Source organism: Zingiber officinale, chromosome 6B (assembly GCF_018446385.1).
Source record: "Zingiber officinale cultivar Zhangliang chromosome 6B, Zo_v1.1, whole genome shotgun sequence".
Taxonomy (NCBI): domain Eukaryota; kingdom Viridiplantae; phylum Streptophyta; class Magnoliopsida; order Zingiberales; family Zingiberaceae; genus Zingiber; species Zingiber officinale.
Window position 1 is genome coordinate 8051273 of NC_055996.1, and position 72089 is coordinate 8123361.

Consider the following 72089-nt stretch of genomic DNA (forward strand, 5'->3'; position numbering starts at 1 on the left):
AGTGTGACCATCATGCTTCCTCTGTGCCAAAGCCTTGGTCAAGGGATCTGCGATGTTAGCCTCTGTAGGTACTCTGCAAATCTTCACATCTCCTCTATCGATAATCTCTCGAATGAGATGGAAGCGCCGTAGTATGTGCTTGGTCCGCTGGTGTGAGCGAGGTTCCTTCGCCTGTGCTATAGCTCCATTGTTGTCACAATAGAGCTCAACTGGTCAGCGGAACCACCCCAAGTTCGATGATGAACTTGCGGATCAAGCTGTCTCCTTTGCCTCGATGCGAATATACTCGGCTTGTAGAATCAGCTCATCTTGCTTGAACTCTTCCGTGATAGCACCACCATTAATGCAAAATACGAATCCATTGCGATCGGTAATCATCCCGATGGGTCTGAAAGCATCACTGTAACCCTTTACAGTTAGCTCATCATTGCCTCCATATATCAAGAAAAATTCTTTAGTCCTTCGTAAGTACTTAAGAATATTCTTGACCGCTATCAAGTGACTTTCACCTGGATCTGACTGGTATCTGCTCGTCATGCTCAAAGCATACGAGACATCAGGTCGAGTACATGACGTACATGATCGATCCTATGGCTGAGGCATAAGGGATCTGATCCATGCGGTCTCTCTCCTCTCTAGAAGAGGGACCTTGAGTCTTCGAAAGACTCACGCCATGTGACATCGGCAGAAATCCCTTCTTGGAGTTCTGCATGGCAAACCGAAGGAGTACCTTGTCAATATATGTACTCTGACTTAGGCCAAGCAATCTTTTAGATCTATCTCTATAGATCTGTATCCCTAGAATGCGGGATGCCTCACCTAAGTCCTTCATTGAGAAGCAACTCCCTAGCCAGGTCTTGACAGACTGAAGCATAGGGATGTCCTTCCCAATGAGTAGTATGTCATCCACATATAATATGAGAAAGACAACTATGTCCCCTACAACCTTCTTGTAGACACAAGGCTCATCTTCGTTCTTGATGAAACCAAACTGTTTGATCGCATCATCAAATCGAAGATTCCAGCTCCAAGAAGCTTGCATACTCTGCTAGTATGCTGTGGATCTACAAAACCCTCAGGTTGTGTCATGTACACATCCTTGAGTAGGTTTCCATTCAGAAACGCGGTTTTGACATCCATCTGCCATATCTCATAGTCATGGTAGGCTGCAATAGCAAGCATGATCCGAATGGACTTAAACATCGCCACTGGAGAAAAGGTTTCATCATAGTCATACCATGAACCCTTAAACCTTTAGCTACCAAGCGACCCTTATAGATAAGTCCATCCATGTTAGTCTTTCTCTTAAAGACCCACTTGCACCCAATGAGTTTTACCCCTTCAGGTGGATCAACCAAAGTCCATACTTGGTTGGTGTACATGGATTCTATCTCGGATCTCATGGCTTCTAGCCATTTCTCAGAATCTGGTCTTATCACAGCTTCTTGATAGGTGGTAGGCTCATCCTCTATGAGCACAATGTCATCGTGGTCAGGCAAGAGAAATGAGTATCTCTCAGGCTGACGACGTATCCTATCAGACCTGCGAGGAGGTATGTCTACATGAACCGGTTGTTGTTCCTCAACTCCTTGTGGAACAACATCATCCACAACACTTTGTGGTTCCAGTTCAATTTCCATCGTGGCATTAGTGCTATTGTTCGCATCTTGAACTTCTTCAAGATCGAACGCGCTCCCACTAGTCTTTCTAGAAACAAAGTCCCTTTCTAGAAAGACCCCAGTCTTTGCCACAACTATCTTGTGCTGACTGGGAATGTAGAAGTAATATCCCTTAGTTTCCTTGGGATATCCAATGAAATAGCACTTGTCGGATTTGGGTCCTAATTTGTCTGAGACTTGACGTCTTACGTAAGCCTCACAGCCCCAAATCCTCATGAAAGACACCTGGGCATCTCTCCCAGTCCATATCCTATATGGTGTCTTTATCACGACCTTTGATGGAACTCGGTTGAGTATGAAAGCTGCCGTGTCTAGAGCATATCCCCATAGATATGTCGGAAGATCTGTGTGACTCATCATAGATCGTACCATATCTAATAGGGTACGATTCCTCCTTTCGGATACACCATTCCACTGTGGTGTTCCAGGAGGAGTGAGTTGGGATAGAATCTCACACTCAGCTAAATAGTCACGAAACTCATGGCTTAAGTATTCTCCACCTCGATCGGATCGAAGTATTTTAATACTCTTGCCAAGCTGGTTCTGTACTTCATTCTTGAATTCTTTGAACTTTTCAAAGGATTCAGATTTATGTGTCATCAGGTACACATAACCGTATCTACTGAAGTCATCAGTAAATGTGATGAAATATCTATAACCGCCTCTAGCAGCGACATTGAAAGGGCCACATACATCACTATGTATGAGTCCTAACAAATCAGTTGCTCTCTCGCTATGCCCACTAAAGGGGGTCTTGGTCATCTTGCCTCGTAGGCATGACTCGCATATCTCATATGATTCTAAATCAAATGAGTCCAGCAAACCATCCTTATGGAGCTGGGATAAGCGCTTGTCATTTATATGACCTAAGCGACAGTGCCAGAGGTATGTTTGATTCATGTCATTTGACTTGAACCTCTTGGTACTAATGTTATAGATAGGGCTCTCAAGGTCTAGAATATAGAGTCCGTTTATTAGTGGTGCACTACAATAGAACATATCTTTCAAATAAACAGAACAATATTTGTCTTTTATTATAAAAGAGTATCCTTTCTTGTCTAAACAAGAAACTGAAACTATGTTCTTAGTAAGAGCAGGCACATAACAACAATCATCTAAATCTAGTACAAGCCCAGAGGGCAGAGATAGCTGATAAGTTCCTACAGCAACAGCAGCAACCCGTGCTCCATTGCCTACTCGTAGGTCCACCTCGCCCTTTGCCAATGCTCTGCTATTTCTCAGCGTCTGCACATCAGTACAAATGTGAGAAGCACATCCAGTATCTAATACCCATGATGTAGAAATAGATAGATTGACTTCTATAACATATATACCTGAAGTGGAAGTCTCACTTCGCTTCTTTTTAAGATCCTCCAAGTATACCTTGCAGTTCCTCTTCCAGTGCCCGGTCTGACCGCAGTGGAAGCAGGTAGCATCCTTGGCGACCCCTCCTTTAGGCTTCAGTGCCTTGCCTTTGCCCTTGGTTTGGGACTTTCCCTTACCTTTGGGCTTGCCCTTGCCCTTGTGCTTCTGGACCATCAGAATGGGCTTAACCTTCTTAAGGTTAATCTCAGCAGTTCGTAACATACTAAGTAGCTCGGGCAGTGGCTTGTCAATCTCGTTCATGTTATAGTTGAGAACAAATTGACTATAGCTATCCGGCAAGGATTGCAAGATCAAGTCAGTGGCCAACTCTTGGCCAAGTGGGAACCCCAGTCTTTGTAGGTTCTCTATGTACCCAATCATCTTGAGTACATAAGGACCTACAGGAGCCCCGTCGACATCTTGCATTGAAACAGTGCCTTCGAGATCTCAAATCTCTCATGCCTCGCTTGTCCTCGATATAGTTGGCGAAGATGCTCAACCATATCAGCGCCCATCAACTCATGTTGCTTCAGCTCGAGTTCATGGTCGTGAGCATTAGACAAGACGCATCTAATGCGTCGCCTTGATGCTTCTTGTAAGCATCTTTGTCAGCTCATGGGGCATTGGCGGAGGAGCCTGAATGGGCTGCTCCAGAACGTACAGCTTACGCTCCCGGGTGAGAACTATTCTCAAGTTCTCGTATCAGTGAAATTCGCTCCTTGAGCTTGTCCTTCTCAAGGACGGATCGCAGGGAGAAGGAATTCGTGTTCGACGTCATGGTTATCTACAACAGAAAATTTACAGAAATAAATATCATATTCTTTAAAAATCATTTAATTAGGCCTTTTAATTAAATGATGCTCCCACTGAATTCTATAATTCTTGTGGGACAAGATCCACATCATACTAACCCTTGACTTAGCTTTGGCTAATACGCCCAAGGCTTAGTATGATCGGTAGGTAACGATTACCAATTACATCTCTATGCAACTCTTGTTTATAGAATCAATATCCGCATTTATATTAAAACTCGAGTTAGCTTTGGCTAATACACCCGAGAGTTAATATAGATGTGATATTGACCTATCTTTCCAACTATTGGAAGAATGCCTATAGTTGACTCGATCCAACCGAGTAACTATGAATACTCAATCTAATTGAGTTTGTATTCACCCATGCGTTGATAGACGGGACCAAGATTGTCCCTCCGTACCCTACCAAGATAATATGTATTGCTCTGCTTTGGCAGATTCAACAATACATGTGATCGAGGTAGTGATAGGTATCACGGCACGGTTAGGCATTTAGAGTTGGTTCGATCTAGATCTAATCTAATCGAGAAGGATGCATCTTGTGCACGACTTAGATCTAATCTAATCGCAAGGGTGCATCATGTGCACGACTTAGATCTAATCTAATCGTTAAGGCACTAATTAATTAATTAACTATTAAACATGCATCAGATACATAATAATTAATTAATTAATCTATTTGTAATTTAGTCATGGCTACCACGATCTTCTCAAGCCAATGAGAAGATCGAATGGTCAACCTAGGGTCAACAGCTTCTCCAAGCTCCTCCCTTTGACCACCTTGTGTTGCTCGTGCCTGTCTCGGAACTCCGTCTCGTGTGGACCCTCCACCGCTCCAATTTGTACATTACAATTTGAAACTCGAGTTACATTCGAGTCTAAATCTAATTTACAACAAGAATAAAAGACGAGGCACGACGCGCAGGTCGCGAATAATAAAATAAATACAACACGCGAAAACACATCACGGCACGCAGGCCGTATTATGAATTACAACACAACCAATCATATTGGGTTTTGGGCCATGACTATCACAAAATTAATATATAATTCAAAATTATATATTTTCTTATTTTCTGTAATTTTAAAAATAATTTTTTTTTTATAATTTTACAAGTAAAATTTCCCGGCGGTCCCGGTTAGCGGTTTCGGGCGCAATCGCGGAACGGATCCCCTTGAGGGGCCAGGGGCAACGCCCCTACCCGTGATCTAACCATCGCGAGGGTCCCATTGCGATCCAACAGCGCCTAAACCCGCTGTCCCAAAACGATTTGGGCCGAGACATTACCGTTTCGGAAAAATCTTCCCGACGGATTCGTTTTTAGCGATTTCGGGTGCGATCGCGGAGCAAATCCCCTTGCGGGGTTAGGGGCAGCGCCCCTACCCACGATCTAACCATCGTGAGTTGCTCCGTTGCGATCTAAAGGCACCCGAGTCCGCTGTCCCAAAAGATTTTGGGTTGAAACGAAGCCGTTTGGGAAAATTCTTCCCGATAGCCGAAGCCTACAAGTGCCGAGACACTTGTGCTTCGCCTATAAGGAAAAATTACCCATAAAAACATAAAAATTGAATTTTTACAGAAAATCACAGAAGCTTTTTGTTTTCCAAAAACCAAAAACTAACTCATACAAGTCTTTGCACGTGGCTCTGATACCACTGTTTTTTTTCGCGTCGCGGAAACCCCGAAAGACCCAAAGCCGTAGATCCGTGCAAAGATTCGTATACAAAATTCGAAAAACTATTTCTTGTACGAGTTCAAAAACCGATCTACTACTTAGATCTACGAGAAAAAGTGTTTACCCTTGATGCGCGCCCTACGCGAATCCCGCTCTTCCAAGGTTTTACCGGATCTCAAGACCGTCAAGCGCCGGTCCTCTAGAAGTATCCACACGGTCAACTTAGATGGAGAAAACCTCACACAAAGGTGTGCTAGCACCTTGGTAAGGTTCGGCCAAGTAAGGAGGAGAGGGAGAGGGAGAGCTTGAGAGGAAGGAGGAAGAAGATGCACCACTTGAATGAAAATCAAATTCCCATTCACTCACAAAGTGGCCGGCCACTTTCTCCACAAGAGTAACTCCCCATTAAATGCAATTAATGTGGAGTTAATAAGAAAATGGCTTTGTAACTTCCATGAGGTGGCACACCATGATGATGTGGAACATCATCATTGGTCCACCTAATGCCAACTCACCAATGAGGTGGCAAAAGGTCAAGTCAAAATTGACCTTTGGTCTTCCTTCTCTAGTCAAGTCCAACTTGACCCAATCTCTACCATGGTTGATCTAATCCAACCATTTGATTCGAGCCAACTTAATAAATGAATCTTTGATTTAATAAATCATAATCTAAATTAGACTCATTAAATACTTGAATCAACTTGAGTCAAACTCAAGTTAGCCCAATTAGGATTACTCTTAATCCAATTTGATTCATCAAATGAATCTAATCCTCTTGGTTCATCATATGAACCTAATCTCCATCTAATTGTCCTAAGTGTGTGACCCTATAGGTTCTTGTAACGTTGGCAATGCCCTAAACCCATTTAGGAGCATAAGTAATGAGCGGTATCTAGCAACACATCATTACTACCCAAGTTACAAGAATGTCAAGATCCGACATTACCTTGTGACTACTAATTGTGACTCCTCACAATATGTGACATTGTCCTTCTATCCTAGACATCTAGATTGATCAATGTGAGGCATAGACCGTGTCATCCTCTAATCAATCTAAATCTTGAACTCCAAGTAGACTCACTTGATCAAATGAGCTCAACATCTAATGTTGACTCATTTGGGCATGGCCATGCACTTAGTGGTCTCACTCTATCAAGAATAGCGATGTCGCTCCCGTCATATGGGAGGGATAGATCCCATCTACATCACTCACATCTCTCTGCATAATTCATTACATACCCAGTAATCGCCTTTATAGTCCACCCAGTTACGGGTGACGTTTGACGAAACTAAAGTACATAACTCCTTATGTAGGGATCCATGGTGACTTTAGGTCTAAGGACTAATAGTCATACTAATCGCCACATGAGAAAGTATATGACACTCATATAACGATCCATGATACTTTCTCATGGCGAGTCATTCAGTATACATTCTCCAATGTATACCCATGTGTCAGCTTGATATCTCTATATCCATGACTTGTGAGATCAAGTCATCGAACTGACCTACATGCTAGTCTTATTGCATTAACATTGTCCCTGAATGTTAATACTCGACTAGGAATGATTTAGAGTAGTGTTCCCTATATCATCTCACTATCGATTCAACTAATCGATTGATATAGGTATGAACCCTCTACTCAAGGACGCTATTATACTTAGTCTATTTGGCACTAATACAAATAAGTATAATAACCAAACAAATGCCTTTATTAATATACAAGAATATGATATACATGAGTCCATACAATCATCAAATGATTGGCTCTAGGGCTCCAGCTCCACGCGAGGATCAAGGACTTACTTTAAAATAGAATTTTTAATATAAAAATGTAGGAAGGAGAAACGGCAAGTCAGCTCCACGCGAGGATCAAGGACATCCTCAACGGACTCCACGCGATAGGCCACCAGATGGAAAACAGAGACTTAATATGGTACGCACTAAATGTTTTTCCATGTAATAGTTTGTGGGCATCGATCGTAGATGCTTACAAAATTTCCAAAAATTTATCTAAGTTAAAGTTAGACGAGCTTTTTTGTGAGTTAGAACTGCATGAACAAACTAATGCTAGAGCCGAGAAAGGTGTTGCTTTATTTGCAGGCTCCTCCAAAGAAAAGAAGAGCAAGCCTGAATCTGAAGAAGATTCCGACCAAGATTCCGAAGGCGAAGAATACCTGGTGAACTTGGTAAGAAAAATGTTCACCAGGAGAAAAAGGAGCTTCAGCAAGAAGGATCTTCAAAAGATCAGTTCTCCCACGGAATAAAAGAACGTGACCTGCTTCGGATGTAACAAGAAGGGGCACTACAAGAACGAGTGCCCGAGACTAAAGAACGACAAACCGAAGCCGACCAAAAAGAAGGCTCTCAAAGCGACGTGGGACGACTCCTCCTCGGACGAATTGGAGGTAGAAGATCAGAAGCACCAGAGCCACCTCGCGCTGATGGCCCGCGAAGCTGAATCGGAAGACGAATCGGAAGACGGGTCTGAACCCGAATCGAGCCACGAGTTCGTACTCGTTTCCGAAGGCCCGGAAGAGGTATATTTCGATTTAAACAAATTTTTTTTAAAAAATTATTTCTTGCTTAAATAATAAATTAGTTAAAATAGAAAATGAAAACAAATCACTCCTTGAGGAAAATCAAGACCTCAAGGAACAAATCAAAAATTCAAATCCAACTTAAGATCTAACACTTGAGGAGGAGAATTTATCATTAAAAAAATGATATTAACAATTTAAAAGAGATGTTAGAAAAATTCATTACAAGATCAAAAAATCTAGACTTAATCCTGAATAATCAAAAGGCGAGTTATAATAAAACCGGACTCGGATATAAGTCAAACTCAAATAAAACCAGAGCCTATGAGTTCTGGACTCGACTGACCAAGGTTCATGAGGAGCCAATGGAGCTAGAGGATCAAGTCAAACCAGAGCTTGGATCCGAGTCTGAATCCCCAGAGTTATCCTCAGAATCAGACCAAACCAGATTTATGGCTTTAATGGCACAAAAAAAGGTAGAAGGATCTGAATCAGAGTTAGAACAAAATTCAGAATACGAATATGAGATGACGGTGGACGAGGAGAAGAATCTTAACAAGGATTCTAAAGATAATCTTGTAAATTCAAAATTTAAATATCATTTTATATGTTTTAAATGCAGTGAAAGAGGGCATTACAACGGTAGGTGCCCCACCTATAAGACTCGAACCACACAACCAGAGGTAAAAGAGAAGTCTACACCCAAAGTTTAAAAAGGGAAGGAGCATGTCCAATGCTTCAAGTGCAAAAAGATGGGTCACTACAAACTTCAATATCCAGAAAGAAGACCCAAGAATCCAGGGGGAGCAAAGGTTAGTAAGTTTACAATACATGACAATCCAATTTTTTCTACACGTGTTAGTAAATTAGATAATCATCATTGCTCTAGTTTGGATTTACTTCAACAATTAAATATGCATGCTCAACCAAATAAATTAACTAACAAAAATCTAAACAATAATTTAGAAAATAATTCTTTAATCTTTAAAATTTCATATTCAAGGTTTAGGAAATTAGAAAAACAAATCAATCTTTTGAAAATAAAATTCATAAACTAGAAAAAATAATTAATAACCCCACCAAATCATTAAATCTAGACTTGAATTATAAGTTGATTTGGTGGTAAGGACGGGGGACCTTCGTTGGCGGGAGGTCAACGACACGTGGAGGTCAATAATCAAGAGGGGCAACCCCAAGATCTTGCCGAGCGGACAGAGGTCATGTCGAGCAGAGTGGCGGGCCGACCGAGCATCCGGCCGACCGAACATCCGGCCAGGTGTCTCCCAGATCGGACGAAAGACAGCCCGACTAGGGGTCGGGTTTCCGACGCTCAAGGTAAAAGAGTCAATGGGCCGGGCGGACAGGAGGCGAACAGGCTGCTCGGCCGAGCCACAGGACAATAAGGCGTAATTCCATCCGAGCACATGAGCAGGGCTTCCTCGCCCGGGCCGAGGTATGCGCATTCCCGGAGGCTATGAGCGCCAAGCGGCTGGTCCGCTCGGCCCGGGAATAGGTAAGAGCGTAAAGAGACAAAAAGGACAGCTGGTGACTTCATCCTCGAGACACCTGCCGCCGACAAATAGCATGGTCGGCGGCCGGAGCAGACAGAGTATCGTACGGTGGAAGTTTCCACCGTCGCATCAGGGATATGCTCGGACGATTGCGGAATGGTGTCAGACATACTTTTCTGACACAACCCTACTGAGGCATGTTTGGGGAAGCGTGCACGCATCGAGAAGCGTGCCCGCGCTTCCCCGGGGTCCTATATAAGGACCCCCTGACTTCGACGGAGGTATACGATTCTCATCACTGTAGCCACAGTAGCGTTGCCTTGCTCTTCTTCTTCTTCACTGCCTTTTTTTTTTGTTTTTTTTTTTTGATGAAAAGGTAAATATATATCATCAAAATGCACAAACATACAAAAGTGATCATGGAACCCCTTATGTCATGTCTGACGAAGTATCAGATCTGGAAGGGGAACCATGGTCATGTACATGTGGTCACTCATGTACCATGTATCCCTATCTCCTCTGCACATGCTGGCTGCCAGCTCGTCCTCAGTACCAGATACTGAGCTGAGGTATCATCCAGCACTACCTGCTATCGCTGTCTAGCTGCTCGTGTGTCCTCATCATCAATGTCCTGTGTCCTCTGAAAGCCTGTGTCCATGCCGCTCAGTCATGCACATGCTGCTCAAGTCTCCCATGTGTCCGCGAGTCTCCAGTGACTCCAATCCATCTGAGTCCAACTCCTCCTGTGTCATGGGTCAAGGCCCCATGAAATCACTTTTAGCAAGTGACCAGCTATCAACGGATTTGATGTGCCTCTACCGCGAGCCGTTTGCTGCGGGCTAGATAGGTCTTTATGGTGGACCTATGCACCCTCTTGGGCTTTTTGGCAAAGCCCCAGCCATAAATGGATTTGATGTTGTCCTTACCGCGAGCCGTTTGCTGCGGACTAGATAGACCTTTATGGTGGGACTATTCACCCTCTTGGGCTTTTTGGCAAAGCCCCAGCCATAAACGGATTTGATGTTGTCCTTACCGTGAGCCGTTTGCTGCGGACTAGATAGGCCTTTATGGTGGGCCTATTCACCCTCTTGGGCTTTTTGGCAAAGCCCCAGCCATAAACGGATTTGGTATGTCTTTACCGCTAGCCGTTTGCTGCGGACTAGATAGACCTTTCTTCTTCTTCACTGCCTGACTTGAGCGTCGGAGGGTCGCCGCCGGGAAACCCCTTTCCGACTCGGCTTCTTTGCAGGTTCGCAGGAGATCCACATCACCAGTCGAAGACAGCGGAGAGTGCCACGTCCCCAGTGTCCATCGACTCAGCGCTCGGACAGGATCAAATTAGCGCCGTCTATGGGAACGTTCCTGAATCCGAGCATAGACGATGGAAGAAGCTGGAAGCCAACTCATGGTGACACTCTCTCCCGAAGAACTAGACGCGCTCATCCAAGCGCGGGCAGCCAAGATAGTCGAGCAACAACAAAAGGCTTAAGCTGATCGGATAGCGCAACAGGCAATGTCAGCATCAGGCGGTCGGGCGGCACCAGACGACCGGCCGGAGCAGCTCTCAATATGGGGCCAGAACAAAGGGCCGACCAGCACTCAGGTGGAAGCCCCACCCGCCCCGATATAATTCCATCGGGCTTTATTCCAAACGCCCTCAGAAGTCACGCAAGCCAACCTCGACCGGGGCTCTTCATCCGATGAGGCGCCCCTTCGCGACGTAAGGAAGGGCAAGGCGCCATGGACAGACTCGTCCCTCGAGCGGATCAATAGACAATTCTCCGAGGCCATCCTGCGCGACCCACTACCAAGGCATTACGCGCCCCCGGCGATCGGGGAATACAACGGGACCACTGACCCAGACAACCATCTGGGTAAGTTCGACAACACAGCCACATTGCATCAATATACAGATGGTGTGAAGTGTCGGGTGTTCCTCACCACCCTCACGGGATCGGCGCAACGATGGTTCCGGAGGTTACCGGACGGATGATCACAAGCTTCAGAGAGTTCCGCACGGCATTCCTCCATCACTTTGCGAGCAGCAGACGCTACCAGAAGACCAGCGTCAGTCTGTTCACCATCAAACAAGGCTCGAAGGAGTCGCTCCGAGCCTACATCCAGCGTTTTAACCAGGTGGCCATGGATATCCCGACGGTCACTTCAGAAACTATGATGAACGCGTTCACACAAGGGCTCGTGGACGGGGATTTCTTCCGTTCGCTCATCAGAAAGCCACCTCGCAGCTACGACCACATGTTGAACAAGGCCAACGAGTACATCAACGTGGAGGAAGCTCAGATGGTGAGGAAAAAGGAAGCACCATCCGAGCCACCAGCTCATGCCGAGCGGAAGCCGCCTTCCAATTATCAACCACCGAGAGGACCCCGCGCAGAGGTAGCCCGTCCTCATTAGCAAGCAAGGCCGCATGTCGTTCAACAAGTAGCGGCCGATCGTCCTAAGCCCAAGGGGAAGATATGTACTCCCATGTTTTGTTCGCTCCATCAGTCAGCAACTCACAACACCCGTGACTGTCGAAGCCTCCACCCAATCACTCATCCTACACCAAGGAGCTATCACCGTCGATCACCTTTGCTGAGCCGACGACGTCAGCACCAAAGTCCTGGCCGGCGTACAAAAAGGAGATCTCCCGAGCGACAACATAACCAGCAGCACAGGGTCATTCCTCGGGCATCGCATGAACGACCCCGTCCATCCGCTCGGGGGGAGGAGAATAGAGGCAATGCGTCGAGGGGTGAAATCAACATCATCGCTGGAGGGCCAACCGGGGGTGACTCCAACAGGGCACAAAAAGCGCATGCAAGGCAGCTCACGATCCATGCAGTTGGCTACAGTCAGGAGCGGGCGAACGGGCTCGAGATCATCTTTGGGCCTAGGGACCTCAAAGGAGTCGAAGTCCCGTATGATGACGCCCTCATCATCCGAGTGGTAATAGCTAACTACACTATTCACCGCATCTTTATTGATACAGGCAGCTCAGTCAACATAATCTTCCGGAAGGCATTCGACCAATTGCAAATCGACCGAGCCGAGTTGCTGCCAATGACAACCCCCTCTACGGGTTCACCGGTAATGAAGTTTTGCCGGTCGAATAGGTCCGGCTGGCTATCTCGCTGGGAGAGGAGCCACTCAGGAGAATGCAGACTGCCAACTTCATTGTAGTCGACGCTCCCTCCGCGTACAATGTGATTTTGGGGCGACCGGCTCTCAACGAGTTCCGAGCAGTCGTCTCCACCTTCTGCCAGAAAATCAAGTTCCCAGTAGAAGACCAAGTTGGAGAAGTCCGAGGGGATCAACTGGCAGCCCGGCGATACTATGTAGAGATGGTCCGAGCCGAGGCTAAATCCGCTCGGAAAGTGCCACGAGTCGAGGTAAACGCTATAACCAAAAAGTCACCTTCTCTAGTTTATGAAGAAAAGGAGGAGGTACAGTGGGTGGACGAACTGCCCGGCGTGCTGTGGGTCATTCGCACAACCCCAAAAGAGGGAATGGGGGTAACACCATTCCACTTGGTATATGGGGGCGAGGCGGTCGTCCCAGTCGAGATCGGAGTCGAGTCCGATCGGATCCAGAACTACGATGGGGCCAACGCCGAGCGGAGACAGCTGGAGTTGGACCTAGTTGACGAAGCACGAGTTAAAGCAGCCGTCCGACTGATGGCGTACCGACAAAGAATGAAGCAGAATTACAATAGACGTGTAATTCCCAGAGCATTCCAGGTTGGCGACCTAGTATGGAAGAAGGTGAAGTCGGTCGGCAATGTGAGTAAGATGGCAGCTCCCTGGACGGGGCCCTTCAGAGTCGTCGAGAAGCTCCGATCGGGTGCATACTGTTGGTTTCTACTCGGAAAACCTATAGGTTCCACTGTACAAAAATTTTGTACAAAGGTCTGAACCTTTTCCTAGCTACCATGTGTTCTTTTAAATTAAATTTTGAATCGCCTGCGGAACTTAACACGTTCGACCCAAGTCTCCTTAAGTTATTAATTCCATTAAATATTAATTTCCATAATTGGTTCCCAGTACTGACGTGGCGAGGCACATGGCCTTCTTGGATATGGGAGCAACCACCACCGACTAGACAAAACCTTTTATAGAAATCTAATATTTAATTTCCTAAAATAACTTTAGGTTAACCAAAGAGAACAATCAAATCACAAGGAAAATAAAAAACAAAAGAACACAACATCGAAAAACATATTCGAAATTCTAGAACATAAGCCTCTTTGTATTTGGTATTATTTTCATAAATAACTAGCATGATGCGGAAAGAAAAATTACTAGTTATACCTTGTAGAAAAACCTCTTGATCTTCTACCGTATTCCTCTTCTAACCTCGGACGTTGTGTGGGCAACGATCTTTCGAGATGAGAAACCACCAACCACCTTCTTCTCCTCCTAGCTAGGTTCGGCCACAAAGAAAGAAGCTTCACCAAGGAAGAAAATCAAAACACTAACCAAGCTCCAAGAGATGCTAGCTTCCTCTCCTTCTTCTTCTTCTTCTCCAAGTAGTATTCGGCCACCACAAGAGCTCCAAGCCTTTGAGAAAGGTTTGGCCACCACAAGAGGAAGAGAGGGAGATGATGATGATGGCCGGCCACACCAAGGAACAAAAGAGGGAGAGAAAATAATAGAGGTTGTGTCTCATGAAGGCACCCCTACCCCTTCTTTTATATTTCTTGGCGTAGGTAAATTAGGAAATTTAATTACAATAAAATTTCCTTAATTTCCTTGACATGATTTAATTGAGAAAAATAAAATATAATTTCCCAAATCAAAACCAATGGCCGGCCACATCAATGAAGGAAAAAATTAGACAAGTTTTAATCAACAATTAAAACTTCCTAATTTGTTTCCGGAAATTTTAAAAATAAAATTTCTCTTTAAAAATCTCTTCATGGTTGATAAAAGGAAATTTCTATAATTTTAATTTTATCAACATGTGAATAATTTTAAAGAGAAAATAAAATATCTCACCAATCTACAAATAAGGAAAGAGATCTAATCTCTTTCTTTAATCTTTTGTAGATTTTTTACAAGAGAGATACTTTAATTTTAATTCTCTTTAATAAATTATTTCTTTCACATAATAAAAATTAAAATTAAAATCCCTTTTAAATTTAATTTGGCCGGCCCCCACTAGCTTGGGTTCAAGCTAGGGCCGGCCACCCAATTTCGGCCCTAGCTTGGTTCCCAAGCTAGCTTGGCCGGCCCCCTATTGGTGGGTATAGAAGGTGGGTATAGGTGGGTATAGAACTCTATAAATAAGAGGCTACGATAGGGACCGAGAGGAGAAATTGGTTTTGGTCTCCCGATAAAATTAAGCATCCCGTGTTCGCCCCGAACACACAACTTAATTTTATCAATAATAATTCATTCCACTAGAGAACTATTATTGAACTACCGCACCAATCCCAAATTACATTTTTGGGCTCCTTCTTATTATGAGCGTGTTAGTCTCCCTGTGTTTAAGATATCGAATGTCCACTAATTAAGTGAGTTACTGACAACTCATTTAATTAATATCTAAGTCCAAGAGTAGTACCACTCAACCTTATCGTCATGTTGGACTAAGTCCACCTGCAGGGTTTAACATGACAATCCTTATGAGCTCCTCTTGGGGACATTATCAACCTAGTATCTCTAGGACACAGTTTCCTTCTATAATCAACAACACACACTATAAGTGATACCATTTCTCAACTTATCGGGTTTATTGATTCATCGAACTAAATCTCACCCATTGATAAATTAAAGAAATAAATATCAAATATATGTGCTTGTTATTATATTAGGATTAAGAGCACACACTTCCATAATAACTGAGGTCTTTGTTCCTTTATAAAGTCAGTATAAAAGAAACGACCTCAAATGGTCCTACTCAATACACTCTGAGTGTACTAGTGTAATTATATAGTCAAGATAAACTAATACCTAATTACACTACGACCTTCTAATGGTTTGTTCCTTTCCATTTTAGTCGTGAGCTACTATTTATAATTTATAAGGTACTGATAACATCATCTTCTGCATGTGACACCACATACTATGTTATCTACAATATAAATTATATGAACAACTACAAACAAATGTAGATAATTTGACCAAATGTGATTCTTTATTCAAAACAAATGTTTACAAAAGCTTAGGCTTTCAGTATACACTCCAACACATACTATCTGGAAGATGAGGACGGACGGTGGCTTGAACGATCATGGAGCGCAAACCATCTCCAACCATACCGAGCAGGGTAAAAGGTGCGCCGGTGTAATTTATCTCATGTATGCCTTGTTCGTCTGTATCCTTTGGTTGCAGGAGTAAAAATTGAAAAATACAAAGGATATGAGCATTTGTTGCCAAACGACAAAACTCTCGGAAGACTGTCGAGCGACGACGTTAAACTTTAGAGTTGGACCGGCGACTATAAACCCCCCGGCCTGAAGACCGTCGAGCGCCGACGTTAAACTCTAGAGTCGGACCGGCGACTATAAATCCCCCGGCCTGAAGACCGTCGAGCGGCGACGTTAAACTCTAGAGTCGGACCGGCGACTATAAACCCCCCGGTCGGAAGACTGTCGAGCGGCGACGTTAAACTCTAGAGTCGGACCGGCGACTATAAACCCCCCGGCCTGAAGACCGTCGAGCGGCGACGTTAAACTCTAGAGTCAGACCGGCGTCTATAAACCCCCCGGTTGGAAGACCGTCGAGCGGCGACGATAAACTCTAGAGTCAAACCGGCGACTATAAACCCCCCGGCCTGAAGACCGTCGAGCGGCGACGTTAAACTCTAGAGTCAAACCGACGACTATAAACCCCCCGGCCTGAAGACCGTCGAGCGGCGACGTTAAACTCTAGAGTCAGACCGACGACTATAAACCCCCCGGTCGGAAGACCGTCGAGCGGCGACGTTAAACTCTAGAGTCGAACCGACGATTATAAACCCCCCGGACGGGATAGCGTCACGCAGATAGACTGAGGCCCGGCATCTAGTGCCGATGATCAGCAAGCCTTGATCCTAAGGGCAGGGAGAAAACGATGTCATGCGCTTACTAGCGCCGACCAGCGAAAAGCTAACGAAATGGAAGGTCATTTGACCGAGCGACACAGTTGAGAAAAACACTTCTAACGAAAAACTAACAGAAGTTCCATGCGGAATGAAGGTCGAGCGGTGCAGTTACAAGAAACACTTCATGGAAGGCTAATAGAGCAAAAATTGACATTCCAAAATTATAAGTTCGCCGATCGGAAGGATTACAAAAAACACTTCATTCTAGATAATTGAAAACATGCTTCGGAATGGTGGTGAGAAGCGTCGCATGCTCCATAGCAGGGATGACCACGGATTCGGGGAGCTGACCCTTGGACTTCAGATAGTCCGTCGTGGCGGTGATGGCCAACTCGAAGGCAATAACTATCCGGTCGCAGACCTTTTCAGCAAATTCCTCCGAGCGGATGTACTTCTACCTCAAGGTGGCGACACGGCCTGGCTCCGCCTCCTGGTACTCCTTGAAGGCAGCGCGGGAAGCGTCGAGAGCTTCTTGCAGGGCCTTCAAATCGTCCCTGAGAGCCGCCGCCTCGACCGAACGACCCTTTTTTTTGCGGTCCAGCAAATCCGCCAACTCTTTTACCCACTGTTCCAGGGTGCGGGCCTCCACGTTCTCCGCTTCCAGATCGGCGATAGCGGTATTTTTCTGAGTGGTGGCGAGTTCTATCTTGCGGTCATAAGTTTTGACCTGCTATTCGAGCTGGGCCAGCATGTATGCTTGGTCAGCCGTCTTCTTCCGCTCGGCCTCCAGCAGACCCTTGGTCTTTGTAAGCTCCTTCTGCAACTCGGCATATGACGGACCTTGAGAAGAAGACGGGCCGCCTGGACTCTTCAGCCTCTTCAGCTCCTCCTTCACCATGGCCAAGCGGTTGGCGACAACAATGTTTTCCACCCATCTCTGATGTACGCAGGAGTGTTAAAACGCCGACCGGGAAGACTACATAAAAGAGCAAAAATAAGGCTTACCCCTGTGGACTGCTACATGTGGCTGTCAGCCAGTTTGTCAAGCGGTATCATGGCAACACGGGCCCGGGCGTCCGCCCACATCTCAGCAAGGGGCCCCTTGATAGTGATCATGTGTTCAGGAGCCGTCGGCTGATCTAACTCGGCCATAAACGCCTTAGTGGGGAGGTGCAGGGTGGCCCTAATAGTGCGGCGCCGACCCGGAGTCATGTGAGGGAACACCGAGGGATCGGATGTCGGGCTGGACGTTGTGGACAGAATGCCCGAGCGGCGAACTCGGCGGGGTACAGGAGGAAGAGAGCTGACCGGCATCGCTTCGATGGGGTTCGCAGGTGGATCCAGTTGGGAGGGGGTCCGGTCGGAGAAGAGTGCCTCGACCGATGGCGCTTTGCCGCGGGGAGATGCGGTGCCCGTCCGCTCGGATGCTTGCACTGCAGAGGTTGCCGAATGGAGAGGCATCTCAACTCGCCGTCTCTTCTGGTTGAGGGGGAGTTCGTCGTCCGGCTCAGAGTTATCCTCCCGAACGGAAGGGCTTGCTGGAAGTTGCACCACCCGTCGCTTCCGCGGGTGAAGCCTGAGCGGCCGACTCCCCTGCATTTGCTTCACTCTCACCCACATGAGAGCCGATCGGAGCGAGGTCCAACTGCTCCATTTCCTTGGCAGCGGCCGCCTCGAGCGCCGACGCTTTTCTCTTCAAGATCCCAAACAGCACAGACTCCATTACTATGTTTGCTGCAAGGAAAAGAGAAGAAAATCAGTTAGAACTCAAGGCAAATGCACAAGTAAATTTCTTACCAAAGCTGCTCAGGAGGGGGGTCCGGCTCGGACTCAAGCCAAACATATACATCACGCCTTCAGGAAGAAGCTTGTTGATGTCGAGCTTCAGATCGGCGAGCATATTGGCTGCCTGAAGATAATTCGGTCAGGTTTTATACCTCTTCAGTTCGGGGGAGGTGGGTGGTCCGACCTGCCATTTGGTCCGGAAAGGAAGCCGACCGGGGATATGAAGAAAAAAGTAGTTCTCTTTCCAATGTTTGTTGGAAGAGAGCAGTTTATCAAAAAAGACCAAACCAGGCCGAGCCTGAAACAAATAAGTGCCCGGCTCAGACTGCTTGGGATAGTAGAAATAATAGAAGACTTCCGGGCGGAGGGGAATGTTGTGTATCTTAAATAATACCACAACTCCGCACAGAAGGCGAAAAGTGTTGGGAACTAACTGGGTGAGCGGAATGCCAAAGAAGTCGCAAACTTCCATGATGAAGGGGTGGAGAGGAAACTACAGACCGGCTGTGAATTGGTCATGGAAAAGACAAAAAGCGCCGCGCGGAGGTTTGTACGGCCGAGCGGAAGGCGAAGGTAAAATCAATTCGAAATCGGAAGGGATGTCAAAAGCGTTAATCAGGCTCTCGGCATCACGCCGATCAAACCGCGACTCCATGGTAGTATACCATGGGCCGAGAGCAAGGTCCGCGGGCTGGGAAGAGCTAGCCATCGCCGGAACAGTGGAGGAGGCAGAAATTGGGAGAAAACATAAGGGCTTGAGGGAGATGAACGAAACAGTAACCAAACGGCAAAAACGCGGCAAAGAACGCAAAGAAAACACAGAGCCGAAGAGAGAAAGGCAAAGAACCTTACAGAAAAGATGAAGATCGAAAGAACAGGGCAAGGGGCCGCCGGAGTGCCGAAGGATGAGGTCACCGAAGCAAGGAACGCAGGGAGAAGCTGTTGAACACGCGAAGGCGAAAGTGCGACGGAAGAAGGCGACGAGAGCTTTATAAGGATGGGCTCGACCCGCCCGAGCCGTCGGATGCAGGTCACATAACCCGAGGCCCGCATCCAACCGTCCATTTCAAACCGATGAACGTCGCATCGGGTGTAAGGCGGCGGCCGTACGATGATGTCAACAGCGCCACGTGGCACTCGGTCAGAGGAGGACATTTAATGAGCCCCATCATGAGACAGAACCCGCGTGCTCAACCATAATGGCGGAGATTTGCACGTATTCCGAGAAGATCCCGCGAACATCATCACAAGCCAGTTGGACAGCCCTCGACAATCAGTCGACCGGCGCTATTCGACCCCATAGTGGCCAAGTGGAGGTACACGCTCGGCTAAACTCATAGTCCAGTCAGTCGGACTCAGCGCCTCCTTCGACTATACTTGAGGGGGAGGCATGTGATCTGGTGGTAAGGACGGGGGACCCTCGTTGGCGGGAGGTCAACGACACGTGGAGGTCAATAGTCAAGAGGGTCAACCCCAAGGTCGTGTCGAGTGGGCAGAGGTCGTGTCGAGCGGAGTGGCGGGCCGACCGAGCATCCGGCCGACCGAACATCCGGCCAGGGGTCTCCCGGACCGGACGAAAGACAGCCCGACCAGGGGTCGGGTTTCCGACGCTCAAGGTAAAAGAGTCTATGGGCCGGGCGAACAGGAGGCGGACAGGCCGCTCGGCCGAGCCACAGGACAATAAGGCATAATTCCATCCGAGCACATGAGCAAGGCTTCCCCGCCCGGGCCGAGGTATGCGCATTTCCAGAGGCCATGAGCGCCGAGCGGCTGGTCCGCTCGGCCCGGGAACAGGTAAGAGCACAAAGAGACAAAAAGGACAGCTGGTAACTTCATCCTCGAGACACCTGCCGCCGACAAACAGCGTGGTCGGCGACCGGAGCGGACAGAGTATCCTACGGTGCAAGTTTCCACCGTCGCATCAGGGATATGCTCGGACGATTGCGGAATGACGTCAGACATGCTTTTCCGACACAACCCTACTGAGGTATATTTGGGGAAGCGTGCACGCATCGAGAAGCATACCCGCGCCTCCCCGGGGTCCTATATAAGGACCCCCAGACTTCGACGGAGGTATGCGATTCTCATCACTGTAGCCACAGTAGCGTTGCCTTGCTCTTCTTCTTCTTCACTGCCTGACTTGAGCGTCGGAGGGTCGTCGCCGGGAAACCCCTCCCGGCTCGGCTTCTTTGCAGGTTCGCTGGAGATCCACATCACCAGTCGAAGACAACGGAGAGTGTCACGTCCCCAGTGTCCATCGACTCAGCGCTCGGACAGGATCATAAGTCTAAACCAAATTTAAATAAAAAACTAAGATATAATCAAGTATCTCTTGATTATAAAATTAATCAACAAATGTAATAACAAACCGAATCTAAATCAGAAACATAAATTAAAATACATAAAATCTACCTGTAACTCAATTAAAATACTTAAAACTTAAATATTTAAATAAACTAAAACAAATATTCAATAATTCAGGAGAGACTCCAAATTAGTTGACACCTCCAAAATAATAACTTACTCGACTGGGTAATTAGGACTAACTTAAATAGGGACAACAGTTTAACTTGACAAAAGTACTGGTGAAGTTTTGGATGATAGTAAGTTAGGGAAACTCTGTCTATGCATGTCTAGGAAGATATGACTTCGACCTGGTGTATTTGTCTTAGTGGAACTAACTGAAGCTGCCCCTTACGGATCATAATTAGACCAAGATTTTGTACTAAGTTCAGTGGATAGAACTATTTGGAAAACCTCGAAGGTATGATTACTCTAATGATGTCCGAGTGACTCACCATAGCTCAGAACTTTATCCAAAGAATATATGTTTGTTGAACTCAAAGCTAAACCTAAATCTAACACAAAGTTAAACCAAACCTTGAAATTGAATTTAATTCAACTCACAAAATTATAAGATTTCCTGATTGAAAATGTAAATCGGATGAGATGACTAAGGACTTAAAATTTAAAATTAAACTTAAAAATTTAAAATAAAAATTAAACTTAAAAATTAAAATTCAAAATTAAACTTAAAAATTAAAATTCAAAATTAAACTCTAAATTTAAAAGTAAACTTAAAAATTAAAATTTTAAAAAAATTAAACTTAAAATCTGCAATTAAACTTAAAACATAAAATTTAGAATTAAAAGTAAATTCAAAATTAAACTTAAAATAAAAATTCAAAATTAAACTTAAAAATAAAAAATAAAAATTAAACTTAAAATTTAAAATTAAAATTAAAATTAAAATTAATATTTAAAATTAAACTTAAAATTTAAAATTTAAAATTAAACTTAAAATTAAATTCAAATTAAACTTAAAATTTAAAATTAAACTTAAAAATTGAATTTAGAATTAAAATTAAAATTAAATTTAAAATTAAACTTTAAATATAATATTTAAAATTAAAAATTAAAATTCAACATTAAACTTAAAAATTTATTTAAAATTAAACTTAAAAATTAAAATGCAAAATTAAACTTAAAAATTAAAATTCAAAATTAAACTTTAAATTTAAATTTAAATTTAAAATTCAAAATTGAACTTAAAATTTAAAATTAAACTTAAAATTAAAAATTAAACTTAAAAATTAAAAATTAAACTTAAAATTGAAATTCAATATTAAACTTAAAATTAAAATTCAAAAATAAACTTAAATTTTAAAATTAAACTTAAAAAATAAAATTTAGAATTAAATTTAAAATTTACAAATAAATTTGAAATTAAAATTCAAAATTAAACTTAAAATTTTAAATTAAACTTAAAAATTAAAATTAAAATTAAAAATAAAAATTAAAATTAAAATATAAAATTAAACATAAAATTAAAAATTAAACTTAAAATAAAAAATAAAAATTAAACTTAAAATTAAAACTTAATTCAACTAAATTAAATTAAATTTAAATTAAATTAAAGATAAATTAAAATTAACTTAAAATTAAAATTAAATTAGATAAAAACTAATATGGATTTAATCAAAACCCTGAATTCAAAATTTAATTAAACATATGTTAATTAAATTATTACATAAAAATTATTTACCAATTATGCTAAAATTCTTTAAAATTTATTTTAAAAATCTTTGAAAAAAAATTGTTTTAAAAATTTCTTTATAAATATTATTTTAAAAATTATTTTAAACTTATTTTTATATTTAAAAACAAAAAAAATTACCTTATTTTTTATTCTTAATTTAAACTTAGATATTAATTTAAATTCAAATATAAATTGTATTAAAAATTTAATAATTGTTCATCTTAGTTAATTCAAAATCTATTAACTTATCTGAATTAAGTTAACTAATAATCAATTAAATCAAATTTTAATTAGTTAGTCCTAATTTAATAATTCATTCAATTATATGAATTTTAATCATTATAATCAATTAATCAAACTTAATTACTATTGTAAATTATTCAACTTAATTACTTTCAATATTGACTATTAATCTAAAAATAATTATTACTTATTTATTGATTAAATTATATTAACTTATAGTTAATCCGAATTAATTGGAAATTCAGCTATTAAATCAATCTTAACATAATAACTAATCAATTAAGTTGCTCTAAAAATTATTTAACTAAATCATTTAATGCAAAAACTATCATAAATTTAATGTAACAGAAGAGTAATCTGAAGTTCTATTTCAAAATTCAGAATACTTTAATTTTGAAAATACGTGTTAAAGCATTTCTCTAAACACTTAAGATGACCATGCTTGAAAATCTAAAATGGTTGAGATGCTAGTAAAAAAAAATTAAGTCAACTACTATTGTTTATATATGTCTCAAAGGCATGTAGTCAATGTCTAAATCCTTCAAAGTCAATCGTAAACTTATAGACTCCTTGACGCCTAGGTAGAATCTCTTATGGTCAACAAGGATACCAGGGTATGTCAGGTTAAGGAGAGTTGTTTTTGATAAATATGTTTGATTTTTTTTTAAAAAAAATACTTTTGTAAAAATATTTTGGAAAACCTTCTCAAAATTTATTTAAAAAATATTCTTAAAATATTTTTCAAAACTATTTTTTAATCATTTTGAAAATTATTTTACAAATTACTTTCCAAACTTGTTTAAAACAAAACAAAAAACACTCTATGCTTTTCAAAAATTATTTTGAATTATGAATTTTTCGTACTTTGACAATCATTCTTAACATATTTTGAAAAATTAATTTGTTACTTTATGAACATTTTTAATTTGACAAACTATTCTCAAAAGGTTTTGTTGCACAATCACCCGTAAATTTATTTTTTTTTGACAAGTGTATTGAAAAATATTTTGAAAATTCACCTTCAAACTTAGTTTTCTTTTAATTTAGATTAACCCTCTCGACACATAAGAATTTTTACTTGTAGTTAACAAGAATTCCTAAGAATGTGTCAAGTTAAGGGGGAGTCCTGATTGAAAGATTAAATGTAATTTTTTAAAAAAAATCATTCAAAAATTAGTTTTGCAAATCTTTGAAACTGAGTTTGAAAAAATATTTTCATAATCTTTTACGAAATACTCTTTGCTTTACAAGTTTTTATGAAAACACTTTGAAAAATATTTTGAAAAAAAATCACTATTAAAAGTTGCTTAAACTTTCAAAAGTTACCTTGACAACCAACTTTGAAAAATCAATCTGTCACACCACTTTGAAAAAATATGTTTTTGAAATACTTAATTATGACTTTCAAATGTTATTATTGGTGCAAAACCTAATCAAGAGTGATCTTAAGTTTATATCTTTTTGATGTGTGCCAAAGGGGGAGAGTAATCTTAAATTAGAAAAGTTAAGGGGGAAAGTGACTAATCTCTCAAATTTTGAGAATCAACCCTTAAAGACTCAAGCCTAACTTAAGAAAATTGTCAAACATCAAAAAGGGAGAGATTATTGGTACAATTGACCTCTAGGGGTTCGATGTTTGACAATGCACCCAAGTCTGGTCAGTTTGACCAAGGGTTAATCCAAACAGGATTTGATGTTTGGAAGAGAGTAGTCTAGTTAGTACTAGATGACTAGGAAGGGTAAGTCCTAATCGAAGGATAGGCAAGTGAGAAGTCCTAACTAGAGATTAGGCAAGTGGAAGTTCTGGTGAGTGAAATCGGGTCCTAGTGAGTGAAGCTAGGTGGTGGAAGTCCTGGTAAGTGAAACTGGGCCATAGTGAGTGAAGCTAGGAGGTGGAAGTTATGGTGAGTGAAGTCGTGCCATAGTAAGTGAAGCTAGGTGGTGGAAGCCCTGGCGAGTGAAGTCGAAGCCTAGTGAGTGAAGGTAGGTGGAGGATGTTCTGGTGAGTGAAATCGGGTCATAGTGAGTGAAGCTAAGTGGAGTAACTCCTAGTAAGTGAAGTCAGGTAATGGAAGTCCTAGTAAGTGAAGTTAGACAACCCTAGGGAGGTGACCGTAGGCAATGTGTGGCTGACGGGTTTCTGATCAACCGCGCGCAATCGACCGAACTAGCGAATCATGAAATATGTTGACATTGTTTTACTTTACTATTTTATCTATTGTACTAACCCAGTGTGCAGGAGCTGACAGGTCTGAGGAAGTCTAGATAGGTCAACGGGTCGATCGGATATTTGACTAGAAGTCTAAATAGGTCAACGGGCCGGACAGATATCTGGCAAGAAGTCCAATTGGGTCTGCGGACCAGACAACTGGAAAAATGGTAAGTAAAGGTAAGTCACTAGAAGAGAGTGACTAAGTGAGGATGTGTCCCAGTCGAGAGGACAGTAGGCGTCGGTCCAAGTTAGGTTCATTTCAGATCTCTAAACTGAGACCTTGATTAGTTTTTGGTCCTGGGAGGAAAAAAACTAATTACTATCACTTATTATTGTGCTAACTTTATTTTACAGGGTAGATGTTTTAGTTATTAGACTAACACATTTTACAGGGCAAAAAAGAACAAAAGCCTTCAGATGAACAATGTCCGAAAGCGCCTTCAAGCAGTGAATGCGCCTTCGTACTGCTCATGGAAGGTGTCTTCAATGGCTATGGAAGGTGTCTTTCAAGGGATGAAGTTTGACATTCGGAGTAGATAATGCACATAATTGTGGGATAAAATTTATCCCATTGGAAGCGCCTTCAACACCTATGAAAGGCGCCTTCCATGCTCTATTTAAGGTTGCTTGTCCAAAGCTTCTTCAACAATTGATATATAAGCTTTTACGCGTTCGATTGAGGTTTTGACTGCTCCGGCCTATTGCTGTGACCCTGCTACGATGCTATTGTGCTCGACTATTGTTGAGAAACCAACCGACACCGAGCCAAAGCTAACAATCTTCGAAGGTGTTGGGTAACGAGCTGTAATTAAGTTTTAATTATTTGTAATATGACAAGTGCAGAGTGTTGCACTTGTTCCTTCTTTTTTGTACTCGATTCTCTCTTCCGGAGGTACCGGAAAAGGTTTATAGTGATTTACCCATCGATAGATCTGCAGGACTTGGGTCTTGAAGTAGAAGTCGTCGAAGACTCCGAATCAAGTAAAACCGCCTGTGTTTTTCTTGCGTTTTTTATTTTTATTTTTTTTTTCCGTTGCTTATACTTTAATTTCAAAACCTAAAAGATGAGTTTTTGAAAACCACATGATTCACCCATTTCATGTGCGTCTCGATCCAACAAAATATATTAGATTTTTTTTAAAATTGTACTGAATTTAAGAAGAATTATATTAAAGCAGTAAAAAAATTATGCTTAATTTGATAAAAAATATATTTGATTCTAATTTAAAATACTAAATTTAAGAGAAATTATATTTATTTTTAAATTTTTTAATTAAAAAAATATAAAAGATAATAGATAAGGGTATTTATATAAGGAAGTTTAAGTAAGTAAAATTTTACATATAGATAATGGTAATAATTTTTTTTTTAATATGAAAACTGCACTTAAAGTTAAAGGTACGACGAGAGATTTTAAAATAATTTATCGATAAAATAATATCTTTTAGATTATTTTAATAAAAAGGACATTTTTAAATACAAATTTATCAAAAATTAAAAAGAGCAAGGATCAGATCGTACCTGACCAAATCAAATGAAACAGTCTGTCATGATTGGTCAAGATTCATATATCTAAAGAAATGCTCCACGCCAGTTCACTTCTGACAGCCACTGAAGCAGAGTGTTGGGCAGCAGCAGGAAGATGCCAATTAGCTTCACCAAATATAAAAATAAAAAAAAACAAATTTTAAAAAAAATAAAATATGCGGATGTAATATTACGGAGATCATGTAAAATAATGAGTAGTTGTCTTGAAATAATGCATCATATTATATATATATATATATAATAATGCATCATATTATATATATATATATATATAATGATCTATTATTTCAAGACAACTACTCATTATTTTACATGATCTCCTTAATATTGCATCTCCATATTTTAATTTTTTTTTTAATAATTTAGGTATTTAATTTTTAGATTAAATAACTTTAAGTCCTATTTATTTTCTATCCCGTAGTAATTTATCCGTATATTTAAAAAATAATATTTAATTTTCTTTAATTGAAGTAAAAAAATAATAATAAATGTTCAAAATAACTCATTAATTTGTTTATCTAAATTTTAATTTTAAATGTTAAAATTATTTTGACTGAAATATCCTTACTGAAAAAGTAGCCTCATACCTCTAACAAAAATTAAAAAAAAAATAAAAAATCTCACGTGACCGTTGAAAGCTTAACCTTAATCAAATCTTATTTATATATATGTCAAAAATCTCACTGGTTCTTTAAAAAAAATCCTCGTAAAATTTATATACACACCAGTATAAACAACAGAAAAATAATAATTCTGAAAAGGATAATTATCCAAAAACTCATTACACCTTTCTCATCAAACAAAAAAAATCAGAATTGTAAATTGATGAATCAAAATCAAATAAAGATGAAAACTACTAACATTATCAAAGACAAATGTGACATACAATGAAGTAAAAGTGAAATGTTGATATGATAAAATTGTACCAATATGTACATCAAAGACATTACAAAATTCAAAAAAGAAATTTATAGGCTATTGTAACTACAAAGTTAGTAATCAGATATCTTAATATACCATATAAACCCAAAACTACTAACATTTAATAGGTGCTAACTACTGTTTATATAGCAGAAAACTAGCTGATGTGAGTACTTTTGATAGATAGATGAAATAGAATAAAAAAGCACAATACTTCGACACCTTCCAAAAAGTTCTAAGCTAAAGTTATGCTTTTACCGATCATGTGAGTTTTTTTTTTATTTTTACTATTCATTTTTTGTCTATAAATTTGAGGTTACTTTTTAATAGGGGTGTTTCAATTAGAATAATTTTAATGTTTAGAATTAAGATTTAAGTTACTAAAGTAATAAGTTATTTTAGGAGAAAATTTGCATGCAGTCTCCAATCACAAACAAAACTTTGTATACAGTTTCCATTGCCAAAAATATGTTTCCACTCTCTAACCAAACATAATGAATGTCAATTTACCTAATTATCTCTTATATTTTTTAGGTATAAAAAGTTTAAAAAGTATAACTCCTCTTAAATTTTGCACATTAAACTAGAATCTACTATATTTTCTATCAAATTGAGCATTACTCTTTTTCTACCTCAATTGGATAAAAAAATATACTAGATTCTCTTTAAATAGTGCTCAATTGGATAAAAATATACTAAATTCTCTTTAAATGATGTTGAATTTAGGAGGAATTATATTAAGCGAGTAAAAAATTATGCTCAATTTTTCAATCCCTAACCAAGCATAATGGATACCAATTTATCTAATTGTCTCTCATATTTTTTTTAAGTATAAAAAGTTTAAAAATAAATATAATTTCTCTTAAATTTAGCACATTAAACTAGAATCTAGTATATTTTCTATCAAATTGAGTGCGACTCTTTTTCATCTCAATTGGATGAAAAACATATTAGATTCTTTTTAAATAGTGTTCAATTGAATGAAAAATATAATAGATTCTCTTTAAATAGTGTTGAATTTAGAAGGAATTATATTAAGTAGGAAAAAATCATGCTTAATTAGATATAAAATATACGCGATTCTAATTTAAAGTGCTGAATTTAAAAAGAATTATACTCATTTTTATAAGGAGTAATTAGGTAACAATGTTTACATCAGGGAATTGAAACAAATAAAACTTTACATACAGGGAGTGAAAATAAAATTTTTTGAAGATGATAACTACATGTAAAGTTGAAGTTACATTTAGAGATTTTTCTCTAATTTATCGTTATCTTAGTCCTTTATTATTTTTTTTCTTTTTCATTTAAGATAAAAAATGATTAAATATTATTTTTTAAATACAGAGATAAATTCCTATTTGATAGAAAACACAAGGACAAACTGACATGATTAGTTTGAGAAATGATGGGCCCAATCATATTTTATTTCATGGTCTTTTATTTTTCAATGATTTAATTGTACTGATTTGTTTGTATCAGTTGATATGTCGTAACGTGAGCTCTGTGAGTATTAAGAGTGATTTTATTATTGTTATTATTATTATTATTATATATATATATATATATAGGCATATTATTAACTTTATCTTATCTCAAACCTTACTTATTTATTAATAAAATTTAAAAAATAAAAAATATTTTATTTTAACTAATTTGACAATGAGTAATAAATCATTACAATACTATTAATATACATTTTAATTATTTTTTTTAAAATTATCAATCAATTTTAACTTTAATGAAGGAAAGCCTTGACGTATTATTATATGACCTAAATATAATAGATTTAAGTAGTAGATATAGACACTGCATATAATAAATCTTTTTTAGGATTGCATATTAGTAGGACCTTATAAATTTTAACTTTGATAAATTACAAATTAAATTTATTTAATAAAAAATAATAAATTATTAAAAAAATGTGCATAATAACTTGTTAAAGAGTATGGACACAATAATAATGGTATAAAAATGATAATAAATGAGAAATATACTTTTAACTTTCTAGAATATTTTTATAAAAATTATCAATTAAGTATAACTAATAAATATTTTTAATTTATTAACTAAACTTAATTTTGATTATTAAATTAAATTTTTATCAACAAAAAATTATAAATTATAAATCAAATTTTAATAAAAAAATTACCAACCAAATCTAACTTTAAGATAAAAAAAATTAAAATTATCAATCAAATCTAACACATGTAAAAAAATAAATTCCATCAAATTTAACTTTAATTTATAAAAAATTAAAATTATTGATTAAATCTAAAAAAATAAAAATTATTGATCAAATATAATTTGACTAGTAAAAAATTAAAATTATTGATGAAAATAAATCTTATTTAAAATTTATTTTAGTCATAATTTTAAATATTTAATATTCACACACACATATAGTGAAAATTTGAAAAAAAAAATGAATTAAAATATTATATTTATATATTGATTAAAATTACTAGATCAATAATTTTTAATCTTACATAAATGTAGCAAATCAAATCATAATATCGAAATTTAGCAGTTTTGATCAATTTTGAAATCTTTTATTATTCTGAATGTTACTTAGTGACTATCTTTTTAAATTTTTAATAATTGTTATGCAATTTTGATCTTAGAGGAAGATCAGAAGCTGATTACACATGCAATAAGAGAGGACTACTTAAGAAAAAACACATGCAACATCGAGATACTCAGCATGTTAAGCTTTAATAAATTTAGAAGATACAAAAATATGAGATGAATTATAGTATTGATGACAAATAGATTGGGAATCTCATATTAAAAAAATACAAAAAAACATGTAAAAGACCGTAAATTTAAAAGGGCGAACATATTTTGATTGATACGAGATCATTCAGGTAGTACTTACAAATAAAAGTATGAGAACTTAGATTTAAAATGAATAATATTATATTATTATGAAGATATGTAAATTTTTTAATTCTAATAAATGATATCATAATATGATTTTGGTTGGATGTCATATGAGATGATCTTCAAAGTTGAGAAGAGATGCGAAGTAGACTAAGAGTGACCTAATATTTACGGAAAAACTCAGAGCAAATCAAGAATGATCAAATACCAATAAAATTCAAACATATAATCATTAGAGCTTAGACTTAAAGTGTACATTATTATATCATTAGAAAGATACATGAATTTTTTTAATCTTAACAAATAACAATAAAATCATTGTTCAAATTAAATATCATATGGAATGATCTAGAACGAAATTGAGAAAAACCTCGGTAAAAAATAATCAACTTTGATACCTTGATGTGATGACATCTTAGGGGGTGTTTGGTTAAATGATGGAAATGACTATAAGTATGAGTTTGATAGTAGGATGGAATGAGAATAAGAATGGAAATGAAACCCATCAAATTATATGAGTTTGATTGATTTTCATAAATCTAATAATCATTCCTAAAATATCATTCTAAAATTCATAATCTAAACATTATCTTTTATTATCATTTTATTTCCTCATTTTTAAATTCATCAATCAAACACTCACGACTGATACTCACGACTGATATGAATCGGGCGTCTGAGAGTTATCTGGATTTTTATTTAAAGGAACATATGCGTCTTGGTCACGTCAACGCGTTGATGATATAATTTCGTGGACGTCCGTTTTCAAGCTGACTCACAAGTCAACAATAACGCCACACCTAATTATTTTCTCCTTCGTAATCATATTTGATTGAAATTTATTTTTAAATAATAATAATAATAATTTATTTTGTCACTCCATATATTCACAGGCTGTACACCAATTACTAGCAATAACTAACAGGTCACCAAGCCAGATTCTTCACAAATTCCATTTCGGCCCGTAGACTTTCATATGTTTCATTTTACCTGAAAGTTTATTTACCTTAGTTTTTCCCCTATAATTTGGATAATGATTACAAGGGTAAAATAAGAACAAACCTTTAAGGGGTATTTTGATTTTGAAATCTTAACCCTTAATATTCCATTAATATTAAAATACAGTTTAATATTTTTATCAGAATTTAAATGGCTGTTTTCTATTAATAAATAAGTGAGCTGGGTGTTTATTTTTGTCTCAACAAAAAAAAACGTAAAAGGGAACCTTTGATATTAGTAAAAGTTTAAGGGGCGAATGAAAAGTTATCAAACCTGGTGTGCTATTTTGATAATCGGCTAAAGATTTTCTCTGTCTTCTCCTCCTGCTACTATCTGCCGACAAGCATCACCTTCTTCCACTGCCGGTTGCTCTCCTTTTCATGTTACCGAATTCAAACTTGGCAATAATTAATTCACATATTATCGCATCGACAAATTAAACTCTCATCATTCCTCCCTTCTCTTCTCGCCGTGATTCTCCTCTGCTACTGTTTGTGTTTGCAGAGCTCATGGCCATGGATGCAGGCAGATCGTAGCGGAATGCGTGAGGACCATTGAACAGAGAGTTTCTTGAAGTTTAACTCCGAAAAATCGAGTCTTTGTTCCACAAATCCTGTTAAAAATGCGATTTTTATCGCCGCCAATGGGCGCCAGCCTGCTGCTGCTGCTGCTCTTCGTCGTCTCTGATGCCCAGCAGCTGTCCCCTTCGCAGTCCAAGACGCTGCTCCGCCTCCAGGGCCTCCTCGAGTACCCGCCTGCTCTCGCTGGCTGGTCCAGGAGCACTCCCTTCTGCTACCTGCCCCCCTCCGCCTCCCTCGCTGTCGCCTGCTCCGGCAACCGCATCGTGGAGCTTGTCATCGTCGGCGATCGCCTCGCGTCGCCTGGCGCCCGCAACGCTCTCTCGCCGGCGTTCTCCTCCGACTCACTCTTCACCACCCTGTCTCGGCTCCCCAGCCTGACCAGGCTCTCTCTCGTCGCCCTCGGCCTCTGGGGACCGCTCCCTGGGAAGGTGGACCGCTTCCCTTCGCTCAAAGTTCTCAATCTGAGCTCGAACTACTTCTCCGGGTCGATTCCGCTGGAGATCTCGACGATGACGAGCCTCCAAAATCTTGTCTTGAGTGGAAATTACTTGAGCGGTTCCGTCCCCGACCTGAAACCCCTTTCTTCCCTCCTCGAATTGAACATCGGTGAAAATCGCCTCGGTCCCGAGTTCCCTTCCCTGAGCAACAGCCTCGTTATCCTAGTTCTCAAGAACAACAGCTTACTGGGACAGATCCCAGCGAATCTCGGAGCCTTTCATCAGCTCGCTATGCTTGATTTATCTTCCAATCATCTTTCTGGTAGGATTCCTCCATTTCTGTTTTCTCTAAGATCGATGCAGCACTTGGACTTATCCGACAACAAGATCACCGGACAAATTGCCGGCAATGTTCCCTGTAGCAATGTGCTTGAATTCGTCGATCTCTCAAACAATCACTTGGTCGGCGGGCTTCCTTCATGCTTGCGCTCCAATCCTTCAAGCAGAGTGGTGCTGACTTCAGGGAACTGTCTAAATGCAGGGGATCTAAGGAACCAGCATCCTAATGTTTACTGTGATGGTGCTGCATTGGCTGCAGTTTTGCCTCCGGCAAACAAGATCAGTGGATCCAAAAGCAAAGTAGGCGTTGTCTTGGGCATTGTCGGCGGCGTCATCGGCGGTGCTGCACTGTTGGCTTTGCTGATCTTCTTGGTCTTCAGGAGAACAAGAACCAATGAATCCAACGCCATTGTCTTGCACAAACCAATTGCAGCAAAATCCTTAGCACAAGACACCCCAAGAAGTCCTATCGATGCTGGTAAGAAAGCTAATCCTTGGTTACACCATAATACATAAATCAGGCTCCTTTCAAGAGATTTACTTTTAGAGTAAGTGATATTCAAGTTTGAATGATTGTAGCTTGATTCAATCTTATACTTAGAGATCATCTTTTTTGATGAAGGGTTCAAGTTTCAATCTGCCAGAATGGAAAGTATTGGGCTAACACCGTACAGAGTTTTCAGTATTGAGGAGCTTAAGCAGGCAACTAATAATTTTGACCCCTCGAACTTGTTTGAGGATAGTGCAAGAGGACAGGTATAATAGTCCTATACAATTGCTAGTTCTTTATGCTAAAGAACTTGTGACTCACTAGCTTGTGGCTGTATGATAATTGATCAGTTCTATAAAGGTCAGTTCCAAGAGGGATCCCTGATAGAAGTCAGACTTCTGAAATTGAATCCAAAGTTGCTATATCAGAACCTACATCAGTATCTAGAACTCATCGCCAAGCTCAGGCACCATCATCTTGCTAGCATTCTTGGCCACTGCATTACAAGTAGCCAGGACTCGGTTAACACTACGACTATAGTTCATATTGTTTCTGAACATGTTACTAATGGAACTCTTAGGAGTCATCTTACTGGTAATAACAATGTCAAGCATTTTGCTTGTTTTCCTACTGAATACATTCCGATATCTGATGCTTATCGTGACCGGCAGAGTGGCGAAAACGCGAGCTGCTGAAGTGGCCGCAGCGGTTAGCAGCTGTAACTGGGGTTGCTAGAGGAATCCAATTTCTACATACTGTAACAGTCCCTGGGATCATTGGTAATCATCTGGATACTGATAGCATAAAGTTGGATAAAACTCTCACTGCAAAAATAAGTCGGTATGATCTTCCTGTGTTGCCAAAGAGTAAGAACAAGGTACTCCTAAGATCACAGGGCTTCAGCATTTCCAATCTTTAAAATTTTAACCAAGTTTCTACTATGGATATATGTTAGGCTGGTTATGAAAGGCCTTTTGTTCCTCTGGATGGTAGAGATGATGGCAGGCAAGATCATCCTTTACTGTTGAATAATTTCCAAGCTAGAACACACTGATACATCTTTTTGTTATGCTTGTAGCGTTGACATTTTGGATCATGGTGAGGAAGAAGACATTTATCGGCTTGGCCTCGTTCTTTTGGAAGTTATCACCGGGAAACATTCTGGATCCGATAGGGATGCCGATTCTCTTAGATCTCAGGTAGATGCTTTTTATGATTCATGAATGTTAATGGTAGTCGATATTCATGCCTGATGATCCATTCGTTGTCATTCTCTGCAGCTCCATGGGAGCTTACTAGATAGCCCGGCGGATCTCAAAGGACTTGCTGACCCTACTATTCGAGGCACTTTCGCGGCTGACTCCTTACGAACAGCCGCCGAAATAGCACTCAAATGTCTATCGGTGGATCCGAGCCAGCGTCCTTCGATCGACGATGTTCTCTGGAATCTTCAGTATTCAGGTCAAATCCAGGATGGCTGGGCTATGGCAGAAAATTCGAGCAATCAAGTCTAGTTCTAGCTCGTACTGTGAATTGAACCATCCATGAAGTAAATCTTTGTTTTTTGAGTGTAAGATTGAGTACTTGTGTTGATTCAATTGAATTCATGGTTGCAAATAGATGTAGCAGCAAGTTTATGAGTATGTCATAGATGATAGATAAATGATAAATAGAACAGTAGTAGCTCAAAGTTGCTTCATTTTAAGGACATTGTGGGCCGGGGACGGCCGGCGACGACGAGATTTCCGGAGGAATCATAAGAGACGACTCCGGAGAAGTCGGGGAGCTCGCACTTGCCTCCCATCAGTATGCTCTTCTGCCAGACACACTCCTCTGCCCCTGGCTGAACTTGGTGGTTGCTAATCACCGGCTCAGAGTGCCGCCGGCGCCGGAAGAACCACCGGCTGCTGTGGCTCACGCAGGCTGCAAGCGCGAACACGCACAGCAGCAAGAAGGCTACCGCCGCCGCGCCCAAACTGGCCGTGCCTGCTGCGGCGGGGAGGCGATGGAGAGGGTGGACGTGGTGGCGCGGCATTTTGGGTTGGGAGTTCACCGGCCGGCAAGACGTTGATGGATCGGTGAGACTCGAACTGATCTTTATTTATACCGCGGAGAGCGTGGAGCAGATTAACCACCGAGCTGAAACTTGTCGATAGGTTTCAGTGATTCAACTAAACCATTTCAAAGTATTGTATGATAATTTTATTGCGAGAGGACCGTATCTTGGTAAGTATCTATAGTAAGATACGGGAATCTAGCTATGACAGCGGATCGAGCTCATTGTTGGCAGAGGGTGCAAACTTTGATGAATCTTTTGAGACCAAGAGCAGGGAAAGGAAATAGGGATGGTGGTGAATTGACAGGCATTCAACATAATGAATATCCAGAGGGACAAGGACTGATTGAGGGCTACGTGCTATCTATCTCTGGCTCATTTCCACGTCTGTCACAGTCCCTGTTTCCTCATCTCATGCCCTGTAGCTGTGCCTATACGTCAGTACGATCGGCATCATGGCGATGTTTTGCTTACTTTTCAGCAAATGCTCCGATAATTACAGAATTCCTACTCACTTGTTGCCATTGCTGCTTTCTAGCTCTCGATTGGAACTTGCAGTGCCATCTTCTAGAGAAATTAAGAAAGTGAAACTGATTCTTTATTCTTATGTTTTTATGATTACTGAGTGAAAAAACTGAGAGTTAAGAGTAACGGATAAACTCATGTAAGATTAAAGTTAAAGTGGGTTGATGGTCAAAATCAAGAAAATAAAATATTTTCTAATTGACTTTATTATTTATCCCGTATTAAAGTTTGCAGTGCCAACATGACTAAATTATGTCACTCGGAATATAACGGACCGATCGTGCCAACATGACTAAATTATAAGTTGCTCGGAATATAACCGATCGATCGTTAAGTAGGTCAGACATAGATGTTTTAATGTTTTACTCTTGAATTAGAAAGATAGCATGTCTAGTCATTTAATAGCCGACCAAGTTTAGGTGATGTTCAATCCACCTCACAATCAATCGACCATAGGTCCGGTCGAGGAAAAGTCAAACTCCTTACTTTGTACGAGCCTCTCTACACACGTTCGGTCGACCCTATTACTGGTCATCCTTATGTGTTTCCACATGACAATATGCTTGTGAATTCGTTCGATAATAGAAACGGATGGGTTTAGGTGGCCCCATAACCTGGGCCTGAGGCACTTACACGCCCGGTCAGATAAAAGGCCGACTGGGTCTGAGACACTTAGCTTCATATTACTTCCCAGATGAATTTCTAGCATACAAAGGTTATCATATTGCTTTTCAAATAGACTTCCAACATTCCCAAGGCATCCGAACGGATTACTAGCACCATTCAGCATATAACTAAGCAGCTTAATGTGAGAACAAGCATAAAGAAGGTCGACCTTAGAGGCCAAACGAAATATACTTAGCAGACAACATGAGCAGAGAATTCTAACAACCTGTTAGAATAATAACCATATGTCAGAGAATATTCTTCTAGAACCTTCCTCGGAGATTATCATGTTTCTCATCAGCCAACCACTTATGACAGCATATTCCTTTAACTACCTCATCAATGACAAAAACTATAACGACAAAAGAGGTACACATGTGAGTAAGGGAATATTCCTCGGATAATTATTGCACAAGTTGTACGATTTCCATTACCCAACAACATCTGACATTCTTCATCATCTTATGATTACGGTGATTATGAGAGGTGATATATAAAGGGGTCATCTCCGTTGGCAAGGTACGTTTTTGCCAACATATCAAGGTTACTCTCGGGCGCACGTTCTCTACTGTTCTTCATTTGTTCGACCGAAACTCGTACTAACTTGAGCGTCGGAGGGCCTTCGCTAGGGATCTCCTTGGTTTCTGGGTGCCAACGTTTTGTTGGCTCGTCTTAGTGTACACAGGATCAAATGGAAGCCTCTCCTTGGAGCAAAAAGTCTTCTCCCCGTTAACAACCAAGCCACCATTGCCAGCGCACCGTCTCTTCAATGTTCAGACAAGATCATATTTGGCGTCATCTATGAGAACCTCTTCACCTGATCTGGAACGTAAAGATGGGCGACGCCAAAAAAGCTCTGCCTCATCATGGTCGAGGAGGATTTCGATGAACATATTGTATTCTCCCCCCTCACTCCATGGGCATTCAAGAGTTGAGGGATCGAATTAGATCCGCAACTGGTCGGTAGGTCACTTTTTCTATTATATTTTTTTTTCTTTTGGTAATAGGATCTGCAACAACTCCTTGATCAGAGAGTAGAGGTCTAGCTTCATGATCAGAGACTAGGGTCATAACTCCATGATCAAAGACTAAGGCCATAGATCATCGATCAGACACTAAGGGCACAACTCCCCAATTAGAGACTAGGGGCACAACTCCCTGATTAGGGACTAGGGGCACAACTCCCCGATTAGAGACTAGGGGCACAGCTCCCCGATCAGAGACTAGCGGTATAACTCCCCGATTAGGATCTAGGGGCTAGCTCTCCGATCACAAACTAGGGGCCTCGCTCTCCGATAAAAAATTAGGGGCTCAGGTCCTTGGTCCAGTATGCTATAGGCTCTGTACCCTCCACCCATAGGGCTCTGCACCCTCTTATGACTACGGGGTCTGTACCCTCCACCCATGGGGCTTTGCATCCTCTTATTGCTATAGGCTCTGCACCCTCCACCCATGGGGATTTGCACCCTCTTACGACTACAGACTCAGCACCCTCCACCCATGAGGCTCTGCATCCTTTTACTGCTACATACTCTGCACCCTCAACCCACGGGGCTTTGCACCCTTTTACTGCTATAGGTTCTACACCCTCTACCCATCGGGCTCAGCATCGTCTTATGGCTACAAGTGCAACATAACTCCACGATTAGGTATGATAAAGACTTGGCTCCCTAGTATTGCTATGAGCTTTTCTCCCTTTCACGGTTAGGGCCTAGACTATTCTCGCCCTGACTCTGCAGACATTTAAGAGTCAAGGGATCGACACTATTTCTCTCTCTGACTCCACGGGCATTCGAGAGTTGAGGGATCAAGTCAGTGTTGGTCCCTTGTAGCCAGCAAGAGAGGGTGAATTTTTTAGCACAATAAAAATAAAAAAATATCTTTCTCAACTTTGGAAATAAAAATAAACATTTGTACAAAAGAATTAAAAAGCTAACTAACAAAAGGAAAAGAGGCACAACCGTTTACTTGGTTTGCAATAATGGAATTGTTAATCCAAGATGTTGAAAGTTCACTATAAATCTCCTTCAGGTGGAAAAACTTTTTACAGTAGTTAAAACACTCAATTACAAAGCTAAATTGAGAGTAGATCGTTTATAAGTGTTCTGTTTAGCTACTAGGATTAGGGTTGTATTTATAACCTTGATCGGGGTGTCTGGAAGGGTTTCAAGCTCCTGGGCATGGATAAAACTTTATCCGCGTTGCAACAGATAGAGACAATTGGTGAAGTGATAAGGTTTTTGGTCCGGGCGCCCAGACCGGGCTAAATCAGCCCGTGGATCCGAGCTCGGAGTGCCTTGGCTGCCTCGGGGGGTTCGGGCGCCGGGACCAGTATGGAGAGTCAATAGCCTTGTTGTCTGTCTCTCATTCTAGCTCTATTTTCTTTAGCTCTGTTCACTCCGGCTCCGTTCGCTTGGGTGATTTTAGTGATCTGGAATATGGCTCACCTAAACTCATTTTTTGATCTTCTTGAGCAACCTTCTGCTCTGGCTTCTCATCCCTCGGAAACGCCGTGTGCCTCATTCTCATCCGCCAACGTACTCTTCCGCAGCGCCTTGTCCCTCAGACACACGGAGCCCATCGACTCTCTCCCTTGTCGTTTTTCTCGCTAGCTGCGTCTTTCGCTCGACCTCCTATACTCCTAAGTTCCTGCACACTCAGACACAGGGTATCAAAACATAACAGGACCTAACTTGACTTGGTTAAACACATCAAAACTATCACGGAGTACTTACACTCAAATCCTTAGCTGGTACACATTACTCCACGATCAGGTATGATAAAGGCTCTACTCCTTCATATTACTATGAGTTTTGCTCTCTTTAATGGTTAGGGCTCAGACTATTCTCTCCCTGACTCAGCGGATATTTGGAAGTCAAGGGATGAACACTATTTCTCTTCCTGACTCCACGGACATTCGGGAGTCAAGGGATCAAGTCAAATCTTCAACCGGTCGACATTACTCCACGATCAGGTATGATAAAAGCTCTACTCCCTCATATTGCTATGGGTTTCACTCCCTTTGATGGTCATGACTCAGATTATTCTCTCATTGACTCTGTGGATATTTGGGAGTCAAGGGATTGATACTATTTCTCTCCTCGACTCCATAGGCATTCGGGAGTCAAGGGATCAAATCATATCCTTAGCAGGTCGACACCACTCCACGATCAGGTATGCTAAAGGTTATGCTCCCTCATATTGCTATAGGCTCTGCTTCCATTGACTTCAGGGCTTACCCCCCCCCAGTTGGGGTCGAGCTGTCGCCATAAGTCTCGCCCTAAAGTATTGCCACTGGTCTTAGATCGAAGTATCGCCACTAGTCTCGGACCAGAGTATCCCATGGGCTTTGAGCCTGCTCAGTTTATGGGCTCTGCTCCCACTCTTGTATAACTCACAAGCTCCTCTCCCACTCGACATCGCTCAATCTCCCACTCAGCATTCGCCCAATCACTAGCTCGGCATTTGGTTGAACACCTGCTCTACATTCTTTTGGTCACCCGCTCGGCACCTCTTGGCCGCCTACTTGGCATTCTTTCAGTCACCCACTCGACACTGCTTGGTCGCCCGCTCTACATTTGCCCGATCGCTCGCTTGGCATTCGCATGATCGCTCACTCGACATTCGTCAGATCGCTCGCTCGGCATTCGCCCAATCACTCGCTCGACATTCGCTCGATCGATCCACTTGGTATTCGTTTGTCGCTCCGCTCGGCACTCCTTATGTCGCTCAGCTCAACATTTCTTACATTGCTCAGCTCGACATTCCTTACATTGCTATGCCCGACACTCGCCGCTCGGTCAACACTTGTATCGCCTGTTGCTTCGTTGATACTCATCTCAGTCGACACTCGTTCAATAGTATTTTCGCAGCTCGCTCTGCATCGTTGTTGTCGTTCGATTGACACCGCTACTGTCACTTGCTCGACACCACTTCCATCGTTTGATTGGCATCGTCATAGCTATGAGCTCGATGTTATATGATGAACCTAGCGATCTGACTTTGTACTTGGAAGTGATTCAGCCTTTGCGATAGACTATCTAGTCAATCGGACTTGTGCCTCCTTCGACTAAACTTTAAGGGAAGGCTTGTGATGTGGTAAGAAAAGGACAGGCGGGCAAAGAGGTCATTAGCGTCATTTTAGTATTTTAGGTTTCAGAAAAGGAGAGGGGGCACTATTCATGAGAGGGTCTAGGTTTTTTGGCCATGATCGACAAGCTCTAGCACCCGACTACCCTCACGCACTCCTAGAGCCCTCTCTTCTTCTCCCTATTCATTCCCATCGTTGCCTCCTCCCTCCTCCCTCCTCCTCCTCCTCATCACCAGGCATGCTTCCTTTGTCCTTTGGTCAACCTCCAATGCTGCACTCACCTCTCCACACTGATGCCATCCCGCCACGTTCACCGGCCGCCACCGACCATGCTGACGCACTACACACGATGCCGACAGCCTCCTCCCCTCTCTTTCACACAGCCGCCTTCGACCACCGCCGTCAAGGGCGCACACAACTGCTGCCTCCTCCTCTTCTACCTCTCCATGCGCTGCAACCCCCCTTGCCGGCAAGCGCCACACACCACATACCCCTAGCTAGCAGGCTCCATGTGCTGCAACCCACGTGTCGGCAGTCCACGTGCCGACTTCGCCCTGTTCTGGCTCTGTGTCATTGCTATGTTCTGACCTTTGCGCCGATGTAGTGTTTTAGCCTTTGCACCGTTGTTACTATCCAGGTTGTGAGCCGTTATTGTGTGTTGTGGTTCAGCCTTCACACCACTATTGCCACTGGTCTTAGATTGAAGTATCGCCACTAGTCTCGGACCAGAGTATCCCATGGGCTTTGAGCCTGCTCAGTTTATGGGCTCTGCTCCCACTCTTGTATAACTCACAAGCTCCTCTCCCACTCGACATCGCTCAATCTCCCACTCAGCATTCGCCCAATCACTAGCTCGGCATTTGGTTGAACACCTGCTCTACATTCTTTTGGTCACCCGCTCGGCACCTCTTGGCCGCCTACTTGGCATTCTTTCAGTCACCCACTCGACACTGCTTGGTCGCCCGCTCTACATTTGCCCGATCGCTCGCTTGGCATTCGCATGATCGCTCACTCGACATTCGTCAGATCGCTCGCTCGGCATTCGCCCAATCACTCGCTCGACATTCGCTCGATCGATCCACTTGGTATTTGTTTGTCGCTCCGCTCGGCACTCCTTATGTCGCTCAGCTCAACATTTCTTACATTGCTCAGCTCGACATTCCTTACATTGCTATGCCCGGCACTCGCCGCTCGGTCAACACTTGTATCGCCTGTTGCTTCGTTGATACTCATCTCAGTCGACACTCGTTCAATAGTATTTTCGCAGCTTGCTCTGCATCGTTGTTGTCGTTCGATTGACACCGCTACTGTCACTTGCTCGACACCACTTCCATCGTTTGATTAGCATCGTCATAGCTATGAGCTCGATGTTATATGATGAACCTAGCGATCTGACTTTGTACTTGGAAGTGATTCAGCCGTTGCGATAGACTATCTAGTCAATCGGACTTGTGCCTCCTTCGACTAAACTTTAAGGGAAGGCTTGTGATGTGGTAAGAAAAGGACAGGCGGGCAAAGAGGTCATTAGGGTCATTTTAGTATTTTAGGTTTCAGAAAAGGAGAGGGGGCACTATTCATGAGAGGGTCTAGGTTTTTTGGCCATGATCGGCAAGCTCTAGCACCCGACTACCCTCACGCACTCCTAGAGCCCTCTCTTCTTCTCCCTATTCATTCCCATCGTTGCCTCCTCCCTCCTCCTCCTCGTCACCAGGCATGCTTCCTTTGTCCTTTGGTCAACCTCCAATGCTGCACTCACCTCTCCACGCTGATGCCATCCCGCCACGTTCACCGGCCGCCACCGACCATGCTGACGCACTACACACGATGCCGACAGCCTCCTCCCCTCTCTTTCACACAGCCGCCTTCGACCACCGCCGTCAAGGGCGCACACAACTGCTGCCTCCTCCTCTTCTACCTCTCCATGCGCTGCAACCCCCCTTGCCGGCAAGCGCCACACACCACATACCCCTAGCTAGCAGGCTCCATGTGCTGCAACCCACGTGTCGGCAGTCCACGTGCCGACTTCGCCCTGTTCTGGCTCTGTGTCATTGCTATGTTCTGACCTTTGCGCCGATGTAGTGTTTTAGCCTTTGCACCGTTGTTACTATCCAGGTTGTGTGCTGTTATTGTGTGTTGTGTTTCAGCCTTCACACCACTATTGTGTTTCAGCCTGCGTGCCGCTGTCGTAATCCGGCTCCCTACCGTAGCCGGCTTCATCCGTTAGATCCACCTCTTCATCCGTCTCACATTCATCTACTCTTTCAAGTTACGACAGCCCGATCAGTGTCACGACCATCTCACAGGTCTACTAGAGGGTGCCTCCTGGGCTAGGGTATGTTTACCATACTTATTCTTCACGCATTTCATTATTATACTATTTAGCCTGCTTCTTATATATTATTGGGACCCACCTCGAGTATCGGGGTGACAGTGACCCGACCAACTTGGTTGCTACCTACAGGTAGCGCCTACCAGAGGCCTTTGGACGACTTGGTTAACATAGAGGACAACTCATCAGTTTTTTGACAGTATCATATTTGGAGCTATCTATAGGAACTTTCGTCTAAATCTAAAGCTTAGAGATGAAAGAAGCTGGATAACTCACCACTGTCACATTGACTCCAGAGGAGCTAGAATTGTTGATCAATGCTAGGCATAAAAACTAGTGCAATAACAATAATAAGCAGCTACTGGTGGTGCTCTGCCACCCATTCCTATCGCATCAACGACAACACATCAGAGGGAAAGAGGAGCTCGAGAGGGAGGTCTGGCAAAACATCAGCCCATTCCTTTGGTGGTTGGATTGGATCCTCCTTATATTCAGCTAACCCATATTCCTCCTGCGCCTCACTCCCCAATCGCACATCATCGGGCGTCCTTCCGTACGCTACCTAAATATATGGGCCAAGAAAGACTACCTCAAGAATCTTTCGGAGAAGCACCTGTTCGAGAGGGACGCAAGGGAAAATCCCCAGTAACTTGCATCTCTCCTGAGTAGATTAGTACCTAGTTCTCTTAGGGGGTGCTATCTCTTAGGGGAGGGGGGGGGGGGGTGCTAGAAGACAAGACACCAAAACATTATCAATCCCTGACAATAGGGTTATCAATCCCTGACAATAGGAGAATATAGAGGATCAATTGACCCTGAGAATCACCTCCTTAAATTTAAAAATGTTGCCCTCCATCAATATATGGACAATATGAAGGGCCGAATGTTCCTCACTACACTTGTGGGCCCAACACAAAAATGGTTCCAGCGATTGTCGGCCGAGTCCATTTGTAGTTTTAAGAATTTCTGCAAGACTTTTTTACATCATTTCACTAGCAGTCATCGTTACCACAATACCCCCTGAGATTTTTTTCGCTCAAACAGGGGCCCAAGGAGACTCTCAAAGCCTATATTATAAAAATTCAATCAAGTAGCTATGGATATCTCTACAGCCACCACCGAAATTCTGGTGAGTGCCTTTTCCCAAAGGCTTGTCGATAATGACTTCTTTCGCTCCTTAATCAGAAGACTTCCATAGAACTTCGACCATCTTCTTGACATGGTGACCAAGTTTATTAATGTCGAAGAGGCATAGTCCACCCGGAGGAAGGAGGTCACCACACCTGCTCAAGAGTCAGCTCCTGAGCGCAAGGCGTTGCCGGCTCCTCCATATAAAGGACCTTGGACGGGTCCTCAGTTTCATCATCATGAATCATGACCCCAGACCGTATAGCATGTGGAAGCTGAGTGAAAAAGATATCCTGAGCCCCCTCAGGAAGCCCCACGAAGGTGGAGTATATACCACCGGTCAACCACCCACGATACTCGAGAGTGTTATAATTTAGTAACTTGCCAAAACACCAATCAATGATTCCACTGACGCACCCCGTAGCCTAACCGTCACCCTTATCAATGGTTGAATGACTCACCCAGAAGGGAACGATGAGAGGCCGAGCCACACCAAAGGACATCCCAACCACCAGTAAACTGGGAACAGGCTCCTACCCGGGTCCAACAAGTTCCCCCAACACGGCGAGATGAAAATCACAATAATGTCACCTGGGGGAGATATCGGCATGATAGTCAAGGGTCCAATCGATGGAGATTCCAACCGAGTAAGAAAACCGTACGCTTACCGATTGGAGATCCACGCGGTCGACTATAATACAGAGAAGGAAATCGGGCCTAAAATTAGCTTCGGGCCTAAAGATTTAGAAAGGGTCAAGGTGCCTCATGATGATGCACTGGTAATCAAGGTTATCATTGTCAATTACAACATCTACCAGACTTTTGTTGACATGGGTAGTTTTGTCAACATCATTGTCAGGCAAGCATTCGACTGCAGATAGATCTAAGGATCTCCAATCCATGATGACACATCTTTATGGTTTCATGGGTAATGAAGTTCAATCGCTCGATCAAATCAAGCTGGCCAGATCCTTAGAGGAGGAGCCCTTGAAGAGGATGTGCCGATCAACTTTTATAGTCATAGATACTTTTGGGATATACCCGATATGGTGTGTGCTAAAACATGTTTCATAAACATGAGCAGCGGAAAGTAAACAATAATAATTTCTAAATTATTACATCACACGCACCACATACATACAAAGATACAATATGGCAAACATGATCGTATAATTAAATTTTTACAAAAAGTAAATTTATGCTAGATATACCTTACGGATGACCTATAATGAGAAGGGCATCAACTGTAGCGACATTGTCGAACCTCACCTCTATTCATATCTATGCCAAATCCTCAAGACAACTCCCTGAGTATAAGTCTCTCCTTCGGAAGTTACTAGTCACGAGCGAAGAAGAGCGATCAAGAGGAAGAGGAAGAGAAGCACACAAGGAAAATATTTCTACCTTGTGGTGGTCACGGCAACAAGGGGAAAGGCTTCCCCTTGTTGGTAGCGATAAAGAGAGAGGGAAGAGGGAGATAAGAAGAGAAATTGGGTTAAGGTTTTCTAAAAATCTTACAAGCTAATTAATGATCTCATGTGTATAACCTTCTCTCAACCATATCAATATATAGCCCTCATTAATAAGTTGAATTAGAAAGCCCAAATCCAACCCATTATCCCTTAACTAAAAATTAGCCCATTAACCCCTTGGTTTGGTTCACAACTAAACCAAGTTGGTTCATGACTAATTTATGATTAAACCAAATATGATCCAACTCTTCCATAAGAGATGTAGGTCATCCGTGCTTCCATTACAACAACTATTTCCATATTTGCCCCGGTTTATCTTGGTCGCCCATAATTAACTACTTAATTATAGAATGATCATGAGTGACACCTAGTAGTACATCATGATCCCTAATTAGTCGAAAAATTATAGTTGATTTTAAAATTAATTCTAAATCCTTAAGCAACTACAGAGAGTCGTGCCTCGTTCCTTTCACTCGTCTTATACCTACTTAGTTCAGGACATGGTCTATGTGTCTTGTCCCCACTAGGCTAACTACGTCACACCTAGCCCAAGTAATACTTTCTTGTTCTGCGGATTCAAATTACTCATGCATGTGTACAAGAGTCTCACACTCTTAACATGTGATGCTTTGGCTAAAGACTTTGAGTAATAATCCTAATGAGCGACCATAGTGTATACGTCTCATCGCAATGAGCGATGAATCCTCTGTGGGCTATCCAAACACCTTCAGGAACTTCAACTTATACCCAATCATCCCGAGTCTATACCTCAATGAGATGCTTGCTTAAGATATCAAAGTATAAGTCTCCATGATCAAGATGATTTGTATATCTCAAGTCGAAGGAAACTTGCACTCGTGCTGCAGTAAGAACTTCACAGACATATCTATATATATGTAGAGAACCATATGAAGTCTTACAATGAGTCACTCCTGTAGGACCGTTGGGCCGGCTAAGAGGGGGTTGTTTGATATCATGCTAACACAAAAAGAAAAACAAACCCTCCTCGAACTCTTTAAGCTAACACTTGCATAAATCAACTAAGCAGTAAATTAAAAGCATAAAGAAAAAGCGAGGCAAAAGTATTTACTTGATTACAACCGATGTGGTTGTTAATCCAAGGAAGATTAAGCTCAATAAAAATCTCCTTCAGGCGGAGAAGCCTCGTACAGCAATGTAGCGCAGAAAACAGAAGCTTAGACTAAAAGAGAGCGTGCAAGCACTGGATTTATAATCAGTGAGTTCATTCAAAAGCTTCTGGACCAAGGCTATATTTATAGCCTTGGTCGGGGCGCCTGGAAGGGTTCCGGGCGCCCTAGGGGGGATAAAACTTATCTCCCAACGTTCAGATCGAGTCAAAACTCGATCTGGTCAATTTCACTGCTCAGGCGCCCCGGAGGGTTCCGGGCGCCCTGGAGGGCTCCGGGCGCCCCGGACTGCTCTGGGCGCCCCGGAGCCCAAAGTCAACAGTTGTTGACTTTTTCGTCCGGGACTTCTTCTCTGGTTCAGTCCCGCCTCGGTCCGGTTCTTCTCTTCCGGATCCGCTCGCTTGGGTGATCTCTGCCATCCGGAAAAGGGCTCACCCGAACCCAACTTCCGGTCTTCTCGAGCAGCCTTCCGCTCCGGCTTCTCATCCCTCGGAATCACTGCGTTTTTCCTTCTCGTCCACCAGCGTACTCATCCGCAGTCTTAGTCTCTCGGTCGCACCGCGTGCTGACCTTCTCGCTAGCTACGTCTCTTGCTCCCCGAGCAATCTTCCACTCCGGCTTTCGTCCCTCGGAACCACCGCACGCTTCCTTCTCGTCCACCGGGGTACTCTTCCGCAGCACCTCGTCCCTCGGACGCACCGCGTGCCGTCCTTCTCGCTAGCTGCGTCTTCCTCTCGAGTACCTGTGCTCCTAAGCTCCTGCACACTTAGACACAAGGTTAAAACAACGCAGGACCTAACTTAACTTGTTGATCACACCAAAACAACTTTGGGGTTCCAACAATCTCCCCCTTTTTGGTGTGATCAACCCAAGTTAAGCTAGGGTTAAAAATAGACATAGAATAAAAATAATTTATTGCAATAACATGCAACATGATAGAAAAAATTGAATTTCAAAAATTTCAAATTTTAATTTTCAATTTTCTACCTCCCCTAGACTTATACTTTTCCTTCTCCCCCTTTGATCACAATAAAAATGGGGTTACAAAAAATAATCTAAGGGTTTGACACTTAGAAAAATTATAGAAATCTATTTCAATGTTTTTCGGAGAAAAAATATTTCCAAGTTAAGGAAAATTTCTAAGTCAAGAAATAACTTTTTTTTTTAAAAAAAAATTTTCTAAGTATTCATCATCAATAATTAAAAACTTTTTAAGCCGAAAAATTTATGCCAGAAAATTTAAAAGAATTGATAATATTAAAAGAAATTTTCTATGCATTTATTTATTTTATATATTCTAATGCTTTTATCAGAAAATTTTAAATTTCCATTTTAATTTATCATAACTTCTTAACTCAATCTTTTTCAGATTTAAAGCCATAAATATTAAACATGCAGAAATTTGTATCATGTTAATTTTTTGAATTTCTATTTCACAGAAATATCTCAATAGCATATATTTTAACTTGATAAAATTTTTCGACAATATAAAAAGTTCTTTCTGAAATGTGCAAAATTCGTTCGAAAGAATATTTTTTAATTTGCAAGAATTTGACAAAAATTCTGACTTGCAAAAATCTTTTAACTCATAATCATTTAATAATATTTTAGTTTTTAATTCGCAAAACTCTTTCGAGAAAGTAATTTGTAATTCGAAGAAATATTCGAAGAAATATTCGAAGAATGTTTTCGACAATATTTCTAATTTGCATAATGTTTTCGAAACAATGTTTTGCAATTCACAAAAGTCTTTTGATAGAATTTCTAACTTGCAACATTCTTTTGTCAAAGTATTTTGTAATTTAGAAAATTCTTTCAAAATAATTGGTAAACCGAAAAATTCTTTCGATGATTCGATTTTTAATTCGCAAAAATTATCAAGCAACTTTTTAGTTTCAGACAACTTTTGAATTGATTTAACTAAAGGTTCAGAGGGTGGAGACCATACCTCACTTACCTTTTCGGCAGTTGACTCTCCCCCTATCGAGTTGCTTTCTTCTGAAGATTCTCCCCCTTCAACGATCTCGGGATGTACTTCGGCTGTTGTAGTACTTACCTCGATTTCGGACTCTTTTGTCGGTGGCTCGGTATCTATTGAGGTGTCAGCTTCTGAAGGTTCTTCGTAGAGTTTCAAGAACTTTTCCCAAAGTTCTTTTGCGTCATTGTATTCGCCGATTCTTTTGAGATCTTCATTTGGTATCACGGTTAGGAGATGAAATTCTGTCCGTCTATTTGCCATCGATTCGTTACGCTGCTTTTTGTTCCAGAGGCATAGATCAAGTCTTTCTCCATTCGTGTTCTTCGGTTCTTCATAACCAGATTTCATTAATGAAACAATACCAACATCTGAGTTTAGATATACCTCCATTCTTTGCCTCCAAGAGGCAAACTCCCCCTCGAATGCTGGTGGGTAGTCGCTAGCTCCGGCCATCGTTTTGTTGCTTCAGACGGCGGTTAGTCCTTCTGAGGTGTCTCAGCTCTGATACCACTTGTAGGACCGTTGGGCCAGCTAGGAGGGGGTTGTTTGATATCCTACTAACACAAAAAGAAAAACAAACCCTCCTCGAACTCTTTAAGCTAACACTTGCATAAATCAACTAAGCAGTAAATTAAAAGCATAAAGAAAAAGCGAGGCAAAAGTATTTACTTGATTACAACCGATGTGGTTGTTAATCCAAGGAAGATTAAGCTCAATAAAAATCTCCTTCAGGCGGAGAAGCCTCGTACAGCAATGTAGCGCAGAAAACAGAAGCTTAGACTAAACGAGAGCGTGCAAGCACTGGATTTACAATCAGTGAGTTCATTCAAAAGCTTCTGGACCAAGGCTATATTTATAGCCTTGGTCGGGGCGCCTGGAAGGGTTCCGAGCGCCCTAGGGGGGATAAAACTTATCCCCCAACGTTCAGATCGAGTCAAAACTTGATCTGGTCAATTTCACTGCTCAGGGCGCCCCGGAGCCCAAAGTCAACAGTTGTTGACTTTTTCGTCCGGGACTTCTTCTCTGGTTCAGTCCCGCCTCGGTCCGGTTCTTCTCTTCCGGATCCGCTCGTTTGGGTGATCTCTGCCATCCGGAAAAGGGCTCACCCGAACCCAACTTCCGGTCTTCTCGAGCAGTCTTCCGCTCCGGCTTCTCGTCCCTCGGAATCGCTGCGTGTTTCCTTCTCGTCCACCAGCGTACTCATCCGCAGTCTTCGTCCCTCGGTCGCACCGCGTGCCGACCTTCTCGCTAGCTGCGTCTCTTTCTCCCCGAGCAATCTTCCGCTCCGGCTTTTGTCCCTCGGAACCACCGCACGCTTCCTTCTCGTCCACCGGGGTACTCTTCCGCAGCGCCTCGTCCCTCGGACTCACCGCGTGCCGTCCTTCTCGCTAGCTGCGTCTTTCGCTCGAGTACCTGTGCTCCTAAGCTCCTGCACACTTAGACACAAGGTTAAAACAACGCAGGACCTAACTTAACTTGTTGATCACACCAAAACAACCTTGGGGTTCCAACAACTCCAATGAACTAGTTACCATAACCAGCATCCACGTTTAACTCTCGACATCCCAATGTCTCCAGCCAATGAGAAAATAGCTACTTGGCTGAACCAAGGAGTATAATCCATGTTAGTCTTACAGAATTGATGATGTCTGAATGCATCAATTTGACGACTAGGAAAATTTTAATATATTCATAATTTCACATGTAGAGGCAATCACTAGTTGTGATCTAATCACAAATTCTCTCATGCTATGAATTAAATTATAGACATTCAATAAATGAGTTTAAGATAATCAAACATATAATATACACTCAAATAGTGAATCTATATTTATCAAATAAATAGAAAAAAATCGTAAGGCGATTGCCTTAGGACATCCCTCAAATTCTAACACTCCACTTGGCCTAAAGCCAATCGCCATGGTGTCTTAAATTGTAAGCACATATGTGAATCTCAAACTTGCTTTGTGGTAGAGCCTTTGTCAAAGGATCTGTTAGATTCCTTTCAGTGGAGATTTTCTTGAGTTGTATTTCTTTCCTACTAATGATCTCCTTGATTAGATGATAATGATGAAGCATATATTTTGATCGCTGATGAGACCTCGACTCCTTTGCATGTGTAATGGCTCCAGTGTTGTTGCTATAAATAGGTAATGATTCAACAATGGATGGAACCACTCCAAGTTCAGTAACAAACTTCTTGATCAAAATCGCTTCCTTTGCTGCTTCCGAAGCTTCAATGTATTTCGCTTCACAGGTAGAATATGTAACAGTGTCTTGCTTGGAACTTTTTCAACTAACTGCACCTCAATATGAATCTAGACTGGGACTTGGAGTCATCCTTGTCCGTCTGGAAACTAACATCTGTATATCCACATATGTTCATATTACCATCTTCATAAACTAAGAACATATCCTTAGTTCTTCTTAAGTACTTAAGGATCATCTTGACAAACACCTAATGATCTATTCCTGGATCAGATTGGTATCTGCTCGTAACACTCAAAGCCTATGATACATCGGGTCTTGTACATAACATAACATACATGATATATCCTATTGCAAGCGCATAAGGTATCTTATCCATGCAAATCCTCTCGTCTTCTGTGCGTGGGCACATAGACTTTGAAAGCTGAATTCCATGTTTCATAGGTATGAAACCTTTCTTAGATTCAGACATGCTAAACCTTTTTAGCACTCTGTCTACATATGCCAACTTTGAAAGACCAAGTAACCTTTTTGATCTATCTTTATAGATTTTCATCTCGAGAATGTAAGTTTCTTCTCCTATGTCTTTCTTGGAGAACATATTGGACAACTAAACTTTAACTGACTATAGAACTGACACATCATTTTCTATAAGTAATATGTCATCAACATATAATATTAGGAATACAACTACATTCCCACTAACCTTTTGATACACACAAGGTTCGTTTGGATTTTGTGAGAAATCAAACTTTTTGATTGCCTTATCAAAATGGATATTCCAACTCCTGGATGCTTTCTTTAGTCCATAAATGGATCGTTGAAGCTTGCATACTTTATTCTTGTTGATAGATGTGAAGCCTTCAAGTTGTGTCATATACATATCCTCGAGCAAATTTTCATCAAGGAAAGTTGTTTTCACATCTATTTATCATATCTCATAATCATGATGAGCTGATATGGCCAGGAGTATCCGAATGGATTTCAGTATGGCCACAGGTGAGAAAGTTTCGTCATAGTTAATGTCTTGCCTTTGACAATAGCCTTTCGCCACCAACCTTGCCTTGTAGGTAATAATATTATCATCTATGTCAGTTTTCTTCTTGAAAATCCATTTGCACCCTATAGGCGTAATACCTTCAGGTGGGTCCACCAAATTCCAAACTTGGTTTTCGTACATGGAATCCATTTCCGACTTCATGGCTGTAAGCCACTTGTCCTTTTTTGAACTATTCAGAGCCTCTTCGTAATCAGTAGGTTCCTCATCCTCAATGAGTAACATATCATTCGATTATCTTACAAGAGATCCATATCTCTCAGAAATATTACATGTCCTACCTGATCTACGAGGAGGTTGTGTTATAATCGGTTGTGGTTTTTGACTAGACAGCTCATTAGTGTTTATTAGAGTCTCTTGAACTTCATCAACTTCAACCATACTCCCACTTGCTTCCTGTAAGAGAAATTTTTTATTTATTAAGGTAGCATGTCTTGAAACAAACACTTTTTGTTCCAAGCGGTGATAGAATGGGTAACCCTTAGTTTCCTTAGGGTATCCAATAAATAAATACTTATCAGACTTGGTGTCCAACTTGTCTGATATAGTCCTTTTCACATAAGCAGGACATCCCCATATCTTCAAATAAGATATGAGGGGTTTTTTACTAGTCCATATCTCATATGGAGTAGTTGAGATTGCCTTCGTCGGGACTCTGTTTAGCAAGTAAATAGTTGTTATGAGTGCATAACCCCAAAAGGTCTTGGGAAGATCTGCACGATCTATCATTGATCTAACCGTGTCTAACAAAGTTCGATTACACCTTTCCGATACACCATTATATTGTGGTTATAAGGCGGAGTTCATTGAGATAATATACTATTATCCCTTAGATAATCTAGAAACTCTTGGTTTAAATATTCACCACCTCGATTGGATTAAAGTATCTTAATATTTTTACCAAGTTATTTCTCTACTTCACTTCTGAATTCTCTAAATTTTTCAAAGGCTTTAGACTTGTATTTTATTAGATACATATACCCATAATGAGAGTGATCATCAATGAAAATAATGAAGTAGCTATAATCTCCTAATGCATGAGTTATCATTGGTCTACATACATCGATATGTACGAGTCCAAGTAACTCATCAACTCGTTCACCATTTTGAGAAAAAGGTAACTTTGTCATATTGCCTTTTAAACATGAATCACATGTATCAAATGTATCCAATTCAAATGATTAGAGAATTGTAATCTTTTGTAATTCGGACATGCATTTCTTACTTATATGGCCAAGGCGACAATGCCACGAGTAAGAGGTTAATTGATTATATATGTGGGTGCGTTTATTGCTCTTTTCGATATTAAGTACGCCACTAGATATATCTAATGTGTAGATACCATTGCATAAAGTTCCAGTGCCATAAAGAACGTCATTTAAGGTTATATAACAACAATTATTACTAAAAGTTAAATGGAAACCTTTTCTATTTAAGCAAGAAATAGAAATAATGTTCTTTATTAATGCTGGAATAAAATAACAATTATCTAGTTCTAAGATAAGTCCACTACGAAGCTTTAACAAGTATGTTCCGATGGCGACTGCAGCAACTTTTGCTCCATTCCCAACTCGCAGACTTGTTTCTCCCTTGACGAGTCTTTTGCTATTCCTTAACCCCTGTATGCCATTACATATATGTGAGCCACACCCAGTATCTAATATCTAAATGTTTGAGAAAATAACATGACAATCAATAACGAAAATACATGAAGAGGATGGGGCATCGAATGCCTTATTCTTCTTCATAGACTCAAGATAGATCTTGTAGTTTTTTCGCCAGTGTCCCATCTTGCCACAATGATGGCATGGGCCCTTTTATGCCAGTTCTACTGTCTTGGCCTTTTTGCTCTTCCTTTTAGCCTGATGTTTTAGCTTCCTCTTAGAACCTTTCTTGGAGGAGTCTACTAACATCACAGTTTTCATTTCACCCTTAACAGAAGGCTTCACAGTCTTGAGCATATTTATCATCTCAGGGATGGTTGATTCTAAATTGTTCATCCGATAGTTCATCATAAATTATGAATGACTTTTCGGTAAATTATGTAGAATTAAGTCAATACTTAACTCATGATCCATCGTAAAATCGAGTGATGTTAAACGCTCTATGTAGCCGTTTATCTTTAATACGCATTGTACTGTAGACAAACCCTCCTGCATCTTTGAGCAAAAGAGAAGCTTGGAGACCTCAAACCTTTTGGATCTTATTTGCTCATCAAATAGCTCATGAAGATGATAGAAAATATCATAAGCATCCAAATGCTCATGGTATTTTTGTAATTCAGGAATCATAGCGGCTAACATAATGCAACTAGTAAGTACAGAATCATCCTTATGTTTCTGAAGGGCTAACAGTTGGTCCGTCGTTGCATTGACATCAAGACTGGTGGGAAGAGGCTGATCAAGGACATAAGCTAGCTTCTTAGCTTTGAGAACAATTCTCAATTTTCGAAACTAGACCAAGAAGTTCGACCCAGTCAGTTTGTTCGAGTCTAAAAGCTAACGCAGATTAACATAAGTCGTAATTAAATGATTAACCTAGAAATACAAAAACGAGAATGTATAAGAGATATGATTTTATTTATGTAAATAATTTACATAAAAATCCACTTATTTATCAAATTCAAATAACCTTATTTTGAATTCAGGAGATGGTAGGTTTTCTCCAAGTGGGTTGATATCCACCATAGATAAGAATAACCTTGACTTTGGCCGACAAGCCATTCTCAGCTATAGCGGTAGATAACATATTTACCGATTACATATCACTTATATGCAACTATCACATTATGCTAACAACTAATTGAACTTCGCATAAACATCGGGTTGTTATCACATTAACAAGTATACATCAAATGCACATCACCCAACTTGACCTCTATCCGCATTGATCATGGCTTTGACACATCAAATCAACGCTTCAAGTTTAAAACCAACCCGTCAATCATGAGATTGCATCTCTATAGTTTGAATATGTTTAATTCAAGTTGAGCTTAACTTTGGTTCTTACCATATTAACGGAAGGTGTAGGTTTTAATATTGAGTAAGGGATTTATGTCTCATCTACATCATGCAAAATTCTATCTACATAACATTACACGCATGACATAAATGATGACATGACACGTCGCACACATGGTATAAATAATGACATGACACATCACACGCATGGCATAGTATGACACATCATACATATAGTAAGATCTAATCATATCACACACATGACAAAAACTAATTATGTCATAATTAATGCATCTATACAATATGATATATTCATGACATAAATTTACATATGTTATAATTCTATTTTAGAAATAAAAATATGTTATAACTCTGATTTTAATAAATAAAGATTTATCTAATTAAATTAGGGAATAAATTTCTAAATTTAATTAACATATCTCATCTATAATCTTTCTATCAATCAAGAATCTTTAATTATTTTGGAAATAAATTTCTAAATTAATTTCCTATCAATTTAAGAAATAAATAATTAATATTTCTTAATTTATTACAGAATAATTCAAATATAGATTTTTTGTAATTTTTTTAAATATTTCCAAATTTGGTATTTCCTCACAATTTAAGAAACTTTCAAAAAATTGAATATTTTAATAAATCTGAAAATTTCATAAAATATTAATTATATAATTTAATTTAGAATATCTCAAATCTAGACTTTTTATGATTTTTAAATCTTTCCAAATTTGGTATTTCCTAACAATTTAGGAAACTTTCCAAAAATAGAATATTTAAATAAATCCAAAAATTTTAGAAAACATTAATTCTATAATTTAATTTAGAATATCTCAAATATGAGTTTTCTTTTTAAAAATTTTAGAATCTTTCCATATTTGATATTACCTAACAAATTAAGAAATTTTCTAAAAAAAGAATATTTTTTAAAATTTTAGAAAAATCTAGAAATGATTATTTCTAAATTAAAAGAATATTTCTAAATTTAATTTTTTGAAATTATATCAGAAAGTTTCCAAAAATAGAATTTCCTAACAATTTAGGAAACTTTCCAAAATTAAAAAAAATCTTAATAATTACAGAAAAATTCTAAAATTAATTACAACACAAATTATGAACTGTAAAATAATTTTACAATCATGTCGAAGCACAATCAGGCTCTGATACCACTGTTGGGATATGTCGATGTAGTGTGTGCTAAAACACGTTTTGTAAACATGCGCAGTAGAAAGTAAAACAATAATAATTCCTAAATTATTACATCACACGCACCACACACATACAAGGATATAACATGCCAAATATGATTGCATAATTAAATTTTTACAGAAGTAAATTTACGCTAGGTGTACGTTATGGATAACCTGTAACGAGAAGGGCATCAACCATAGTGACGTTGTCGAACCTCGCCTCTATTTGCATCCACGCTGAGCTCCTCAAGACAACTCCTTCAGTACAAGCCTCTCGTTCGGAAGTTACTAGCCACGAACGAAGAAGAGGGATCAAGAGGAAGAGGATGAGAAGCACACAAGGAAGAGATTTCTTCCTTGTGGTGGTCATTGTTGGCTGTGGAAAAGAGAGAGGGGAGAGGAGAAGAGAAATTGGGTTAAAGTTTTCCAAAAACCTTAAAGCCAATTAATAATCTCATATGTATAATCTTCTCTCAACCATATCAATATATAGCCCTCATTAATATGGATTAGAAAGCCCGAATCTAACCCATTATCCCTTGACCAAAAATTAGCTCATTAACCTCTTGGTTTGGTTCACAACTAAACTAAGTTAGTTCATGACTAATTCATGATTAAATCAAATATGGTCTAACTCTTCCATAAGAGATGTGGCCCATCAGTGCTTCCATTGTGACAAATATTTCCATATTTGTTTTATGTATGGTTAAACTAAACATTTATCTCTTAATCTAAGAATCCTATTTTTTAACTTGTTTTACGTCTTTTAGAGGCTCGTTAGTGCGTGTGATCCAATAGATTCCTGATTTATCTTGGCCATCCATAATTAACTATTTAATTATAGAATGATCATGAGTGACACTTAGTAATATATCATGATCCCCAATTAGCCGAAAAATCATAGTTGATCTTAGAATTAATTCTAAACCCTTCAGTAGCTATAGTGAGTCGTGCATTGTTTCTTTCAGTCATCTTATACCCACTTGGTTTAGGACATTGTCTATGTGTCTTGTCTCCACTAGGCTGACTATGTCACACCTAGCCCAAGTAATACTCTCTCGTTCTACAGATTCAAATTACTCGTACATGTGTACAAGAGTCCCACACTCTTAATATATGATACTTTGGCCAAAGACTTTGACTAATAATCCTAACAAGTGGCCATAGGGTATACATCTCTTAGCAAGAAGCAGTGAATCCTCTATGGGCTATCCAAACACCTTTGGGCACTTCAACTTATACCCAATCATCCCGGGTTGATACTGTTGGTTGCTACTCGAAAAACCTATAGGTTCCACTGTACAAAAATTTTGTACAAAGGTCTGAACCTTTTCCTAGGTACCATGTGTTCTTTTAAATTAAATTTTGGATCGCCTGCGGAACTTAACACGTTTGATCCAAAACTTAATCTATTTGTTCTTTTAGGTTTTGACTTGGATCTCCTGCGGAACTTAACACGTTCGACCCAAGTCTCCTTAAGTTATTAATTCCATTAAATATTAATTTCCATAATTGGTTCTCAGTACTGACGTGGCGAGGCACATGACCTTCTTAGATATGGGAGCAACCACCACCGACTAGACAAAACCTTTTATAGAAATCTAATATTTAATTTCCTAAAATAACTTTAGGTTAACCGAAGAGAACAATCAAATCACAAGGAAAAGAAAAAACAAAAGAACACAACATCGAAAAACATATTCAAAATTCTAGAACGTAAGCCTTTTGTATTTGGTATTATTTCCATAAATAACTAGTATGATGCGGAAAGAAAATTTACTAGTTATACCTTGTAGAAAAACCTCTTGATCTTCTACCGTATTCCTCTTCTAACCTCGGACGTTGTGTGGGCAACGATCTTCCGAGATGAGAAACCACCGACCACCTTCTTCTCCTCCTAGCTAGGTTCGGCCACAAAGAAAGAAGCTTCACCAAGGAAGAAAATCAAAACACCAACCAAGCTCCAAGAGATGCTAGCTTCCTCTCCTTCTTCTTCTTCTTCTCCAAGTAGTATCCGGCCACCACAAGAGCACCAAGCCTTTGAGAGAGGTTCGGCCACCACAAGAGGAAGAGAGGGAGATGATGATGATGGCCGGCCACACCAAGGAACAAAAGAGGGAGATAAAATAATAGAGGTTGTGTCTCATGAAGGCACCCCTACCCCTTCTTTTATATTCCTTGGCCTAGGTAAATTAGGAAATTTAATTACAATAAAATTTCCTTAATTTCCTTGACATGATTTAATTGAGAAAAATAAAATAAAATTTCCCAAATCAAAACCAATGGTCGGCCACATCAATGAAGGAAAAAATTAGACAAGTTTTAATCAACAATTAAAACTTCCTAATTTGTTTCCGGAAATTTTAAAAATAAAATTTCTCTTTAAAAATCTCTTCATGGTTGATAAAAGGAAATTTCTATAATTTTAATTTTATCAACATGTGAATAATTTTAAAGAGAAAATAAAATATCTCACCAATCTACAAATAAGGAAAGAGATCTAATCTCTTTCTTTAATCTTTTGTAGATCTTTTACAAGAGAGATATTTTAATTTTAATTCTCTTTAATAAATTATTTCTTCCACATAATAAAAATTAAAATTAAAATCCCTTTTAAATTTAATTTGGCCGGCCCCCACTAGCTTGGGTTCAAGCTAGGGCCGGATACCTAGGCCGGCCCTAGCTTGGTTCCCAAGCTAGCTTGGTCGGCCCCCTATTGGTGGGTATAGAAGGTGGGTATAGGTGGGTATAGAACTCTATAAATAAGAGGCTACGATAGGGACCGAGAGGAGGAATTGATTTTGATCTCCCGATAAAATTAAGCATCCCGTGTTCGCCCCGAAGACACAACTTAATTTTATCAATAATAATTCATTCTACTAGAGAACTATTATTGAACTACCGCATCAATCCCAAATTACATTTTTGGGCTCCTTCTTATTATGAGTGTGTTAGTCTCCCTGTGTTTAAGATATCGAATGTCCACTAATTAAGTGAGTTACTGACAACTCATTTAATTAATATCTAAGTCCAAGAGTAGTACCACTCAACCTTATTGTCATGTTGGACTAAGTCCACCTGCAGGGTTTAACATGACAATCCTTATGAGCTCCTCTTGGGGACATTATCAACCTAGTATCTCTAGGACACAATTTCCTTCTATAATCAACAACACACACTATAAGTGATATCATTTCCCAACTTATCGGGTTTATTGATTCATCGAACTAAATCTCACCCATTGATAAATTAAAGAAATAAATATCAAATATATGTGCTTGTTATTATATTAGGATTAAGAGCACACACTTCCTAACTGAGGTCTTTGTTCCTTTATAAAGTCAGTATAAAAGAAACGACCTCAAATGGTCCTACTCAATACACTCTGAGTGTACTAGTGTAATTATATAGTCAAGATAAACTAATACCTAATTACACTACGACCTTCTAATGGTTTGTTCCTTTCCATTTTAGTCGTGAGCTACTGTTTATAATTTATAAGGTACTGGTAACATCATCTTCTGTATGTGACACCACATACTATGTTATCTACAATATAAATTAAATGAACAACTACAAACAAATGTAGACAATTTGACCAAATGTGATTCTTTATTCATAATGAATGTTTACAAAGCTTAGACTTTCAGTATACACTCCAACAGATACCTCAATGAGATGCTTGCTTAAGATGTCAAAGTATAAGTCTCCATGACCAAGATGACTTCTATACGTCAAGTCGAAAGAAATTTGCACTCGTACTGCAGTAAGAACTTCACAGACATATCTATATATATGTAGAGAATCATATGAAGTCTTACAGCGAGTCACTCCAATGAACTAGTTACCATAACCAGCATCCACGTTTAACTCTCGACATCCCAATGTCTCCAGCCAGTGAGAAAATAGCTGCTTGGCTGAACTAAGGAGGATAATCTATGCTAGTCTTATAGAATTGATGATATCCGAATGCATCAATTCGACGCCTAGAAAATTTCAATATATTCATAATTGCACATGTAGAGATAATCACTAGTTGTGATCCAATCACAAATTCTCTCATGCTATGAATTATATTATGAGCATTCAGTAAATGAGTTTAAGATAATCAAATATATAATATGCACTCAAATAGTGAATCTATACTTATCAAATAAATAGAAAAAATCATAAGGTGATTGCCTTAGGACATCCCTCAAATTCTAACAGATACACTCTCAGCATCCAACGTTATTTTGGGTTGATCAACCCTAATTGAATTTTGAGCAATCGTCTCAACTTTCTACTAGAAATTAAAATTCCCTATGGATGATCAGGTCAGAGAAGTTAAAGGGAATCAACTAGCAGCACACAAGTGTTATGTGGATATAATCAAAATTGAAGCCAACTTCACTCGAAAGATGCAACGGATAGAGGTTATCACTATTCGAGAAGCACCCCTACCTTAGTTTATGAAGAAAAAGAAGATGTGCAGATTCAATTCGGGCGTCTAGAGGCCACCACCCAAATAGCTACAGACCTGGGTCCTAAACTTAAAGATGAGCCGTGGTTAAATGCTGGCGCGTAATAGCAATGTTTTTGCCTTGATGCCCAAAGAAGTGATAGGTATATCACCAACGGTCATGGAGCATGTACTCCATGTTTATTCAGATGCGCGTCCGGTCAAGCAAAGAAAGTGAGATTTTGGGATTGATCAGAATAAGATCATCGGGCAGAAGTAGACAAGTTACATGATGCTAGCTATATTCGCGGGTTCAATTTTCAAGCTAGTTGGCTAATGTGTTCTTGGTATCCAACTCTGAAAATAAGTGGAGAGTTTGCATCAACTTTCGAGACCTTAATAAGGCTTATCCCAAGAATTATTATCCTTACGTCGCATCGATGAAGTGGTAGACACCACTTCCGGTTGTGAGTTGATCTATATGATGGATGCGTATCAAGGGTATCATCAAGTCCCACTCTCTAAGGATGACCAGGAAAAAGTTAGCTTCATAATTGTTGAAGGCACTTAGTGTTATAATGTTTTGCCATTCGGACTAAAGAATATAGGAGTAACTTACCAAAGACTCATGAATAAAGTATTCTAGAAGCAAATTGGGTGGAATATGGAGGTTTACGTAGATGATATCCTCATCAAGTCCCTCCAAGCTGTGGATCTGTGCACATATATAAAAGAAACCTATAAAACTTTAAGGCAGTATAGGCTTAAACTCAACCCTAACAAATGCCTATTCAGAGCTAAGAGTGGATGCTTCCTGGTTTACACAGTCATAGAATGAGGAATTGAAGCCAATCCCAACAAGGTCCAAGCACTACAAGATATGGCTCTCCCACATAATTTAAAGGAGGCAAAGAGGTTGATCAGATGAATCACAACATTATTAGATTTCATTTCAATATTGATCGATCAGAGCTTACCTTTCCTTAAGATTCTCCGTCGAGCAACTAATTTTCAGTGGGACGCTGACTGCGATAAGGCGTTCGAAGAGCTAAAGAGTTATTTATCCACCCTGCCTATATTATCTAAGCCAATAGTAGGAGAATCTTTGTGGGTTTACTTGTCTGCTAATGAGCATGCTGTTGGGACAGTATTGGTAAGGCAAGAGGGGAATGAACAGTAACCTGTGTATTTATTTAGCCATTTATTAAGAGAAGCTGAATCTCACTACACTACACTCGAGAAATTAGGATACGGACTGGTTTTAGCTGCTCAAAGATTGCGTCCTTAATTTTTATCCCATCTGATCATCGTGCTAACCAATAGCACCTTGGGTCAGGTGCTTGTCAATCCTGAAGCTTCCGGGAGGTTGATCAAGTGGACAACAAAGCTCAGTGAGTATGACATGTAATATTAACCCCAAGCGACCATCAAGGATCAAGTCTTAGCTAATTTTATAATAGACGTGCAAAACCCTGAGCTTGAGAAAACTTGGAAGATATACGTGGATGAATCATATACTCAGCAGGACAGCGAAATAGGTATTCTTATGATATCACTTAGGGAGGGCAAAATGCAACTATTCGTTTAGCTAAATTATTGGGCTACCAATAATGAAATAGAATATAGGCCAAATTGGCTTCCTCCATAGTTCCATGGACCCTAGATAAGCCTATAGAATAAATACTATTAGTGGCTTGCATTAAATGGCAGGCCAACCTTAAATTATAGAGTGATTGGAGAAGACAAATCATTTTATTTCTCCAATAGAGCGTCTTACCAGCAAAGGGAGAGCAAGCGCACATGATCAAGAAAAGAGTCGGTCGGTTCACTATGATCGAGAATCATCTTTATAAACATGCTTTCTCATGTCCTTTACTCAAATGCATAAGATTGGGCGATGTGTAATACATTTTACAAGGAGTGCATTAAGGTTCCTGTGGAAGTCATACAGGCAGTCAGTCTCTCACTCGAAAAATATTACTGGCTAGATATTTTTAGCCTACTCTGTAATCTGATGTAGCTCGATTAGTAAAACCTTAATTATATATCAAAAGTATCAGAATATCCCGCATCATCCCACAGAGTTGCTAAAAATCTCTATTATCTCCTGCTCATTCGATCAGTAGGATATGGATATAGTGAGGCCTTTTCCCATAGCACTTGCTCAGAAAAGATTCTTGCTAGTGGCGGTAGATTATTTTTTAAAATGGGTGGAGGCGGAGCCATTGGCCAAGATAACGGAGCAGATGCTTATTTAATTCTTATGGTAGCATATTATTTATAGGTTCGGAATTCCACACAAATTGGTGTCAGATAATGGAAGACAATTCTAGGGCAGAAAAATCTGAGAGTGGTGTTCGACCTATGGTATCACACATGCATTCACATATGTGGTTGCCCTATAGAGTAACAACCAGGCAGAAGTGATGAACAGAGAAATCATCAGAGGACTTAAAACCAAATTAGATCACGTTGGAGGAACCTGGGTCGACGAAATACCTAGCGTACTATGGGAATATCATACAATCCCACAAGAAGTGATAAGTATAACCCCTTTCCATCTAGTTTATGGTGGTTGAGCAATGGTCCCAATCAAGACTGGTGTGGAATTAGATCGAAGCCACCTGTACGATGAGGACAATGCCAGCCGGTGCCTTATGGAGCTCGATCTGATAGAAGAAGTTAGAAACAAAGTGGCAGCTCGGCTGATGACATATCACCAAAAGATGAGATAAAATTATAATAGAAGGGTTATCCTCAAATTTTTTCAGGTTGGCGATCTAGTCTGAAAGCGGGTTAAGTTGGTCGGGAATGTTAACAAGTTGGAGCCACAGTGGGGAAGACCATATAAGGTGGTGCAAAAGATGACCTCGAGCTCCTACTATCTCCAGGATGCGGATGAGAAAAATTTAGAGCGGTCTCGGAGTGTCAACCACCTACAGCCTTATAGGACTTAACAATACGCTTGTAATGCATCAATGTAGTACTTTAAATATTTTTTACTCAATGAAAGTGCAGGCGATTTTAGCTTAAAAGGTCCTAGCCAATTCTAGACTCTAGAGCATTCGGTCGGATTATAAGTGAGCATGCTCTCGTGCCTTTAAATTCCAGATTCCCGAGCATCCGGTCGGGTATTAAGCAAGCATGCTCTCGCCTCTTCAAATTTTAGACTCCTGAGCATCCGGCCTAGTTATAAGAGAGCATGCTCTCGCACCTTTAAACTTTAAACTCCAAATTCCCAAGCATCCGACTAGGTTATAAGTGAGCATGCTCTCGCGCCTTCAAATTCCAGACTCCCGAGCATCCGACCAGGTTATAAGCTAGCATGCTCTCACACATTTAAATTCTAGACTCCCGAGCATCTAACCTGGTTATAAGCGAGCATGCTCTCATTCTTTTAAATTCCAGACTCCAGAGCATCTAGACGAGTTATAAGTGAGCATGCTCTCGTGCCTTCAAATTCTAGACTCCCTAGCATCTAACAGAGTTATAAGTGAGCATGCTCTCGTGCTTTTAAATTTCAGACTCCTGAGCATCTGACCAGGTTATAAGTGAGCATGCTCTCGCACCTTTAAATTCCAGACTCCCAAGCATCCAGCTGAGTTATAAACGAGCATGCTCTCATGCTTTTAAATTTCAGACTCTCAAGCATCCGGCTGGGTTATAAGCGAATATGCTCTCGCGCCTTTAAATTCTAGACTCTTGAGCCTTCGACTGGGTTATAGGCAAGCATGCTCTCGTGCCTTTATATTCTAGACTCCCGAGCCACCGATCGGGTTATAAGTGAGCATGCACTCGTGCCTTATATTCTAGACTCCCGAGCTTCCGGTAGGGTTATAAGTGAGCATGCTCTCGCGCCTCTATATTCCAGACTTTGAGCTGCCGTATGGATTCTAATTATAAGGGTTCCATATATTAGCCAGCATGGTTACTCCACTCAGCATCATCATCTTGCCCAATTTATTATCCAGTCTTGTAATTAATTATGAAGAATTCATTTAGAGGTTATCTCATAAATTTATTAAAAGGTTATGGTCGTCTGACCTCACTGTTCTGCTCGGTGTCAGCATCTTATCCAGCATATTATTCAGCCTGGAGACCCCTTATAATACAATTCATTCGCTCGGCCTAATTATTCTGCTCAACATTATTAGCATGTCTAGTTTATTATGCAAACTAATACATATTTCATGAAGAATGCACTTGGAATCTATTTTACAAGAAATACTGATAATTTCGAAGATATACAAGAAAACATGTGATATTTAACAAGGTTCCATGCGTATCTTGATATTTAATTTTTGTTTCCTTCAATGATTACACAACATGAAAAGTATTGTCATACACTTAGTCAAATATGCTCAAGAGGTCTTTCGGGAGCTCTTTGAGAAGTTGTTGATGATTTATGACTCGTGGAGGAAGTTCTGCTGATAGATAGGTGCCCTCCCATAATTGTTAGCTAGCTCCTTTGACCGTAAGGGTGAGTGTTTTTGAAATATGCTTGGTGAATTTTGACCAAATTCATGGGAGTCGAGATAAGCCCTCCATTTAACCTCAAAGCCCATCCTCTCTAGCCTTGCAAGTCGCCAGCTCAGATTTTGTAGTCTAACTCGGCCTGCATCGATTCCAATTGGGCTTCTTGTGTGTCCAATTCTCCTTATTGTTCTAATATCAATAAGTCCTTGGATGATAATTCCTTGGCTAATTTAGAGGATCCGGAAGCATGAGAAAGTCTCAACTCCTCTAGCAGAGCAGTTTTTTGAGCCAGGTCAAAAGTGACCTTGGCCTTTATAGCACTTTCTGTTCAGAGCTTGGTTTCACTGGTCTACAACAAGATTTTTAATTTTTTCCTATCCACCTATTGACACTCCACCAGTTGTTGAAATTCCTTCAGGGTCTGCCCCATACTTAACAGAAGCCCGGCTTGAGCCTTTACCTCTTCTTGTAAGTTAGCTGTCTCGGTGTCCAGAGCGAACATGGTAGCTTCTAACTCCTCCACCTGTTCTCTCAACATTTTGTTATCCTACACCAAGTCCACAACCAATTAACTTAAGTTCAGCCCAAAAGAGTAAAGCTAAAAAGAATAACAATAAGGTCTTAATTCATAAGGTAGGCTAAGTTAGAAGCTTACCGCGTAACATTCTAAGCGTGCTCATCTATGCACGCTAACAATATGGACCCTTTTGACTATCTTCATGCTTTTACCTAAGATTCGGCTAGTGGACTATTTATCTTCAATACCGCGTAGGAGGATTGGGCAATGACCCCCATCTCTTGTTGAGATGGTAATACACAGGATTGTTTTAAATAATGATGAGGGTCAGTTAGAGAACTAGGCCTTGAGGGCGGGGTACCAAAAACCTTTGGTGATGTCGAATGAACAGATGGAGAAGATTATGGTATTGTCTTGACCGGCTCAGAATCCTGTGGTACCCTAGAAGGCACGGGTGTAGAACTGGCCGGCCTCATAACGAACTTTGGTGAAGAATGCCCCACTGAGATGGGAGGGACTCTAGGAACCTTGGCCGATGTTGGATGAGCGGACAAAGGGTCTGGTATCGTCTCAACCAGATCGAAATCCTGTGCGACTGCAAAGGGCGCGGGTATAGAGATGGATGACTTCATAACAAGCTTAGATCGATGATGTCTCACTGTCATGGACTCTTTTCCTCGAGCGAAAAAAACCTTGGTCATATCAATTGAAGTCCTCTCATTCGAGGGTTGCTCGGGTAAATCCAGAGTTTTCAATTGGGGCCTTTTACGCTTAAACATGAGGGGAGTGTTCAAGTCAAAGGACTAAGAGGAGGAGGTTTCTATGAGGGGAAGGCAGCTAGTAGGGTACGAGGCTTTCTCAACCTTGCACTCCTTTAGCAGGGCCTCACCTAGTTGGTTTAGAACATCCTCCTTTATTTGGGCATTCTTGAAAATAAATGTTGGGGCAATAGCCTTCGCTATAAAAATAAGTAAAGATCATAAGAAAAGATGTCATAAATAATCAAAGGAGAGAGAAAAAATTACCTACCAAAAGTGGAGCTTAGCCCAAGGTCCATAGGACTACGCTCAAAGATGTATAACAATCCTTCTAGAAGCAGCTCGATTAGATTAAACTTCAGACCTTACAGCCTCTCTAAGGTCTTGCATAAAATCGGATCCTTTCTAATGTCGCCTGAAGCGGGGATAGGGGGAAGGTGTTGTTGCCATGTCGTTGGCCAAGACAAAGAAGGCGGGTGTCGATTGAAGAAGTACTTGTTTCTTCACTCGTCCTGAGGTGGAATCCTATCAATAAAGTCACCTTAGAACAGACACGAATATGAAATAAACCATCCGTCATTTGTTGAGGGTAAAAATAATGATGAAATAAGCATGGAGATAGAAGGACGCCAAACAAATAGAAAATAATAGCAACACCGTTCAAAATATAGATGGAGCTTGAAATAAGTTGATGAAGGGGAACATGGAAATATTGGTCAATGATAGTAAAGAAGTGGTGGATAGGAAAGCAAAGTCTAGCTACAACCTACTCTTTGAAAATAGTGATGCTTTCTTTGGGAGGAAGGTGTGGACGATCTTGGTCAGCCAGTATAACTACGTAGGTAAGAATTCGATAGTTAAAATAGAGGCCATCGATATCCATAGCATGAAGATTTGAGGAACAGAGTGTATACCACACGTTATCATTAGCCATTTCATGAAGGAAAGCGAAGAGAACAAAGAGAATGCAAGAAGGAAGATGAAGGGAATGAAGGGTTTAGGAACAGTAAACGAGAGGAAAGGATACGTTAAGGTTCTCGAGAATTTCTTATGAAACATCTTAAAAATTACTTTTTAAGCCTTTTTAGCAAATCCATTAGATTATAATAATAAAAAGGTGGGCTAAATTTCATATTATAAGATGGTAATATGAAATGATGGGTATATGGAAAAGTGTACACTGTTAATAATATATATACACATGTTACCAATAGGAAGCACACGTTTGTAACTGATGTGATAGGTACTTAGCCCAAAACATTAGTGGATTTACCGAGGTAAACCTTGTTTTTTAGGGAAACCTGATCGGTCCTAATGTCGATCGAGTTTTTAAGACTTGTCCAAAGGGACAATAATCAAAAATCTGACAGGATTCATTCTAGACTAGTTTTAACTTCGAGCGGAGTTAATCTCAAACGGATTCAATCCCGAATAGTTTCTAATATTGTCACGTTAAGCTAAATAAACATCATTTGTTATAGTTCGTTTGGCCTTAAAGTTCAGACGAATTTGATGTCGAACGGTTTCTAAAAATTATTGTCTTTTCCTAAGTAATCCTCACCTCACTATAGCTCTTTCGGACTTTAGCACGAATGGATTTATGTTGTCCTTAGTTTATCATACACACTCGGGAAAATAAAAGCTATTAGACAATCAACATTAGATTGAAGACGGATAACAAGTTTAATAGAAGCTTAGCTGTATATACTAATGGATATGAATATCAAATTTTTGTTTAGCAGCTAAAAAGAAACATGAAGACAAGGCAAATCATAGTAAATTAGGAAATAAGCCAAGTGGACGATTCTGGACTAGTGTCTTACTGTCAAGGAAGAGCGGGGGGATCATAAGCCAGATATCCGCCCTCCCTTAGTTGCTCCACCGCACCATCAACTCCGATAAAAAGGGCTTTATTGATAGAGCTGGCAATAGGCGTGTTCAAGTTGCATGATTGAAAGAGAGTTTTCTTCCTTGTTTCAAATCGCTCCTCTTCCCCTGCTTGGTAGGCAATCAACTCCGCTCGGGCAGCTATTAATTTAGCAGAGAGATTCACTGGCTCGGATTCTTTAGTAGATAACGTGGTATGAGCGATTTTTAAGTCCGAGCGTAAAGAATCCAACTCAGTATTTCAAGCCACCAACTTAGACTCTTTGGTGGCCAGCTCAGTGACATGCATAGTTTTTAGTTCCTTCAACTGAGTGGAAAGATGCATGACCTCTGTGGTTTTTTCATCCAGCTTCACTCTCATTTTCACTCGGGGGGTTGTTTCCTATTGGAGCTTGGCTTTAGAAGTCTCCAGGATGGTTTTTAATTTATCCGCTTTTTTAAGCTTAGTTTTTGTCAACCTTTGAGCTTCTTGAAGCTGAGTCTCTAGCTCGTTTAGCTGATCAGGGGCATATATGGTGGCAACCTTAGAAACGCGTTGCTTCAGGGATGCATTTTCCTGGGCCAAAGTTGATAATTTCTATGTTAGGCCCATCCTTGTCACCCATCGCTAGAAGATACAGTGTTAGAAATATTCAACATGAGAAACAATAAATAAAATTATATTACTTTGGTCAGTTTGTATGAATACTGATTGGCTATCTCCACGGGAGTAAACTTGCTCAACTGGGTCCCTACTACCTCCCAAGCCTCTGTTAAGAGACCCCTTAGAAACATTTAACCAATAATTGGGGCGATGGAGAAGTTTGGCCTGAGTAGATGGTAAATCAAGGGTGGTCGAGAATTGATAAGGCTTCCTTGGCACATTAGAGGTGGAGATCGAGAGAGTCCTCGCACGAGGAGACACAAGAACGGCAAGAGTCGGAGAGCTACCCGGCGGGGAAGTGACCTCCTGTGCTTAAGCGATTTCCGGTATTGAATTGATAGGAGGAAGGGCATGCTCGGAGGATTGTGTTGGAACCCCGTAATAGTTTTGATGTGATCAACCGGGTTAAAGTTAGGTCCTGTTATATTTGAACCTTGTGTCTAAATGTGCAGGAGCTTAGGAACATAAGAAGTCGAGCAGAAGACACAGCTAACGAGAAGGATGACACGGGAAGGGAGCCACGATCTCAGTGCATCTGAGGGACGAGGTGTTGCGAAAGAGTACATCGGTGGACGAGAAGGACATGCGCAACGTTCCGAGGGACGAGAAGCCGGAGTGGAAGCCTGCTCGAGGAGAAGACAGGGAAATGGATCCATGTGAGCCCTATCTGTTAGAGTGTATACTAAAAGTCTAGCTTTTGTATAAACATTTATTTAGAAATAAAGAATCACAATGGTCAAATACCTACATTTATTTGTTAAGTGTGGTTGTTCAATTAATTTATATTGTAGATAACATGGTGAGTGGTGTCACACACAGAAGATCATGTTATCAGTTCTTTATAAATTATAAACAGTTGCTCACGACTAAGATGGAAAGGAACAAATCATCGGAATAGTCATAGTGTAATTAGGTATTAGTTTATCTTGACTAATAAATTACACTAGTACACTCTAAGTGTATTGAGTAAGATCATTTTAGGTAAGTTCTTTTTATACTGACTTGATAAAAGAACTAGACCTTAGTTATTATGGAAGTGTGTGCTCTTAATCCTAATATAATAACAAACACATATATTTAGTATTTATTTCTTTGACTTATCAATGGGTGAGATTTAGCTCGATAAATCAATAAGCCTGATAAGTTGGGAATGATATTACTTATAGTGTGTGTTGTTGATTATAGAAGGAAACTGTGTTCTAGTAATCTAGGTTGAGAATGACCCCAAGAGGAGCTCATAAGGATTGTCATGTTAAACCCTGCAGGTGGACTTAGTCCAACATGACGATGAGGTTGAGTGGTACTACTCTTGGACTAAGATATTAATTAGGTAAGTTGTCAGTAACTCATTTAATTAGTGGACATTCGACATCTTAAACACAGGGAGATTAACACACTCATAATAAGAAGGAGCCCAAAATATAATTTGAGATTGGTGCGGTAGTTCAATAATAATTCTTTAGTGGTATGAATTATTATTGATGAATTTAAGTTGTGTGTTCGGGGCGAACACGGGAAGCTTAATTTCATCGGGAGACCAAAACCAATTCCTCCTCTCGGTCCCTATCGTAGCCTCTTGTATATAGAGATTTATACCCACCACATACCCACTTCTTACCCACCTTTATACCGATCCTATTGGGGTCGGCTAAGCAAGCTTGGAACCCAAGCTTGGGCCGACCAAGTAAATAGGGTGAGTTGAGTTGGTGTGGCCGGCCCTAGCTTGAACCCAAGCTTGGTGTGTCCGGCCACATCACATTAAAAGGGATTTTATTTTTTTCTTAATGTGGATATCATGGTTTTAAAAGAGAGTTTAAAATTTAAAATTTTCCTTTTATAGCTTTCTACAAAAGATTAAGAAAAGATTTGAAATATTTCCTTATTTGTAGATTGAAAGGTGGATTTTAATTTTAAGAAAAATTTCCTTTTTAAACCATGTTTATGATTTAAAAGAGAGTTTAAAAATTAAATATTTCTTTTATAAGTTTCTACAAAAGATTAAGAAAAGATTTGATATCTTTCCTTATTTGTAGATTGAAAGGAGATTTTAATTTTTAGAGATAACTTTCCTTTTTGAAAATTATCCACATGTTTAAAAGAAAGATTTTAATTTATAAAAATTCCTTTTTATAATCCACCATGAAGGCAAAAAATTATTGGAGAAATTTTTTATAAATTTCCGGAAACAAATTAGGAAGTTTTAATTCTTGTGTTAATTAAAACTCTCTTTGTTTTGGGGATTAAAGTGGCCGGCCATTACAATTGTGAAAAGGATTTTAATTTTAATTAATTAAATTTTCCTTTTCATGGCAAAGTAATAAGGAAGTTTTTATTTAAATTTTCCTTATTTGCCAAGACCAAGGATTATAAAAGAGGGGGTAGAGGTGCCTTCATGGATGCTAACTCTATTCTTTTCTTCCTCTCTTTTCTCCTTGGTGTGGCCGGCCCTAGAGGTTTTCCCTCTCCTCTTCTCTTCTTCTTTAGTGGCCAGTTTTATCCCCTCTTGGAGCTCTTGATGGTGGTCGGTTCTAGCTAGGAGAAGGAGAGAAAGGAGGTTTTGTTTCTTGTATCCCTTGGAGTTTGGTGGTGGTGGTCGGACCTTTACTTCTCTTGGAGAATTGTGGTGGCTGAATCTTGCTTGGAGAAGAAGGTGGCTTAGGTGGATTCTCATCTCGGTAGATCATTGCCCACACAACGTTCGGGATAAGAAGAGGAATACGGTAGAAGATCAAGAGGTTATTTGCTTACAAAGAAAGGTATAACTAGTAATTGTTTTCCGCATCATACTAGTTTTCTTTGTATAGTTATTTTTGGAAATTCCAAACACAAGAGGCATATGATTCTAGAGTTTTTGGATTTGTTTCGAAGTTGTGTTTCTTTTCTTTTATTTTTTGAATTTGTGATTCGATTGTTCTTTTTGGTTAAACCTAGAGTTATTTAAGGAAATTAAATATTAGCTTTCCTTAAAAGGCTTTGTCTAGGCGGTGGTGGTTGCTTCCATATCCAAGAAGGTCATGTGCCTGGCCATGCAGTCTTGGAAGCTAATTTTAGAAATTAATATTTAATGGAATTAATAACATAGGTGGATTTGAATCAATAGTGTTAAGTTCCTCTTGCGATTCAAATCTAAACCATTAAGAACAGATAAGTTAAATTTGGAATCAATGATGTTAAGTTCCGTCTGTGATTCCTAATTTAACTTCTAAAGAACACAATAGGTTATTTAAGGAAAGGTTCGACACTTGTACAAAATTTTTGTACAATGGAACCGGTATGATTTTCCTAGGACTAACCAACAATTGGTATCAGAGCTAGGGTTTACCTCTGTGTGTTTGGTTTTCAAATAGATTATGCACATGTCATACATAATTTAGGCAGGATAATAGTAGGATGTGCTAACTTTGTGGTTGCAGGCTCCAACTATTATGACATATAGGTATTGTGTGTGATTAGACCCTT

The 72089-nt window shown here is 40.2% G+C and overlaps 1 protein-coding gene across 1 annotated transcript; it reads left to right on the plus strand.

Annotated features, from left to right (window-relative positions):
• The first annotated feature begins 31595 nt into the window (after positions 1 to 31595).
• On the plus strand, positions 31596 to 34705 carry LOC121991855 (probable LRR receptor-like serine/threonine-protein kinase At1g14390). The gene is made up of 7 exons (XM_042545914.1): positions 31596 to 33074; positions 33219 to 33352; positions 33437 to 33680; positions 33758 to 33963; positions 34042 to 34091; positions 34165 to 34285; positions 34367 to 34705. The coding sequence occupies exons 1-7, from the start codon at positions 31862 to 31864 to the stop codon at positions 34598 to 34600; spliced, it is 2202 nt and encodes a 733-aa protein (XP_042401848.1). The 5' UTR covers positions 31596 to 31861; the 3' UTR covers positions 34601 to 34705.
• The last annotated feature ends 37384 nt before the right edge of the window (positions 34706 to 72089 follow it).

Coding starts and splice junctions, on each gene's coding strand:
- LOC121991855 (XM_042545914.1), top strand. CDS start 31,862: ATGCGATTTTTATCGCCGCCAATGGGCGCCAGCCTGCTGCTGCTGCTG. Junction 33,681..33,757: donor TCTTAGGAGTCATCTTACTG/GTAATAACAATG, acceptor CGTGACCGGCAG/AGTGGCGAAAACGCGAGCTG. Junction 34,286..34,366: donor CCGATTCTCTTAGATCTCAG/GTAGATGCTTTT, acceptor CATTCTCTGCAG/CTCCATGGGAGCTTACTAGA.